The 72,089-nt window shown below is 39.7% G+C and overlaps 1 protein-coding gene and 1 long non-coding RNA gene across 2 annotated transcripts; one reads left to right on the top strand and one right to left on the bottom strand.

The window, feature by feature from the left end:
• The first annotated feature begins 41,641 nt into the window (after positions 1-41,641).
• Positions 41,642-43,649, top strand: LOC139192847 (uncharacterized). The gene is made up of 2 exons (XR_011577328.1): positions 41,642-41,823; positions 43,240-43,649. It is a non-coding gene; the product is annotated as an uncharacterized lncRNA (long non-coding RNA).
• Positions 43,650-58,652: 15,003 nt separating this feature from the next.
• Positions 58,653-61,031, bottom strand: LOC103426831 (methyl jasmonate esterase 1-like). The gene is made up of 3 exons (XM_029091637.2): positions 59,886-61,031; positions 59,158-59,286; positions 58,653-59,062 (listed from the first exon to the last, which is right to left on the bottom strand). Exons 1-3 carry the CDS (start codon positions 60,351-60,353, stop codon positions 58,790-58,792), a joined length of 870 nt encoding a protein of 289 aa, XP_028947470.1. The 5' UTR covers positions 60,354-61,031; the 3' UTR covers positions 58,653-58,789.
• Between the last annotated feature and the right edge of the window lie 11,058 nt (positions 61,032-72,089).

Genomic DNA, 72,089 nt, shown 5'->3' with positions numbered 1-72,089 from the left:
TTGTGCTGTTTATATGCCTATTGCACCCCCGCAACGTACTAAAATGGGACCTCAGCATAGACTAGGAATTTATGTGGGTTTTGATTCACCATCTATCACAGATATTTGGAACCCTTAACAGGTGATATGTTTACAGCTTATTTTTCTGATTGTCACTTTGATGAGACAGTCTTCCCGTCATTAAGGGGAGAAAATGCCATTCCAGAAGAACGAAAATAGCTGACATGGGTTGTTCCCACATTGTCTCATTTTGATCCACATAGCACTCAATGTGAAAATGAAGTGAAAATGATCCTTCATCTTCAAAGCATTGCCAATCAAATGCCAAATGCATTTAATGATGCTATGAAAGTGACAAAATCACATATACCAGCTGCAAATGCACCTGCAAGAATTGATGTCCCTATCGGACAAAATAAAGTGGTAGCGAATGATTCATCTGGTACACGCCTGAAGCGTGGTAGACCCCCAGATTCGAAAGATTCAGCCCCTCGGAAGAGAAAGATAAGGGCACAGCTGAATCTAAATGAAATCATTCAGGAAGAGAGAATGAATGGCAAATCTACAATTCATGATTCTGGACTTCCAGAAAAAGAAAATGTCTTTAATGAGACACATGTCCCTGAAGAGATAGCAGTACATGAGAGCAAAGAAATCTCCATAAATTATGTATGTACTAATGAATTGTGGGATCAGAATGGAATAATCATCGACGATATGTTCACATTCACAGTAGCCACTGAAATCATATTAAGTGATGATATTAAGCCCCGCTCTGTTGATGAATGTAAACAGAGACAAGATTGGCCTAAGTGGAAAGATGCAATCCAGCCAGAATTAAATTCCTTGGAAAGGCGAAATGTTTTTAGACCAGTAGTCCAAACTCTGCCTGGTGTAAACCCCATGGGTTACAAATGGGTATTCACAAGGAAACGCAATGAGAAAAACGAGATTGCAAGATATAAAACATGACTTGTTGCACAAGGTTTTTCGCAAAGAATTGGAATTGATTATGAGGAGACATACTCTCATGTAATAGACGCAATTACGTTCCGTTACTTAATAAGTTTAGTGGTTTAAAAAAAAACTTGACATGCGATTTATGGATGTCATCACCACGTATCTATATAGAGAATTAGATATTGATATATATATATGAAAGTCCCATAAGGACTTAAGTTACCTGAAACAACTAACAAATCACAAGGTATGCTCTCAATCAAATTAAGGTGATCATTGTATAGGTTGAAACAATCTGGACGAATGTGGTATAATCATCTCAATGAGTATTTAATCAAAGAAGGGTATACCAATAATGTCATTTACCCTTATATGTTCATTAAGAAATCCAACTCTGGATTTGCTATAGTGGCAATATATGTCGATGATATGAACCTAGTTGGAACCCCTGAAGAGCTTAATAAAACTGTTGAATATCTAAAAAGCGAATTTGAAATGAAAGACCTTAGAAAAACAAAATTTTGTCTCAGCCTGCAGATCAAGCATTGTGCTAATGGAATTTTGGTTCACCAATCAGCTTACATTGAAAAAATCCTAAAGCGATTTGGCATGGACAAGGTTTATCCACTCAGCACGTCAATGGTCGTTCATTCTTTAGACATTAAGAAAGATCAATTTCGTCCAAAAGAAGATGATGAACTGGTCCTTGGTCCAGAAGTACCATATTTGAGTGCAATATGTGCTTTATTATATTTAGGACAATGTACTAAACCAGATATAGTTTTTTCAGTCAACTTGTTAGCAAGATATAACTCTGCTCCAACAATTCGTCATTGGAAGGGTGTCAACAGGCATGGGTCTCTTCTAGTCAAAGAAATCCACAAATGATCAGGTCCTTATTGGATATGCAGATGTTGGTTTCCTCTCTGATCCGCATAAAGCCCGCTCACAAACTGGATATGTGTTCAAGAATGGAGATACAGTAATCTCATGACGCTAAACAAAGCAAACACTAGTTGCTACATCTTCCAATCACTTAGAAATACTTGCTTTACATGAAGCAAGTCGTGAACGTTCCTGGTTAAGATCAATGATCCATCATATCCGGAATTCATGTGGTCTAACTTCAAAGACAGACAATCTAACTGTCATTCATGAAGATAATGCAGCATGTGTTGCCCAAATGAAGGAAGGATTTATTAAGGGCGATAAGACTAAATGCATATCTCCAAAGTTTTTCAGCACACATGAGCTTCAGAAGGCTAAAGTTATTGAAGTCAAACAAATCCATTCCAATGAAAATCTGGCAGACTTGTTCACCAAGTCCCTACTAAAATGCACATTTCAAAAGTTAGTGCAAAGTATCGGATTACGTCGACTTACCAAACAGCTAAATTTGGAGAATGCAGAATCAGGGGGAGCATCCATGATTCATGCATGTTGTATTTTTTTTCCTTCGATTAGGATTTTTCCCACTGAATTTTTCCTATCAAGGTTTTAACGAGGCAACATAAGCATACTTAACACTATATCAACAATCGAGGTAAAGTTGTATTTTTTTTCCTTCGCTATGATTTTTTCCCATTGGGTTTTTCCAAGCAAGGTTTTAACGAGGCAACTAATGTTGATATGTGGGCATCCAAGGGGAGTGTTGAAAACATTAACAGTTGAAAACATTAGCAGTTGAAAACATTGGCAATGTTGAAACCGTTGGCAGTTTAATGAATGCCCACATAAGTTTTTCAATACCCACATAAAACGATGTAGACTTTGGAAATAAAGGTGATCATATTTTCAAAGTCATGTGCTGTAAATTTCAACCTGTAAGAACCTATTTGTATGGAGCCGCTCTATAAATAGAGCGCTCCGACTGCTATTAAATGACAGAATGATATACTGAGAAGAAATGAAAGATTAATTACTTCACAATCTATTCCTCCCTCTTTTATTTGTCATCCTCTTGTGCTATAGTTTCAGTATGATATTGTACACATGCTTCACTCCTGTTATTAGTAAATGTTATCTTTCTAACTTTTACATATTTATAACAAACTCTCCATACTAATAAATAAATTATGATCTCCAGTGATGGCTGTTGTTATACTGGGCGCAAGAAGATATATTTTGACTCTCTTTTTGGCTAGTGAACTGGAAATAGAAGGAAATGGGTTGACTGCAATCTTGTTTATAGACAACTAAAGGAGATCACTCCCTTATTAAATGTTCGTGACCCTTTATTTAAGAGTTATATCTCTTGGTATATTTGTTGTATCTCTTCAATGTGAATCAATATCTCATTTTCTATAGTCACGCCTCTTGTCCTATAAGCATCTCATATAAATTATTTATTCCTTTATAAGTAACAACTTTTTCATCACGAGAGTCACATTGAAATTACAAAATCACCATAAGAACCACACAAAATAAAAAAATTCAACCAAATTCCTTTTTGGATAGATATGAATACGGATTTTGTATTATTACTTTAAAATTTAGGTTTCATTCTCCTTGTGAGCTCATGATTATTTTGATTTATTTTCTAATACCCCTTAAACCATATATTTTCAACTGAAAGTAGATATGAAAATAATTATCTACGTACTCAATATCTATATATATATATATATAAGAAATTGTTATTAGCATTCCAAAAAAATTTATTTTACACTCCAAACTTTCTATAGTAGGAAAGAAAAATATACTTGTGAGAAATGTAGCATGAGATGAGAATTGTTATTAGCACTCCAAAAATCTCATTCTACACTCCAAACTTTCTATATTAGAAAAGAAAAATTTACTTGTGATGAGTGTAGAATAAGATTTTTGGAGTGCCAATAACATTTTCCTATATATGTGTGTGTATGTACTAAGGTTTCGAAGGGTATACCGAGCTTTATGTACTCTTATTGGACAAAAATGATTGATACTAACTATTCTTGTTCTTAATAACTATAATGTACATGTGGCAATGGGTTGACATGTAGCAATTGGTTGTTATAAGGTGGTTGTATGGATTAAGTTAGAAATATGTGGGATTGTAAGAAGGGACAATTTAGTAATTTTGTCATTAGTTAGTTTACTATAAAAGTAGAGAATTGTTATTAGCACTTCAAAAATTTCATTCTACATTCCTCACAAGTGTATTTTTCTTTTTAATTATTAAAAAAGTTTAAAATATCAAATAAGATTTTTAGAATGATAATAACAATTCTCTAAAAAGTAAAAAAGTAAAGTGATTAGACATTTGGGAATCATCTTGAGATCAATTCATTGTATTCAATAGAGTTTTTCTCTTCTCTCTCTCTAACATTTATCAGAAATCCTTCAAACTTTTCATTGTTCATTACACTATTATGATGGTATCATCGTCGGAAATGGTTCATCACCAGTTCCGATCCTGATTCTTTTGCTGCTATCGATATTGAGGGGTGCTGCAGAGGAGCAAAATTGGTACAATGGAGTGGTGCGATTTCTGCTGCTGTGTTGGTTGATTAAAGTGAAGATTGCTTGGAATTATTGGTTGCAAAGCTTTTTCTAGGTTTTTTAGCTATTTCTACAATCATCTCGGGTGTTCCCGTTTCTTTATTCTAATTCTTTACTTGCATTCGAAGATTATAATTGGTTTCTCAAGATGTTGATTCTGGATGTTTTTTTATTGATCTGCGATATTTCTGTTGATTTGGATGATTCTGATAATCTTCATATATTGATATGGATGTGTTGAGATAAGAAGTTTTTAGTCAAGAAAGTGTCATTCTTTCTAAATCAAGAAAGTCATCTTCCTTCAAGAAAGTGTCAGTCTTTCTTCTTAAGATCATAGTGTCATTCTCTGCATATAATTCGAATCAGTGATTAGTTGTCGTTTGTGAAAATAGTCATGACTACTCCAAATTTGAAAGTGGAAGGAGTATTGGATATGCTTACTATAAAGCTAAAAGATGATAATTTTGCCAAATGGGCATTTCAGTTTCAATCTGTTCTAAGAGGTTACAAATTGTTTGGTCATTTTGATGGCACAACTGTGTCCACCAAAATATGTTGTTAGGACTGAAGCTAGTGTTACAAAAGAAATCATTGGGGCTCATTGATTGGGAGTCTACAGACATAGTATTGTTAAGTCTTTTACTTGCCACTTTGACTGATGAGGCAATAGAATATGTTATTGGGTGTAAGACTGCTCATGAAGAATGGACAAATCTTGTTGATATATATGCTTCTGTTTCAAAGTCTAAGGTTAATCATCTTAAGATAGAGTTGCATACAATTAAGAAAGGAACTGATTCTATTAACAAGTATCTGCTGAAATTAAAAGGAATTATAGAGCAGTTAACTGCAGCAGGTGAATCTGTATCTGATAGACATCATGATTGTTGGACTTGCTGGTCTACCTAAAGAATATGTAGTCATTCGAACTGTAATCTTGGCTAGGGAGTCGTCTATTACCAAGAAGGAATTTAGAGCACAGCTTTTTGGGGCTGAGAAAGAAATTAAGGGAGCAATGAATGTGCTGTCACAGAGCATGCCTGCAATGTTTGTTCAGGGCTCTAGTTTTAAATCTAGTTATGCATCATGTTCTAACTTTCAAAATCATAGTCATATACCTGATAGTACTGGTGGTACAATCATTGCTGTGCCATATGGATCTTCATCTCAGTTTCAAGACAACTCTTATGTTCCTTCTCAACTGCCTCAACATGTTCCACAACAATTTTATCTTGCTATTTGGGGTCATTCTCTTGTGAGATCCTTAGAATGATATAGGTATTATATAACATTGATTGATGAATATATTAGATATGTGTGGATTTTTCCCTAAGCAATAAATCAGATGTATTTGCAATTTTTGTGAGATTCTATAATTTTGTTCTTACACAGTTTGTGATACATATTAAGTCTTTACAAATAGATGGGGGAAGGGAGTACATTAGTAAAAGCTTTACTTCCTTTCTTGCAAGCAAATGTATTGTTCAGTTAATCTCATGCCCTTACACTCCACAACATAGTGGATTGGCAGAGAGAAAACATAGACACATAGTTGAAACTGCAATCATCTTGTGTAATGTTGCTAGTTTGTCATTTGAATTTTGGTATTTTGCTTGTGCAATAGAGATGGAAAGATATAGAGATGGGAAACATGATTTACACATAGTCTTTATAGATTTAGAAAAAGCGTATGATAAGGTCCCAAGAGACATTCTTTGGAAGATTTTAGAGAAGAAAGGAGTACGAGTAGCATATATCCAAGCTATACAGGATATGTATGAAGGAGCAAAGACTGCCGTAAGAACTCATGAAGGACAAACCGAAAGCTTTCCCATAATTGTAGGATTACATCAAGGCTCATCCTTAAGTCCTTACCTTTTTGCGTTGGTAATGCATGAGTTAACAGGACATATTCAAGATGATATTCCTTGGTGTATGCTTTTCGCAGACGATATAGTGTTGATAGATGAAACTCAGGAAGGGGTAAATGCAAAGCTTAACCTTTGGAGAGAAGTGTTGGAATCTAAAGGTCTTCGCCTAAGCCGATCAAAGACAGAATATATGGAGTGCAAGTTCAGTGCAAATGGAGGACAAAACAAGTTAGGGGTGAGGATCGGAGATCAAGAAATACCAAAGAGCGACCGTTTTCGTTACCTAGGATCTATCTTGCAAAAGAACGGAGAATTAGATGGAGATCTCAACCATAGAATACAAGCTGGATGGATGAAGTGGAAGAGTGCATCCGGCGTGTTGTGTGACTGCCGTATGCCACTGAAGCTCAAGGGAAAATTTTATAGGACGACAATAAGGCCGGCGATGCTGTATGGCACAGAATGTTGGGCGGTGAAGCATCAACAAGTACACAAAATGGGTGTAGCGGAGATGAGGATGCTTCGTTGGATGTGTGGGCACACGAGAAAGGATAAGATTAGGAATGAGGATATCCGGGGTAAAGTAGGAGTAGCCGAAATTGAAGGAAAGATGAGAGAAAATCGGTTACGGTGGTTTGGACATGTGCAAAGAAGGCCTACTGACGCTCCGATTAGAAGATGCGACTATGGGACAAAGGTTCAGGGCCGAAGGGGTAGAGGAAGACCTAGGAAAACTTTGGAAGAGACCCTAAGAAAAGACTTAGAGTACTTGGATCTAACGGAGGACATGACACAGGACAGAACACAATGGCGTTCTAAGATTCATATAGCCGATCCCACTCAGTGACTTGGATTTTCCAAGTCTCCAACTGAGAAGTTTTCCTCACTCGGGAAATTAAGGGAACACTACCTCAACCTACATGCTCCACTCACAAAGCTTCAACATACAAGCTTCAACAAAAGAAAATTCAAAGAACTTAGCGAAGAAAGCTTTGGTGTATTTAACACAATACGTTGAAATGAATGAAAGCTTATTTATTGATATCCCCGATAAGTTACAAATATGTACATATACTTGAGTCAAAATAAACAAACAAGAGGGAGCCTTCACAAAGGTTGCTTAGGAGAAGTCTCAGCAGTCGGTAGAGCCCCAGAAAGAGAAGGCACCGGAGGGGGATCATTCGGAGCCTCAGTACTGGACAGAACCCTAGAAGGAGGAGGCATCAGAGGTTGATCATTTGGAGCTTCATTACGCGGTACAGCCCCAGAAGACGAAGGCAATAAATGCCTTTGGAACAAACCCACAAATCTCTGATGATCAAATAAAACCTGACCATCAGATTCCTTCATCTGGTCAAGCTTCCTCTTCATGTTTGTAGCATAGTCATGTGCGAGCCGGTGCAACTGTTTATTCTCATGCTTGAGCCCTCTAATCTCCTGTTTGAGACTCATCATTTCAGCCGCCAATGATTCAACTTGGCGGGTTCGAGCAAATAGGCGTTGGGCCATATTAGACACAGAACCTGCACACTGAACACTGAGAGCCAGATAATCCTTAACAGCCAACTCATTAGACCGTTTGGAAAGTAGTCTGTTATCTTTGGGAGTGAGAAGGTTCCTGGCCACTACCGCAGCGGTCATATCATTCTTCATCACAGAATCCCCAACGGTAAGAGGACCAGTAGGGGAGACGAAGGATGGGCGCCATATGTTGTCTGGAGAAGGCGGGGCTGCCTCTTCAACAAGGTTCAAGTCAAAATGACGGTCGGAGGGGCCAGACATTTTCAAAGGTGTTGAAGAGAGAAGAGGTCGGACAAATCAAGATCTTAGAAGTGCAAGAATGGAGCTTCTACTGGTGGATATTCAAGTGTGCTTTGGAACTTAATGTCAGCCCCTATAAAAATCTGCACTCGACGAAGCTTCAGAAATCGAAGAGGCGCCTGCTCAGAAATCGAAGAGGCGTTTGCTTTCTCAAAAGCTGGGCTGCTCAGAGACCACGATGGTCGATCTCAGAAATCGAAGAGGCGTTTGCTTTCTCAAAAGCTGGGCTGCTCAAAGACCACGAAGGCCGATCTCAGAAATCGAAGAGACTTGCTTTCTCAAAAGCTGGGCTGCTCAGAGACCACGAGGGTCGATCTCAGAAATCGAAGAGGCATCTACTTTTCCAGCCTTGTCAGCACCTGTCACACGCACACTCAACTTTGCGGAAATTATGGGCATTCTGTCGAAGATTTCTGGCGAAGTAGAAAGCACATGAATCGTACTGTTCAATCACCCACTTCCCACACGCAACAGTAGCTCATGGGTACCACAGATAACTTTGCCAAAGTTCTCTGACAAAGTTGAGACGCATGAAGCTTGCAGCTCCCACTACATCGCTCTGACCAAGAAGGGTAAAAGAATAACAAAGAAACAACACTAACAAAGTTTAGACACATAAATTTTGAAGGTCTAGCTACCATATTATTACCCACAAGGGTAAAGGGACAGTACCACTGCTGGATAATTGGAAAGTCCCGGTGTGTCAACCTCTGTGCTTCGTGGCAAGGTAGACTAGCAAACATGCCTAACCTTTACTCACATTCGAGAAAACACTCCCAACAAGATTGCTTGCTCCAAAATCGAAGAGGCACCGCCCTCCGAATCTCGAGAGCCAGACTCCCAACATGATTACTTTCTCAAAAATCGAAGAGAGGGTAAAGGAACAGTACCACTGCTGGATAATTGGAAAGTCCCTGTGTGACAACCTCTGTGCTTCGTGGCAAGGTAGACTAGTAAACATGCCCAACCTTTACTCACATTCGAGAAAACATTCCTAACAAGATTGCTTGCTCCAAAATCGAAGAGGCACCGCCCTCCGAATCTCGAGAGCCAGACTCCCAACATGATTACTTTCTCAAAAATCGAAGAGAGGGTAAAGGAACAGTACCACTGCTGGATAATTGGAAAGTCTCTGTGTGTCAACCTTTGTGCTTTGTGGTAAGGTAGACCAGCAGGATTGCTTTCTTAAAAATCGAAGAGGCATCGTTCTCCGAATCTCGAGAGCCAGATCCCCGACAGGATTGCTTGTTCGAAAACCGAAGAGGCACCACTTTCCCAACTTCAAGAGCTGGATCTCCTTGGATAAAGCTTGTCTGTAATCTTCACACACAACATCAGCTTTCCAGATACCACAGACCATTTTTTCAAAGTGCTCTGACAGAGTTAAAACATGTGAAGCTGGCAGCTCCCACTACCGTGCTATGACCAAGCAGGGTAAAGGAATAGCATTATTACTTGATGTTAGGGAGACTCTTATATATGTCGACCTCCATCCCCAACGGACAGGCAGACCTGCAAAAATGCTCAACCCTTCCTCTTATCTGAGAAGGCACTCCCAACGAAGCCTTTCGAAATATTCAGCTTTCTTTCCCCCCGATAATACCTCTGTAAACAACCTATACTAGAGCAAGAATATCTTATATCATCAGGGTTAAAAGCAAGAGTATCCCATATCATGCTTTTTCCCTGTCTTTTCCTTTGGCCTTGTTCTTACTTGCAAGACAAGGAGAAAGAGAACAATCAGTCAGCACTTGGAATCAAGCTTCCAGCCAGGAACTGACTGCCTGGAACCCCTTACCTGATTACTTACCTGGCATTGCTCTCGAGTACTCATCTTCAACATCTTATGCTTCCAAGGAAGATACCACATCTGCCTGAGGAACAGATAAGGCAAGTGAGAAGGATACAAGGAAGCATGTGGAGACAAGCGTAACAGCACACGTGCCGATACATCCACTACTCTGTCAAAAGCAAAAGTATCTCATATCAGCAGGGTCGAACGTACTCTAGATTTGATGGACTTGTTTTGACCCTCAAATTCTTCAGTCGACCTTATACTCTGGAGGAAACCAGAAAACCCTCCAGCCCAGTTCAAGAATAAGCCTGTGGAAAGTTACTTCTTCAAAAGCAAAAGTATCCCATATCATCTCTTCTCATTTTTCTTCTCTTTATCCTTCATGCTGCCTGCAAGATAGGGAGAATGTGAAAAATCAGCCGGAGCTCTGATTGCTTACCTTGTCTGTCACCTCTTTCAGCAGATCCCCTAGCTCGGCGACTTGGGAGACTCCTACTACATGGTTTGTATCGCGCTTGACCAAGCCTGAAACTACAAGTAAGCTTCAAGTGAAATTGATACATTACCTTGTGCATCTCCACCAGTTACAGATACCACCCATGGATGGAGGAAGAGTACTTCCAGAGAAGATGCCACATCTACCTATGAGACAGATAAGGCAAGTCAAGACGATACCACACTCCGGTACTTAGAAGTTTCGTGGTTACGAGATCATTCTCCCATAATATTTCCTAATGTCATTTGTACTAAATCATTCACTTGTACTCACTAAAGGAGAGCTTGAACATATGTACTTGTGTAAACCCTTCACAATTAATGAGAACTCTATTCCGTGGACGTAGCCAATCTGGGTGAACCATGTACATCTTGTGTTTGCTTTCCTATTTCTATCCATTTATATACTTATCCACACTAATGACCGGAGCAATCTAGCGAAGATCACAAAAAGTGACCGTTTTCGCTACCTAGGATCTATCTTGCAAGAGAACGGAGAATTAGATGGAGATCTCAACCATAGAATACAAGCTGGATGGATGAAGTGTAAGAGTGCATCCGGCGTGTTGTGTGACCGTCGTAGGCCACTGAAGCTCAAGGGAAAATTTTATAGGACGGCAATAAGGCCAGCGATGTTGTATGTCACAGAATGTTGGGCGGTGAAGTATCAACACGTACACAAATTGGGTGTAGCGGAGATGAGGATGCTTCCTGGGATGTATGGGCACACGAGAAAGGATAAGATTGGGAATGAGGATATCCGAGGTAAAGTAGGAGTAGCCAAAATTGAAGGAAATATGAGAGAAAATCGGTTCCGGTGGTTTGGACATGTGCAAAGAAGGCCTACTGACGCTCCGGTTCGAAAATGTGACTACGGGACAGAGGTTCAGGGCCGAAGGGGTAGAGGAAGACCTAGGAAAACTTTGGAAGAGACCCTAAGAAAAGACTTGAGTACTTGGATCTAACGGAAGACATGACACAAAACCGAGCGCAATGGCGTTCTAGGATTCATATAGCCGACCCCACTTAGTGGGAAAAGGCTTTGTTGTTGTTGTTGTTGCTTGTGCAATAGGATGCCTAGCAAAACACTTTCGATGAGTTTTCCTTATCTGTTGATGTACAAAAAGGCTCCAAACTTGCAATCATTGAAGATTTTTGGTTCTGCAGTATTTCCTTGGTTAAGACCCTATAATGCAAATAAGCTATAACCTAGGTCTGTTATGTGTATTTTTCTGGGATATTCGATGGGGTATAAAGGTGTTATCTGCTTCAACATACAAACTAGAAAATGTATTATTTCTAGACATGTGATATTTGAGGAATCTAGTTTCCTTAGTAAATTGTTTAAATCACAATTTGTGACAGTGTCAAATAGCCAAGAACCTTAGCATTCCCTACCAGTTCTTGTTATAATTCCCATTCCTCAAAGTCAATTAAGCACAAGGCATGTAGATCACCCAGTTCCTTTGTCTAACTCTACAATACCATCATATGCATCATCTGAGATTTCTGGTTCAAATCAATCTGGCTCACATTTTTCTGGGGTAAATGATCAGCATCAAAATTGCACTCAAGGTTTTAACGGTTCATCAACATCAAGTTCTCATGTTCATGATTGTTAATCAACATCCAGTTCTCAGATTCAAGACTCAACATCATCTTTTGGCTATACTTTTTCCACTCAAAGTGATACAACTTCGTTGCTCCTTGTCTTATATCCTGCACAACTACATGTAGTTCTTCCATTCTCTACTTCTTCTTGTAATAATGATTCAATACATTCTGGGTTGAGAGATCATGGTATACAAACTAGACTACAAACTGGTGCAATTACAAGGAAAAACTATGCTAGCTTTCTGGCATTACTACCTGAGTTATCTCATTGTAACTCATCGATACATTTTCTGATACTTAATTATTTGATCAATCTCATGTTGGTTTTTCCTTCTTGGCTGATATAACTGATGTAGAAAAGCCTAAAACTTTCAATGTGCTTCCAATAAAGTTGAATGGTAAATAGCTATGCAGGAGGAATTCAATGCTTTAAAAGCTCAGGGAACATGGCTTTTGGTACCACCTCTATCCAATTTGACTGTCATTGGAGTAAATGGGTTTATAAGGTTAAAAAGAACCCAGATGGTTCTATATCAAGATTTAAAGCTTGACTGGTTGCACAGGGGTATACTCAGGAACAATGTCTTGATTATTCTAAAACATTTAGCCCAGTGGTCAGGCATACCACAGTTAGAATTATACTTGCATTGGCAGCACATTTTTGTTAGTCTTTGAGACAACTTGACATTAAGAATGCATTTCTACATAGGGACCTTGAGGAAGAAGTTTATATGAAGAAGCCTCAAGGATTTGTGGATTCTGAACATCCTAATCATGTTTGCAGGTTGGTGAAGTCACTTTATGGGTTAAAACAAGCCCCAAGGGCATGGAATTCAAAGTTCACTAGTTATCTTCCAGCTTTTGGTTTTTCAAGCATCACTTTCCTACACAAGTTTGCTTGTTAAAGTTGATAACAGTGATATTGTTCTACTTCTGCTCTATGTTGATGATATAATCCTCATTGGGTCATGTCCAACTAAAATTCAGTAAGTGATCAATAACCTGGCAGAGGTGTTTGACCTTAAAGACATGGGTAAACTCACTTATTTTCTTGGTTACATGTTTAATACAATGTTGATGGATCTATGTTTATACATCAGTCTAAGTATGCTAAAGAACTATTGAAGAAAGCTAGTATGGAAACTTGCAAACTAATATCAACTTCATCCAAACCTCACACTCAGATACTTGCAGACAAAGGAAGTCTATTATATGATCCAAGTCACTTTAGGAGTATTGTGGGAGCTCTCCAATACCTCACGTTTACAAGACCAGATCTTGCACACTCTGTCAATATATGACACAACCTACAGATGCTCATTTTCACTTGGTGAAAATAATACTCAGGTATGTGCAAGGGACCATAAACTATGGTTTACACTATACGAAGAGCACAGATTTCAAGTTACTGCCTATTCAGACTCTGATTTGGCAGCATATATCAACACTAGAAGGTCCATTCAGGTTTTGTAGTGTATCTGGGATCCAATCTAATCTAATGGTAGTCAAAGAAACAAACAACTGTCTCGAGGAGTTCAATAGAAGCTAAATACAAAGCATTAGCTCATTGTGCTGCTGCTATATTTTGGATCAGATCTGTGTTCAGAGACATTCATCAGTTCTTATCAAAACCACCTTCACTTCACTGTGACAATCTGTTAGTTTTAGCATTAAGTTCCAATCTTGTGTTCCATTCCAAGATTAAACATCTTGACACGGATTACCATTTCATTCGAGAAAAGGTACAAAAGGGAGATAGAAGTGTGCACTACATTCCAATAGAAGATCAAGTCGTAGATGTTTTTACCATACGTCTACACAGTCCATTATTTCTCAAGCATTGCAGACACCTTGGTTTAGGACCTCCAACACCATTGTAGCAAACTAAGCTAGGTAGTACCACGCTTAGTTTAAGGGAGGAGTAATAACTACAATGTACATGTGGCAATTGGTTGTTATAAGGTGGTTGTATGGATCAAGTTAGTTAGAAATAGGTAGGATTGTAAGCAAGGGTAGTTTAGTAATTATGTCATTAGTTAGTTTACTATAAAAGTAGAGGTGGATAGTAGAGGTGTGATATCCACACATCATTTTTTACTTCTCACACACCCTTTTAATTTTCGGCCGTCGGATCGAATGAATTGAAGAAGATCAAAGGACAAAAATTAATAAGGGGTGTGTGAGAAGTAAAAAGGGGTGTGTGGATAGCACACTCCTAAAAGTAAAATGGTTAGGCATTTGGGAATCATCTTGTAATTCATTCATTGTATTCAATTGAGTTTTTCTCTTCTCTCTCTAACAATTTTCGGAAATCCTTCAAACTTGTCATTATTCTTTACACTGTTATGAGTTCACACATAAAATTGATACGAGATTTACATGTAATATTTTATGCTTTTTTTAATAGAAAGATAGTATTAGTTGATTAAATAGTTAGTTGTCACGAGAAAATGATATCAATAGAGTTTGAACTTATACTAGGGTGCATAGTCAGATTTACATAAAGTACTGCATGCCTCTTGAGCTAATGTTCATGGACCCGTATAATTATTAGTACTTATTACTTTAAAAAACAATCTCACTTATTTGGATAATAGTATAATACTTGTTTGGTACACTTTTTTTCTTTTTGGTTACAGTGGTGGCGCGTTGAAAATAGTAACGTTCTGTAATTTATTCATCTAATTATACATTCATATGTTACATGTATTATGGTGCATTGGACGCAAAGCTAGTATGCCTGAATTTACCATGTCTGTGTTTATGATATTTCTCAGCGATATTTTGGAGATGGAAGAACAACTCCACGGGTTTAGAGAGCACAACCCAATATATGTGTGTGTGAAGTTCATTACCTCTACAAATATAGTTGAGAAATTAATAGTAGGACCAGACATGATAGCCGTGACACACCGCAGTAGAAATTTTCTGAGAGAACCTCTCCATGAAAATAGATATGACGGCACCACCATAGCTGTGAGCCACAAGGATAACCTTTTCATTTGGTGGTAGAGAAACCATGAGCTTTGTCAAAGGCTCGACAAATTCCGATAACAAAGGAAGTTGCTCTACCTGAATCGGGTTGATCCCGGATGCTCCCAAGTCTAGAGCTGTGACACGGTGACCTGAGTTCTTCAAGAGAGTGGCCACCTTATACCAGCTCCATGCTCCATGACAACCTCCATGTATCAACACAAAATGTTTTGGACTTTGAGTTTGGTTGTGAATGTTGCGGAGAGCGGGGATAGCGTTGAGGTACTAGCTTTTACTAAGCAAATAAATAAAAGGAAAAACAAAAGGAGCTTCTCTGTCATGTTCTCCATTTTCTGCATCATTAACTCTCAATTTCCTTGATTTGGTTTGCATCTCTCGTCTCGTCTTTACTTTTATGTGTAGAAATCAACCAGAGAACAAACCATTGACTCAAAAGTCAAGAGTCTCTATCAGAGAACAAATAATTGGCTCAAACGTCTATATGGTCAAGAACAAAAGTCAAAGTCTATATGTATTTAAAGGTGAAGGGCGTTTGTTACACCTCTTTAGGAGGGACTGGCTTGGACTAGCTTAAATAAGACTATAATCCTGTGTTTGGTAGGTTCTTGGACTAAAATAAATGGGACTCGCCCCAACTAAGAATCCTTCTGCGCTTCGCAAACCCTCGCTATCTAATACCAAGCTTTTCCTTGGTGTTAAGGAGGACTAGAAAGGAAACGAGGTCAACATCCTCAATTCCCAACCTTCACTCTAATCCCTCCACGCTCCGCTTATTGTTCTGTGGCGTCGTCACCGTGGCCAAGTTGTGGGTCGCTGCACTACCCAAGTACCCAACTCAACCTTCAAAGAAACCCAGCAATGGCATTCAACCATCCAGAAGGCAAGCAAACAATTTCCATGGAATTTTATAGAATATTTGTGAAAGAAGAATAAAAATTGAGGAAATAAAAAGGCGCAGTACTCCGCCTTCTTCTTCTGTGCAAATCACTGTTGTCGGTAGACGATATGGCCAAAATCGGTGTGTGGATGGTGACCTATTGTCGTTGGACGGTACACCAAGAAGCTGATCGAGAGAGGTTAGCGATGAAGGTTAGGGGTTTTTAGGGATCAAGAGGTTAGTGATGAAGGTTTGAGATGGGTTTTTGAAGTCTTAATTAATTTGAGAATCTAGGTTGTCTTGAAGAATAGTGGGTTTGTGAAATAAGCATTGATTGTTAGCTTGGAATTTTACGAATTCAATTGGAGGTTATCATAATTTTTTTTATATATTTTTAATAGAAAATAAATTAAAATATAATAATAATAATAATTTATTGTTAGTCCAGCTTCTTAGTCCGACATCGCACCAAACACTTTATTAAGCTAGTTTAGCTTAGTCTAGTCTAAGCCAGTCCAGCTTATTCCCTGAAGCTAATCCAGTGCAACAAACGCACCTGAAAAGTATTCCCAACTCTAATTTGCTAGAAAAGTAATTTGCTAACTTAAAGCCACATATAAAAGTCAAAGTCTTCACTTTTATATGTAAAAATCAACCAGAGAACAAAGCATTGACTCAAAAGTCAAGAGTCTTGATTAGAGAACAAATAATTGGCTCAAAAGTCTATGTGGTCATGACCAGAAGGAAATTATTCGTTTGAAGGAGATACTTCGTGAAGAGTATCAAAAGTCGGTTTTTAATGGTAAAAAAATTCGAGAGTTGGAGGCCGAGCTTACTAGGACGATAAGGAAGGAGGAGATCTATTGGTGTACAAAGTCTAGAGTGCAGTGGTTACAGGAGGGTGATAAGAATACTCGATTTTTTCATGCTCAGACTTTAAAAAGGAGACGAAGGAATGCTATTCGTGGGCTGGAGGATGAGGATGGCGTGTGGTGTACAAATGAACAGCGCATGCATAATATTGCTATTCGATATTTTAATGCATTGTTTGCTACGGATCAGCCAACTAATGTGGAAGAGATTATGCCTTTTGTGTTGTGTAAGGTAGGGCACATGCAGAATAATTTGTTGATTGCTCAAGTTTCAGATATAGAGATTGAAAGTGTTGTTCATCAAATGTATCCAACGAAGTCCCTTGGTCCTGATGGATTTAATGCGGGATTCTTTCAGCATTATTGGGAAACAGTGGGTGGAATGGTTCTAGGTATGGTTAAATCTTTTTTTCAATCGCGGCGGATGATAGGTGAGTTGAATCATACTAATATTGTATTCATTCCTAAAGTGGATAATCCAAATAAGATGGCTCAGTTTGGACCGTCTCTCTTTGCAATGTGGTGTATAAGATTATTTCTAAAGTCCTTACTAATCGGTTAAAGCGAGTTCTCCCCAATGTGATAAGTTAGAATCAAATCGGCGTTTGTAGCTGGTCGGTAAATTTCTAATAACGTCTTGGTTGTTCATGAGTTATTAAATTCTATGAGGAGTGGTTCTGATGAGGATATTAATTATATGGCACTCAAGCTGGATATGGCAAAAGCCTATGATAGGGTGGAGTGGCCGTTTTTTAATGCCATGTTACATAAATTGGGTTTCGATGATTTATTTTGTTAGTGGATTTCGATGATTTATTTTTTTAGTGGATTATTGAATGTGTGCAAACTATATCTTATAGTGTGGTTATTAATGGTCAGCCCAAGAGATTCATTAAACTGAGTAGAGGCCTTAGACAAGGGGATCCTTTGTCGCCCTTTTTGTTTCTTATTTGTGCGGAGGGTTTTTCGTCATTACTTTTTCATGAAGAATAGGTTGGTCGTATTAATGGGATAGCTGTTTTCTTTACGGATGATTCAGTTTTATTCTATCGGGCCTCGAAGGTTGAGGCACGAAATGTCAAACGATTGCTCCATTATTACACTGGAGGGTCGAGACAATTTGTTAATATGGATAAGAGCTCGGTGCATTTTAGTAAGGGATGTTCCCAAAGTTTGAAAAGTCTGTTATCAAAGGAGTTGGGTATTCACCATAAGGAAGGCTTTGGGAAGTACTTGGGTATTTAAGCAGATTTTGGGGCATCAAAGAAGAAAGTGTTTGAAGATGCTCGAAATAGATTAGACGATAGAATAAATGGGTGGGCTGAGCAATTTTTGTCTGTAACTGGGAAAGAGGTCTTAATTAAGAGCGTAGCGGTGGCTTTGCCTAATTATACAATGTCGTATTTTCAATTACCAATTCAGTTGGAAAAGGAAATTGAAGGTGGGTTGAAGGATAATCTGTAAACCAAATTCTTTACTTACTAAAGTGTTGAAGGTGAAGTATTTTCCTTCTTCTACTTTTCTGGATGCGGCGGTGGGTAGAGGAACATTGTGGGGATGGAAGGGCATATTGCAAGGTAGGAAAGTTTTAAAAGCTAGTCTTAGGTGGAGAGTTAGGGATGGCAGAAGCGTTAAGGTGTTATCGGATCTGTGGTTACCTACTCTGAGAACATTTAAGCCTCTATTGACACACCCCGACCGGAGTCAAGAAGTGTTGGCCGTCACGTGAAAGTGACGTAGCCATGAGCGCAAAGCGGAAGCAATAAAAAGTAAGAGAAATACTAACAATTTAAAACCTATTAAATAACAATCCCAATTAAGAAAGGATGCCAATGAGAGTTTAAGTGTATAAATACACTTTCAGAACAATAAGAGCGTATAGTTGCAGTCAAGTAGGATTCATCTTCGGTCTCGACTCCGGTCGGGGTGTGTCATCTATCAAGACATGTTGACATGCCTACAATGGTTTCGGAGTTTGTGGCTCAATGGGGGAAATGGAGGACGGAGCTGGTGGAACGGTGTTTTAATTCAGAGGAGGCTCAACTGATTTTATGTATGCCGCTAAGTCAGTTTGGCTGTGATGACCGTCTTATTTGGCATTGTACTCGAAATGGGATTTACTCGGTGAAGTTTGGGTATTTAGTTGCTCAAGAAATGTCTTTGAATGTGGAGCTTGGGCGTAGGGGTATTGGTCAATCGAACAGTGATACTACTCAGGATGCTACATGGAAGGAAGTATGGCGTTTGAGGATTCCACCTAAGCTGCGTCATTTTATTTGGAAGGGATGTTGAAATGTCTTAGCAATTCAATCTAACTTAAGGAGACGGGGTATTCGACTAGAGACTTGTTGTCCTTTATGTGAAGAAGAGGAGGAAACACTAGTTCATTTGTTTTTCGATGTTCATTTGCACGTGTGATTTGGTTTAGTTCTCTGTTGCAACTGGACGTAGGGACGGTGGAGGGTGCTGACTTTATGCAGTGTTGGAAGGGTTTATGCACTAGATATGGTGAGGAGAAGGAGTCGGACCAGTTGGTACGATGGGTAGTATATAGACTATGGAGGATATGGAAATGCCGTAATAGTGTAGTCTTTGACAAGGCAACGTGTGACCCGCGTGCTGCGTTGGATCTATTACATCTGCATTGGAGGGGAGATAATAAAGAGTCAGGAGGTTACTGATCTACGAAGGTGTAGGCAGTAGGTTTGTATGGATGTGGCGCAGCAGAGGTAGGTTAAGCCTTATTTTCGAACTATTGAGGTTAATTGTGAAGGGGCTTGGTGTAAGCAAACGAATAGGGGTGCTATTGGATGGGTTGCTAGGGATTTTGCTGGCATTTTTCAATGTGCAGAGGTATGGGAGACTTATTGTGTGGTTCTAGTTTGTTGGTGCAAGTAGAAGTGAAGAGATTGGCTTCAAGGGCTTGTGTGGAAAAGGGATTTGAGCGTGTTCAGTTGGAGACAGATTCGAAGGTTTTGGTAGAGATGCTGAATGGTGTCTTGGTTCTGGAGGCATCAATGGAGGGTATTATATGGGATATTCTTCATCTTCGACAACAAGTGTGTTCTGTTGAGTTTTTGTTTTCGCCTCATGCCTATAATGAGGTTGTGCATCATGTGGCTTCTTTTGCCATGCGTAATTGGGGGGGGGGGGGGGGGGAGAGCAACATTTGTGGATTGGCTTTGAGCCGGACTGGTTGTTCAATATTCTGGTGTCGGATGTAAACATTCCAATTTATCTTTAATAATATCTACTCTTTGACAAAAAAAAAAAAAAAGATAAAATTTGCTAACTTAAGGCCACATATTTGGACAAGAACAAAGCCACGACATACGTGAAACGATGATTAAGGTTTGTTTAAGTTTCGGAGAGACCGACTGATGTTTATCATTATCGTATTAATATTCTTTTCACAAATCCTCGTGTAATGTGGACTTTTTATACAAAAACCCTTAGATGTAATTTAAAATTAAAACAATATAAGTTGTAATTTGTTTTTTTATAATCTTAGTCTTTATAACATTCCTCTTACGTGGGTCAACCTACATTAATTGCATGCAAGGAACCTAGGGTCTCCAGATCTCTTCTATCAAAGCCATCAGATCAAGTGATCGGGACTTTTGAAATTTCATCCAACGACTCATCTGTTTCAATCCTTTAAAAGCTATTTCCTTCAAACCTGACAACTAGGATGGACAAAATCCTTTGTGCAGAGGTACGTAGCATAGATCATGTCCCTTGATAAAGCTATGCAGGCATGTGAATTGGTGGTTATTGGATAGCAGAACTTACAACAATAAGTGATAAATGAGCTTTTAGGCGGAATTTCCATTGTATTTCAGTATATCTTATATTTTTGAAAATTTTAATTTGTTAAATTATTGATTAAAGATACAGTGTGTAAAATTTAACAACTATAATTTTCAGATTATAAATGACTCTGATCAATATAAAATTTTCAAAAACTTATGCAAGCAAAGAGAACTTATCACAAATAAGTCTGACATACATATCTGGGTAAGATAATAGGATCCTTGTGTACTATTACGTAACATGGGATTCATGACCAAGGTCTGGTTAATCCTTCTAAATAATTTGTTACCAAGACTGATTTGCTAATTTTGTTTTCTATAGGAGTCCGTGAACCAATTTCCCCCTATCAATCTTTGCAATTACTCCTACAAGGTTTTATAAAAAATTCTGGTAGATCGATTAAAACCGGGGTTTTTGAACTTTAATCCTTCAAGAAGATTAAAATTTAAAAAAACCTGGTGTTAGATTAAATATTGATTTTAGTCCCTAATGTGTCCTTAATTCAAAATAATTAATGTGCATTTTATTTAATGTCTCCCATTAAATATTTAAATTTATTAATACACAAATTTTAATTTATTTTTTGACCAAAAAAGAGTTTTTTAATTTATTAATTTTATTTAACATTCTTCAAATTTGAAAGACTCAATTAATGTACCTAAATGTTAGTACCGAAATGTATGTACCTAAATATATGCACCGAAATGTATTAATATTAAATTAATGTACCTAAATGTGTGTACCGAAATGTATGCACCGAAATGTTAGTTCCGAAAATGTATTATATTGAATTAATGTACCTAAATATTTGTATCGAAATATATGTACCGAAATGTGTGTACCTAAATGTATGCACCAAAATGTGTTATAATGAATTTAATATACCTAAATGAAGAAGATAAAGTATATCAAAATATATTGTATAACAAAAAATAGTTTATCTAAATGTTCACAACAAAATATATTATGATGAATGAAATGAAAATAAAAATTATAATGAAATAAAATTAATACATTAAAAATTAGAAAGAAAAAGATAAATAATTAAAAAATCAAAATATAATTAATAAATGAGGTTATTAATGTATCAATGGACTAAAATTAGATTTTGATCGTACTCATGGTTTTAATCAAAAAGTCATCTTTGCCAAGGATTAAAATGAAGTTTTCTAATTAAAACCACTTCTCCCAAATATTATCTCCCCATGTCAAAACGCCTTTGTGGAAGGAAGGTAGATCCAAGATAATATTATAATTGCACATGAGGTGTTCCATTTTTTGAAGCTTAGGAAGACCAAGAGGAAATTCGAGTTGGGCATTAAACTTGATATGAACAAAGCTTATGACTGGGTGGAGTGGGACTTCCTCCAGGCTACAATGGCAAAAATGGGTTTTGACGAGAAGTGGATTGATCTGGTGATGAAATGTGTTTTGAGGGTGGATTTCGCTGGTTTAATCAATGGCAAGCCAGGGAAAATTTTCAAGCCAACACGAGGTCTACGCCAAGGAGATCTTATCACCTTACTTATTTCTCATAATTAGTGAGGTCCTGTCTTTGCTTATTTAGAATGTTGCGGACCTTGGTTTCTTGAAGGGCATCAAAGTCTGTAGTTATGGACCATGCTTATCCCATCTTCTTTTCGCTGACGACACCCTCATTTTCCTAAATGCGTCCAAGACCATTTGCATCAACATTGTCAAACTTCTTGATGCATACTGCCACGCCTCGGGTCAAGAGGTAAGCCTCCAAAAATCCATTGTGTATTTTAGTGCACACACTCCAGCATTGGTGTGCGAGGAATTTTGCACCATCTTGAATATACCTAGAGTTAATGACCCCGGGAAGTATTTTGGCATTCTGACTATCTAGGGTATGCGCTAGCCTTCGTGAAAGACCATGTTATGGCAAAAATTCATGGTTGGAAGCAACAGTTCCTATCACAGGCCGATAGAGAAACATTAATTAAGGTAGTGGCGGAGGCGGTCCTCGGCCTACCTGATGAATGTCTTCAAGCTTCCTGATAATCTATGCAAAGATATCGATGCTGCCATTGCTCAGTTCTGGTGGGGGCAAAAGGAAAATGAGAGACATATCCATTAGGTTAGTTAGGATGCTTTGGGGTCTGCAAAGCATGATGAAGGTATAGGGTTTCAAAACTTGAAGGAGTTCAACCTGGCCTTACTTGCCAAATAATATTGGCGTTTAATCCATGATCCTACCTCACTTTGGGCACGGGTTCTTAAAGACCAATACTTCCCCCACGGCTCATTCTTGGAAGCTAAAAAGGGTGGCCGGGCTTTTTGGGCATGGTCAAGTTTACTGAAAGGTAGAAACTTCCTTTTAAAGGGAGCCCATTGGCAAATAATGAGTGGTGATCAAACGAAGCTGTGGTTTGATAAATGGGTCCCGGTCATCCTACTAGGCCACCCTAGGCCAACCTTCAAGGCTACTCTTGATGTCAACCAAAAAGTTTCCATCATTATCAACCTTGAGACTCGGGAGTGGCAGTTGGACAATATTCGTTCCATTATTCCTGATGGGGAGTGCTTTGCCATTTCCGTTTCTCAAGTTAATAATCTCAGTCGTCATGATTGATTGATTTGGCCGGTAAAACTACGGGGTTAATATACCGTTAAATCCAGTTATCGATGGCTTCATGCTAATGCTCAATGCTTTAGGTCACGTTGCCCTTCGTCTTTTGGGGAAGTGGATCCCAAGGTTTGGGAATGCATATGGAGTATCGATGCCCCACCTAAGGTTCGGAATTTCATGTGGCGGGGACTTTGTGGAGCCTTAGCAACACAGCTTAGTTTTTTCAAATGACGATGTGCACCCTTCCCCATTTGCCCCCTCTGCAACGGGGAAAAGGAATCAATCAAACATTTTCTACTTATCTGCCTTTAGGTAGAACGTGTTTGGTTTGGGGGACCTCTGAACTATAGGGTCAACTGTTCCTCAGTTATGACCCTAGATGCTTGGATTACTAAAGTGGGAAATGAATGCTCTGGAAGTAAGGAAAAGATGAAGCTTTTTCCTCACGACGGCATCCTTCACTTGCTAGAACATATGCAAGGGTCATTATAGGGTTGTGCTTAATCACAAGCCTTTGTCCACTATTCAGACGATCAATGCCATATCTTTGGAAATTGGGTTGTTCGTGATGCTTGGTACCCTATTAAGTAGGCCCATTGTCCCTCTTATATGGTCCCAAATGTCGTAGCCTCCATAGACTCCCTTACCCGCTCACATGGCCAAAATCAACGTTGATGCAAGTTGGAAACTAAAGATTTCTAGGGGAGTCGTTGATGTGGTGCTTTGAGATTCAACGGGCAGATGTTTTGTGGTCAAGCAGAAGAAGGTCAATGCATCAAGTGTGACTGTGGCTGAGGCTCTCGCTATGCTCAAAGGTTGTCTCATTGCCCAGCAGGCGCACTTGGCTCATGTTATTGTAAAGTCTGACTTTAAGCATGTCATATCTTGCTTGCGGGACTCTATTGACAACGTTTTTTGGGAGGCCTTCCCTGCCCTGTCTCGGGCGTTGGATATTGGTGCCTCAATACAAACTTGCAGCTGGTATTGGGTCCCAAAATCGGGGAATGAAGTGGTGGATTTTGTTGCGTCGTACCAGTTTATGAAGATGTGCGATCTATTTGGGTCGATCGACCTCTATCTTCATTTGTAAGAATTCTAAAACAAAGATGGATTACCTTATCCCCCGAATTAGCTTGTTTTTGTGTATGGGTTGGGTGACACTTTTGCCATACGTGGTGGTGTCGTTTGTTCCCTGCCCCCACATCTTTGCATTTCTGTTTACCATGCGTCGTCTTTTGTTTGTTTCCTTTGGCTTCTTCCCTTGGTAATATCATTTCCAGTTTCTCAAACAAAATTAAATAAATAAATAGATAACAATCATAACCTTTTCCCTCTCTTTGAAAACCTAAAGCTCTGAATCAACTGAGTCGTCGCCTCTTGCTTCGGCTTGAGGTTGGCGGTATCCCTACTACACTTTTCCTCTAGTCCTCTTCTCACCCCTCCCATTTTCTGCTCTCTTTTCGAAAGACCCTGCCACCCTTACCTCTTACCTCCCCCTCCCTTCCTGCCCATTTTGTCTTGTTCTCCTCCTTACCTCTTCCCGTCATCTTTTTTTTCTTCCAAAGACCACACCACCTATCCCCCTCACCTCCCCTACCCTCGCTCCCTTCCTCAGTACCCTTGTGCCCTATTTCCTCCACTAATTTTCCTTTACCCAGCGTCTCTCATCCTTCCTTACCTTTCCCTTTTTTTTCCCACCCAATTTTCTTTCCCATTTTTCCCCTTCACTGCCTGGTTTGGCTCCATCTTTCAATTGATGGTAGGGTGCCTAATCTTTCGAAAGATTATGGTCTACCCATCTGTCATCAAATGGTGGTTTGGGAACCCAATTTCCCCACCTTTGGTTATCTTTCAAGTTCTCCATATTGCTTGAAATTGAGTACCAGTTTTCCAGTAACTCCAAATGAACTTTAATTTTGTAACATATACTATAGATCCAACCCTCAAGACTCTTCTTTGTGGTCAATTTGTTCGCTTTTAGTTAAGAAGTCCAACCGAGTTTCTGTGTACTCGGACCACCCCGAGAGTGAATCATTGCTCATTCAGTTAAAGGTGTGCGAAACCAAGCACTTGGGTTCAATGCGGAGCTTTACCTCGCCTCCTTTGGTTTTGAATTCATGTCATACTTCTCTAGCATTGAAACTTTATTCTTGCTGCTCACCGGGCGGTGGTTATAGCAGTGAGGTTTGGCTTCTCCTTTCAGTTCGCAGGTTTACTGGTGATAAGTTTCAGCTTTGTTTTGGGTTTTATGATGCTATTGTTATGTGGTTTAGCATTATTTATTTGGGGCTTGTGAATAGACATATATGGCCCGAAGTAGGGGTGAATAATTATTATTTTTGTGGTGCAAATCTGGCGATGTTGAATGTCTACCATTTCTGGTTTTCAAGCAACTATGGCAGTTGATTCCTCACCTAGGCTTTTAGGGTACGTTTGTTTGCACTCATTAGCCTTCATTGGACTAGACAGGATTAAAGATTAGTCAAGTACCATGTTTGTTACTCGCGCAGATTAGCTTTAATGGTACTAGCCGAGATACGCGTCGACTACGGGCCTCACTAGAAGTTCTTAGCGAGACCCATGCAAAACTACGGGATTGCTAAGACCTTCGTCTTCTCGCATCTGTTCCTGCACTTTGCATCCTCTCTCTCCCTTCCTCTATCTCTTTGCATCGACAACCCGACTCAGATCGATGTCGGCACCACCCACTCCTCTTCGCCGAGGTGACAGAACACTCTTTGGGTGGTGGATCAATTAGAAAATGGAAAGTTTATTTGATTATCGCGATTGATTGAGGGCTGGGGTTGATGACGGCGGCCCGAACGATGGGACCTTTGAAGGCTAGGTTTGAACACTGAGTTCGAATACCGGTGGCCCAAAGGCTGGGGTTGACCACGGCTGCACGAAGGTGACGAAGATGGATCTGTAGCACCATCAATTGGATTTGTTGATTTGTGGTTGTGGCGACAACATCTTTCAATTTGGGGAGCAATACAATTTCTGGGCTCACATTTCAAAACCTCAGACACGATGGACAAAAAGATCATAATACAATTTTTTACCCACTTTTTTTTTTATTGGGTGGCTTTGTGAGAAATTTATTATTATGTTTTAATTCTGAGAAATTGTTTGGTTTTGATTTGAATTGGGCAAGTAGAGAAAAGTGGATTTAGTTAATTTCAATTTTCCTTCTATAATGAATCTAGGTTGGTTAGTTTATGATTTCGTATTAACAAATTCTTTTGTTGTGATCGTTCAAATAGGTTTATTTTTCATTGATTTTCATTATCCTGCTTCTTAGTCTGACACTGCACTAAACGCTTCACTAAGTTAGTCCAGCTTAGTCTAGTCTAAGCCAGTCTAGCTTAGTCCTTGAAGCTAGTTCAATCCGAGACAGTCTGATGCAACAAACGCACCCTTAGGGTTTTCTCTATTTGCCACCTTTGGGACTCTACTATTTAAGCCCTCATGGAGGATCTGTTTTAGGTTGAGACCGTTTCATGTTTATTTTCTTTATGTACTATTTGTAATTTGCTACAGGGAAGAACATTTACTCATGCTTTGCTTGCATAAGTGGCGTCTTCTTTCTGTATGTCAATCCTTATGTAATTTGTCCATTTGGACTTTATTTTATGAAATTTCTCTACCTTATGACCAAAAAAAAAAAAAAACCATGCACTTTTGTCACTTTCACTAAGAGTACGTTTGGGTGAGAGACTTTTAAATTTCAAGAAATTTAGACAAATGAAGACAAGGATCACAAGAAGTTAGATAGGAAGGATTAAAAATGCACAATATGAGCATTAACTACAAATGACTACTTGGATTTGTAAATGACTACTTCCAAGTAGTCATTTGTAAATCCCTCATACATGTTTTTGTAATACTCATGCACCACTCGATTTAAGTAATTAAGAGCAATGAGTGTAGCTATGATGTCATAAGATAATGGTTAAGTATTGGGTAGCCATGCAATTGTTACTATTCGTAAGCACGGCCAACTGTTAGCACTTTCTGCACTACTGTGTGATGAAATGTAATATCAACTCATGAACACGAAGAAAATCATATGATACTGAAAATTTTGTTATATAACAAGTATATCAAGTGATGAGTACGTCCGAATTGATTGAAATGAGAGGGAAAATATGAGAACATGAAAGGGAAGTCTTTTTTGACACCCTATGTTTCTTAATTATATTTCGGGCATGTAAATGACATCAGGCAAGTCATTATTTCTTGAATTGTGGGTTTCTCTTGAATTTTGATTTTATATTTAGAGCAATGATAAATTGGTTTCTTTTGTTTTTTCCTTTTTTTTTTCTCTCGACTAACTGAGATACAAGCCCTTTCACGGTATTTCGTGGATTGTTGTTTCTTTTGTTTTGGATCCATCTGTGCTTATTGTTCAGGTGATTGTTTTCGGCTATATTGATCAGTTTTCTAAGTGCCTCTATGTGGAATATAAGAAAAGTGGGATTAACTTGCAATACCAGGTACAGTTTTGTAATTTTTTTATTTATAATTGGAGATGCTAGCTAGCTCTTTTAATAAAGGTTTCAGGTTTTCCTTGCCATAGTGGCTCTTCCTTGCCAAAGTTTTTCTTCGTTCCCTCATGGAATTTACAATTTACTTTGAAAATATCAGAATCTTTTCCGTGCTGCATATCCCATGATAGTTATAGTTGATGTTTAGATAACTTCATAATGTTACCTGGTTTAAGAGTCGATCGGTGTTAGGGTAAAATTGACTATTCCTAAACAAAACGTCTGTGTCTGTAATGTCTTAGACTAGTACATGTTTTCGATTTTATTTATTATAGTCTAAGTTTGTCTCTCATGCTCTCGATCACAAGAATAGTCAACGTTTCAGAGACATCCACTCCTGTAAGTTTGTCATGCATAAGGATTTCATGCAGTTAGGTTTATCTTGGTTCAAATACAAATAAATTTAGTTTTGGCTGCATGTTCTTGAACTTACGAATCGACTGATTTTGGTTATATGTTATGGACTAAACTATAGGTTTGTACTTAACGAATCAGTTCACTTTTGTTGCCGTGTTTGTATAGGATGTTAGTTAACATCTAATTAACTTGATAATTTTGCATGTTTATCAAGTTGATAATTACAAGAGTTTTTTTTTTTTTTTTGTTTTGTTTTAATCCTATCACATGCATATCTATTTTGCATGTTTATCAAGTTGATAATTACAAGAGTTTTTGTTTTGTTTTAATACTATCACATGCATATCTATTTTGAATGCATTATCTTATTCACGTTTGGTTTAATTGCATTGATTGGATATTATATATAGGATTAGATTTAGCCCTTTAAAAGCGGCTGCATATTATAAACACTCGCAGCAATGCATTAAACAGATAAAAAAATGGGATAATTTGATATAGATCCAATTTTGTGAGCCATTACTAGAATTAGTCCACTGCATTGAAATAGGTCCAATAATTGATATTCCCCGTAAGCTTATTTATAATTTGTACCATATTATCCCTTAGACTTATAAATTATAGTAAATATTCAAAATTTCTTAATTATATGATTATTTGTGGTTTAACTAATCCCTTAATTATAGGATTAGTTATAGCAATAAAATCTCAACCCCCAGCCCGTTTCATCCCTCCTTTTGTTTTTTCGTTCTTCTAAACAATTCCTTTTGTTAGATCATGGAATCAATTCTCCTCTTTCTTCTCTCATCTTTCATGGGTGATATTTTGTGTTCCTCCCTCCAAAATCCTTCATGACAATTTCAGTTTTTACATAGCTTTCACAATTTTTTTACATATTTGTTCGGCAATACATTATCAATTGCAAGCAACAACAACAACAACAACAAAGCCTTTTCCCACTAAGTGGGGTCGGCTATATGAATCCTAGAACACCATTGCGCTCGGTTTTGTGTCATGTCCTCCGTTAGAACCAAGTACTCTAAGTCTTTTCTTAGAGTCTCTTCCAAAGTTTTCCTAGGTCTTCCTCTACCCCTTTGGCCCTGAACCTCTGTCCCGTAGTCACATCTTCGAACCGGAGCGTCAGTAGGCCTTCTTTGCACATGTCCAAATCACCGGAATCGATTTTCTCTCATCTTTCCTTCAATTTCGGCCACTCCTACTTTACCTCGAATATCCTCATTTCCAATCTTATCATTTCTTGTGTGCCCACACATCCCACGAAGCATCCTCGTCTCCGCCACACCCATTTTGTGTACGTGTTGATGCTTCACCGCCCAACATTCTGTGCCATACACCATCGCTGGCCTTATTGCCGTCCTATAAAATTTTCCCTTGAGCTTCAGTGGCCTACGACGGTTACACAACCCGCCGGATGCACTCTTACACTTCATCTATCCAACTTCTATTCTATGGTTGAGATCTCTCTAATTCTCCGTTCTCTTGCACGATATATCCTAGGTAGCGAAAACGGTCGCTTTTTGTGATCTTCGCTAGATTGCTCCGATCATTAGTGTGGATAAGTATATAAATGGATATAGATAGGAAAGCAAACACAAGATGTACGTGGTTCACCCAGATTGGCTACGTCCACGGAATAGAGGAGTTCTCATTAATTGTGAAGGGTTTACACAAGTACATAGGTTCAAGCTTTCCTTTAGTGAGTACAGGTGAATGATTTAGTACAAATGACATTAGGAAATATTGTGGGAGAATGATCTCGTAATCACGAAACTTCTAAGTATCGGAATGTGGTATCGTCTTGACTTGCCTTATCTGTCTCACAGGTAGATGTGGCATCTTCTCTGGAAGTACTCTTCCTCCATCCAGGGGTGGTATCTTTAACTGGTGGAGATGCACAAGGTAATGTATCAATTTCACTTGAAGCTTACTTGTAGTTTCAGGCTTGGTCAAGCGCGATACAAACCATGTAGTAGGAGTCCCTCAAGTTGCCGAGCTAGGGGATTTGCTGAAAGAGGTGACAGACAAGGTAAGCAATCAGAGCTCAGGCTGATTGTTCACATTCTCCCTATCTTGTAGGCAGCATGAAGGATAAAGAGAAGAAAAATGAGAAGAGATGATATGGGATACTTTTGCTTTTGAAGAAGTAACTTTCCACAGGCTTATTCTTGAACTGAGCTGGAGGGTTTTCTGGTTTCCTCCAGAGTATAAGGCCGACTGAAGAATTTGAGGGTCAAAACAAGTCCATCAAATCTAGAGTACGTTCGACCCTACTGATATGGGATACTTTTGCTTTGACAGAGTAATGGATGTATCGGCACGTGTGCTGTTACGCTTGTCTCCACATGCTTCCTTGTATCCTTCTCACTTGCCCTATCTGTTCCTCAGGCAGATGCGGTATCTTCCCTGGAAGCATAAGATGTTGAAGATGAGTACTCGAGAGCAATGCCAGGTAAGTAAGTTCCAGGCAGTCAGTTCCTGGCTGGAAGCTTGATTCCAAGTGCTGACTGATTGCTCTCTTTCTCCTTGTCTTGCAGGTAAGAACAAGGCCAAAGGAAAAGACAGGGAAAAAGCATGATATGGGATACTCTTGCTTTTAACCCTGATGATATGAGATATTCTTGCTCTAGTATAACTTGTTTGCAGAGGTATTATCGGGGGGAAAGAAAGCTGAATATTTCGAAAGGCTTCGTTGAGAGTGCCCTCTCATATATGAGGAAGGGTTGAGCATTTTTGCAGGTCTGTCTGTCCGTTGGGGATGGAGGTTGACATATATAGGAGTCTCCTTAACAACAAGTAGTAATGCTATTCCTTTACCCTGTCAGAGCACTTTGAAAAAGTGGTCTGTGGTATGTGGAAAGCTGATGTTGCGTGTGAAGATTACAGACAGCTTTATCCAAGGAGATCCGGCTCTTGTAGTTGGGAAAGTGTTGCCTCTTCGGTTTTCGAACAAGCAATCCTATCAGGGATCTGGCTCTCGAGATTCGGAGAACGATGTCTCTTCGATTTTTGAGAAAGCAATCCTGCTGGGGGTCTGGCTCTCGAGATTCAGAGAGCGGTGTCTCTTCGATTTTTGAGAAGGTAATCATGTTGGGAGTCTTGCTCTCGAGATTCGGAGGGCGGTGCCTCTTCGATTTTGGAGCAAGCAATCTTGTTGGGAGTGTTTTCTCGAATGTGAGTAAAGGTTGGGCATGTTTGCTAGTCTACCTTGCCACGAAGCACAGAGGTTGACACACAGGGACTTTCCAATTATCCAGCAATGGTACTGTTCCTTTACCCTCTCTTCGATTTTTGAGAAAGTAGTCATGTTGAGAGTCTGGCTCTCGAGATTCGGAGGACGGTGCCTCTTCGATTTTGGAGCAAGCAATCTTGTTGGGAGTGTTTTCTCGAATGTGAGTAAAGGTTGGGCATGTTTGCTAGTCTACCTTGCCACGAAGCACAGAGGTTGACACACAGGGACTTTCCAATTATCCAGCAGTGATACTGTTCCTTTACCCTTGTGGGTAATAATATGGGGTAGCTAGACCTTCAAAATTTATGTGTCTAAACTTTGTTAGTGCTGTTTCTTTGCTATTCTTTTACCCGTCTTGGTCAGAGCGATGTAGTGGAAGCTGAAAGCTTCACGTGCTCAACTTTGGCAGAGAACTTTGGCAAAGTTATCTGTGATACACATGAGCTACTATTGCGTGTGGGAAGTGGGTGATTGAACAGTAAGACTCATGTGCTTTCTACTTCACCAGAAGTCTTCGACAGAATGCCCATAATTTCCGCAAAGCTGAGTGTGCGTGTGACAGGTGCTGCCAAGGCTGGAAAAGTAGGTGCCTCTTCGATTTCTGAGATCGGCCCTCGTGGTCTCTGAGCAGCCCAACTTTTGAGAAAGCAAGCGCCTCTTCGATTTCTGAGATCGGCCTTCGTGGTCTTTGAGCAGCCCAACTTTTGAGAAAGCAGACGCCTCTTCGATTTCTGAGATCGACCCTCGTGGTCTTTGAGCAGCCCAGCTATTGAGAAAGCAAACGCCTCTTCGATTTCTGAGCAGGCGCCTCTTCGATTTCTGAAGCTCCGTCGAGTGCAGATTTTTATAGGGGCTGGCATTAAGTTCCAAAGCACACTTGAATCTCCACCAGTAGAAGCTCCATTCTTACACTTCTAAGATCTTGATTTGTTCGACCTCTTCTCTCTTCAACACCTTTGAAAATGTCTGGCCCCTCCGACCGTCGTTTTGACTTGAACCTTGTTGAAGAGGCAGCCCCGCCTTCTCCAGACAACATATGGCGCCCATCCTTCGTCTCCCCTACTGGTCCTCTTACCGTTGGGGATTCCGTTATGAAGAATGATATGACCGCTGCGGTGGTGGCCAGGAACCTTCTCACTCCCAAAGATAACAGACTACTTTCCAAACGATCTGATGAGTTAGCTGTTAAGGATTCTCTGGCTCTCAGTGTTCAGTGTGCAGGTTCTGTGTCTAATATGGCCCAACGCCTATTTGCTCGAACCCGCCAAGTTGAATCATTGGCGGCTGAAGTGATGAGTCTCAAACAGGAGATTAGAGGGCTCAAGCATGAGAATAAACAGTTGCACCGTCTCGCACATGACTATGCTACAAACATGAAGAGGAAGCTGGACCAGATGAAGGAATCTGATGGTCAGGTTTTACTTGATCATCAGAGATTTGTGGGTTTGTTCCAAAGGCATTTATTACCTTCGTCTTCTGGGGCTGTACCGCGTAATGAAGCTCCAAATGATCAACCTATGATGCCTCCTCCTTCTAGGGTTCTGTCCAGTACTGAGGCTCCGAATGATCCCCCTCCGGTGCCTTCTCTTTCTGGGGCTCTACCGACTGCTGCGACTTCTCCTAAGCAACCTTTGTGAAGGCTCTCTCTTGTTTGTTTATTTTGACTCATGTATATGTACATATTTGTAGCTTATCGGGGATATCAATAAATAAGCTTTCCTTCATTTCAACGTATTGTGTTAAGTACACCAAAGCCTTCTTCTCTAAGTTCTTTGAATTTTCTTTTGTTGGAGCTTTGTGAGTGGAGCATGTAGATTGAGGTAGTGTTCCCTTAATTTCCTGAGTGAGGAAAACTTCTCGGTTGGAGACTTGGAAAATCCAAGTCACTGAGTGGGATCGGCTACATGAATCTTAGAACGCCATTGTGCTCGGTCCTGTGTCATGTCCTTCGTTAGATCCAAGTACTCTAAGTCTTTTCTTAGAGTCTCTTCCAAAGTTTTCTTAGGTCTTCCTCTACCCCTTCGGCCCTGAACCTCTGTCCCATAGTCGCATCTTCTAATCGGAACGTCAGTAGGCCTTCTTTGCACATGTCCAAACCACCGTAACCGATTTTCTCTCATCTTTCCTTCAATTTCGGCTACTCCTACTTTACCCCGGATATCCTCATTCCTAATCTTATCCTTTCTCGTGTGCCCACACATCCAACGAAGCATCCTCATCTCCGCTACACCCATTTTGTGTACGTGTTGATGCTTCACCGCCCAACATTCTGTGCCATACAGCATCGCCGGCCTTATTGCCGTCCTATAAAATTTTCCCTTGAGCTTCAGTGGCATACGGCGGTCACACAACACGCCGGATGCACTCTTCCACTTCATCCATCCAGCTTGTATTCTATGGTTGAGATCTCCATCTAATTCTCCGTTCTTTTGCAAGATAGATCCTAGGTAACGAAAACGATCGCTCTTTGGTATTTCTTGATCACCGATCCTCACCCCTAACTCGTTTTGGCCTCCATTTGCACTGAACTTGCACTCCATATATTCTGTCTTTGATCGGCTTAGGCGAAGACCTTTAGATTCCAACACTTCTTTCCAAAGGTTAAGCTTTGCATTTACCCCTTCCTGAGTTTCATCTATCAACACTATATCGTCTGCGAAAAGCATACACCAAGGAATATCATCTTGAATATGTCCTGTTAACTCATCCATTACCAACGCAAAAAGGTAAGGACTTAAGGATGAGCCTTGATGTAATCCTACAGTTATGGGAAAGCTTTCAGTTTGTCCTTCATGAGTTCTTACGGCAGTCTTTGCTCCTTCATACATATCCTTTATAGCTTGGATATATGCTACTCGTACTCCTTTCTTCTCTAAAATCCTCCAAAGAATGTCTCTTGGGACCCTATCGTACGCTTTCTCCAAATCTATAAAGACCATGTGTAAATCCTTTTTCCCATCTCTATATCTTTCCATCAATCTTCGTAAGAGATAGATTGCCTCCATGGTTGAGCGCCCTGGCATGAACCCGAATTGGTTGTCCGAAACCCGTGTCTCTTGCCTCAATCTATGCTCAATGACTCTCTCCCAAAGCTTCATTGTATGACTCATTAGCTTAATACCCCTATAGTTCATGCAATTTTGTACGTCGCCCTTATTCTTGTAGATAGGCACTAAAGTGCTTGTTCGCCACTCATTTGGCATCTTCTTCGTTTTCAAAATCCTATTGAAAAGGTCAGTGAGCCATGTTATACCTGTCTCTCCCAAAACTTTCCACACTTCGATTGGTATCTCGTCTGGGCCTATTGCTTTTCTTTGCTTCATCTTCTTCAAAGCTACAACCACTTCTTCCTTCCGGATTCGACGATAAAAAGAGTAGTTTCTACACTCTTCTGAGTTACTCAACTCCCCTAAAGAAGCACTCCTTTCATGTCCTTCATTGAAAAGATTATGAAAATAACCTCTCCATCTGTCTTTAACCGCATTCTCTGTAGCAAGAACTTTTCCATCCTCATCCTTGATGCACCTCACTTGGTTTAGGTCCCTTGTCTTCTTTTCCCTTGCTCTAGCTAGTTTATAGATATCCAACTCTCCTTCTTTGGTATCTAGTCGTTTATACATATCGTCGTAAGCCGCTAACTTAGCTTCTCTCACAGCTTTCTTCGCCTTTTGCTTCGCTTTTCTATACCTTTCACCATTTTCATCAGTCCTATCCTTGTATAAGGCTTTACAACATTCCTTCTTAGCCTTCACCTTTGTTTGTACCTCCTCATTCCACCACCAAGATTCCTTTTGGTGTGGGGCAAAGCCCTTGGACTCTCCTAATACCTCTTTTGCTACTTTTCGGATACAACTAGCCATGGAATCCCACATTTGGCTAGCTTCCCCCTCTCTATCCCACACACACTTGGTGATTACTTTCTCTTTGAAAATGGCTTGTTTTTCTTCTTTTAGATTCCACCATCTAGTCCTTGGGCACTTCCAAGTCTTGTTCTTTTGTCTCACTCTTTTGATATGTACATCCATCACCAACAAGCGATGTTGATTAGCCACGCTCTCTCCTGGTATAACTTTGCAATCCTTACAAGTTATACGATCCCCTTTCCTCATTAGAAGAAAATCTATTTGTGTTTTTGACGACCCACTCTTGTAGGTGATCACATGTTCTTCTCTCTTCTTAAAGAAGGTGTTGGCTAAGAAGAGATCAAATGCCATTGCAAAATCCAAGATAGCTTCCCCATCCTCGTTTCTTTCCCCAAAACCATGGCCACCATGAAAACCTCCATAGTTGCCTGTCTCCCTGCCCACGTGTCCATTTAAATCTCCTCCTATAAATAACTTCTCCGTCTGAGCAATTCCTTGCACCAAGTCTCCAAGATCTTCCCAAAATTTCTCCTTCGACCTCGTATCCAACCCTACTTGAGGTGCGTACGCACTAATCACATTGATAAGTTCTTGTCCTATTACAATCTTGATTGCCATGATTCTATCTCCTACCCTCTTGACATCTACAACATCTTGTACCAAGGTCTTGTCCACGATGATGCCAACACCGTTTCTCGTTCTATGTGTGCCCGAATACCAAAGTTTAAACCCTGAGTTTTCTAGATCCTTTGCCTTACTACCGACCCACTTAGTTTCTTGTAGGCACATAATATTTATCCTTCTCCTCACCATAACTTCCACTACTTCCATAGATTTTCCCGTTAAGGTTCCTATATTCCACGTTCCTAAACGTATTTTGCTCTCTTGAACTCTACCCTTTTGTCCTAGCTTCTTCACCCTCCCCCGTCTAATAGGATCAAAGTACTTCTTTTGTGTGTCCCGGGTAAAGTTGATAGGAGCATATGCTCCCAAACAACTTTGAGTGGAGTCGTTCGAAAAGAAGTTTCTATGGCCCCCTTGCTCATTTAACACTGCATCCGGGTGCCGATGGAGATACAGCGACCCTTGCTCACTTATCACTGTGCTCGGGCCGCACAGCGCGCCACTTACGGGTGACGCCCTAGCTTTAGCGCTATTTTGTTCTGGATTCATTTTCATAAGGATTCGACGTGATCATGGAGTGCCGGCTGTCGACTACCTGACGCCCTCCCCCTCCTCCTTTATCCGGGCTTGGGACCGGCCATGTAAGACATAGGCGGAGTTACATTATCAATTGCAAGCAATAATACAATATCATGCATTTATATTTGCTCTATTATATTTTTGTGCCTAAGGGAAACTGAAACTTAGTATTTGCTCTTTTTTTTTGTTTAGTATTTGTTCCTTTAATGGAGGTATATTATATCATATTTCTATTCTAATGTTCTGCCATGGAGGTTTAGCATTTTTCTTCCTATACAATAGGTAGTTTATTTTTATTTTGTTGGTAGATTATATCTGTTTTGTAGGTATAAAGCATTTTTCTTCCTATACAATAGGTAGTTTATTTTTGTTTTGCAAGTAGATTACATCTGTTTTGTTGGTATAAAGTATTTTTCTTCCTATACAATAGGTAGTTACTAAATTATATCGGTTTTGTAGGTAAACATCATTAGGTGGTTACTAGATAATATTTTAGTTTGAGTATTTAAATATTCAAAATTAAAAACTGATAAATGATACAAAAATTAAAGAATTTAAAGAATTTAAATATTTTTATCTAAAAGGGCAAAATTGGTATAAAAATATGTAATTGGATAACTGGACTTAGTTCAAAAACTACCTATGTTTTTGGACCTAGATTGAAAAGCCCCTAAAAAAATTCATGTGCTGCATGCCGTTAAGTCAATTTACATTTTCATGAGTCAGAGTATGTCTTCAGTTTGCTTTTACCACATGATGTATCATTTGAAAGCAAACGTTTGTTAGCAGCCCTAAGTGCACCGAGTGTTATTTTCGTTTCAGAAAAATCAGTTTTATTGCCAAGTGTTTTTCAAAGAAAATAGTAGTTTTTGTTCATTGATTTTTCATGCGCTTCAATTGAAATCAATTATGAAAATGTGCCCTGTGATTTTCATAATTGGTTGATTTTCAAAATCATTTCATTTCATATATTCTGCATGATCGCGTTAATATCTTGCAAAGTCCGAAGAGACAGTGATTGACGACCGAGTTGGTGTTGTGTCATTTCCACTCGAAGGTTGAAGAGAGATTGAGTAGCAAAGCGTAGAGACAAAACTACCTACTAATATGAAGCGCAGAGACAAAACTGCCTACTAGTATGCATGTCTAGTTGATGAGTTTTGTAAGTCTTTATGTACTTATTTCTCTTCGGGTGTGTTTGTTTGGGCTCACTAACTCTCCTTGGACTGGACTGGACTAGCTATTATTGTAGTCCCATGTTTGTTAGGCTGAAGGATTAGGTTTAATGGGATTAAGTCGGACTCACTCCGACTGACTCCCTTATTAGAAGTTCTTAGCCAAACCCCCCAAATATGCCAGGACTACTAAGACCCCCACGTTGCTTCGTATGACTTGCCCAAACCTTGTGCATCGTTCCAACTTACAAGATCTCAATCCTCGAAAATAAGGATTTTTTTCATCTGGGTTCAGCGATTTGGGGTCTTCCACCATCTAGGTCTTTTGGTATCTCAAATCGCACACATACATACATCTCTCTCTCAGAAACGCCCTTAATTTTCACTTACCAACCACCCCGCTTTCGCTGATTCTTCCCCTACCAGTCGCGTTTCGTCATGGGAATTTAATTTTCTATTCTCATTTTCAGCGGACCATGATCTAAATCTGCTACGCTAGACAAGGTGAGCAATTATTTGGCATTGGGGATTTTGAAAGGTGTTTGGTTGGTGAGAAAATTGAAAGAGAAAATAAAAGAAAATGGAATGGCAATTAGTAAGAACTGGGGAATTACATGAAAGGAAATGGGATTTTGAAAGGTGTTTCGTTGGTTGATTTTTTGCAAACAGGATTCCATGAAAGCAACAGATGTTCAGGCCAAGCTTGCTGAAGGAAACCATCAAGAGGCAGAGAGGATTGAGACGGATGGAGAAAAAAGGGGAAGTGGTGAGGCAGAGAAGACAGAGCATTCTAAAAAAAAGGTTTCTAGAAGAAAAAAAGAGGAAGAATTAATATCAATATTCTAGATATGCTTTAAAATAATATAATTTTTGAGTTTTGTTAATTATCCTGCTTCTTAGTCCAACACTGCACTAAACGCTTCACTAAACTAATCCAGCTTAGTCTAGTCTACGCCAGTCTAGCTTACTCCTTGAAGCTAGTCCAGTCCGGTGCAACAAATGCACCCTTAGTGTTTGTCCTGGCTTGGGAGCCCGAGGATTTTCCCAGTGGTGGGTTTTGCCTCGTTAAATCCTACATCATGTGTGCACTTTTTATTTATCGTTTTAATTGCATATCAGTATGATAGTTTAATATGTGATGTGAATGTAGATTTAATTTGAGAACAGAAAATTGAATTGGATTTTTAATTGGAACCTATTCACCCCCTCTAGGTTAAACTAGTACCCATCCTAGAACTTTCAATTGGTATCAGAGCAGGTCACTAAAAATATTTAGTGAGATCTGTGGGTAGTCTAGGATGAATCGTGTTATAGGTTTAGTTTCTCATCCACCACATTTTGATGGTGACAGCTATGCTGCATGGAAGGCGAAAATGAAATCGTTTTTGTGGGCTCAAGGTGACAAGGTGTGGTTTGCTAGGTTGGAAACCGCACACACTCAAACAAGAAAACCTGTGACATACAAAAGATATACGTTGCTGAAAATGAAAGCATTTATCTATAAAAGCAAGCAACAAAAAAACAACCAGGTTTTCGAAATTCTACTTCTCCCCCTAAATATAAGCTTCCTACTTCTCCCCCTTTTTGTCTAGAAAGGTCAAAGGCCTTAGAGGTAACCATCAGGTGCAGTCAGCAGAAGATAAGTGGAACATAACAAAATGTGATGGAGAAAGATTTCCTTTCTGTGAACTAGAACCTCTTTGGAAGAATAAAAGTGGGGACAAAATCGGGAAGGAAAAGAATACAAGTGCAATAGTAAAAAAAAGAAACATGAAAAGAAATGCATCTTTCATATTGTTAAGCTCCCCCTAAACAAATGCTTTAAAAATAATGAAATGAAGCACACAAATGATATGATTTTTTTTTTTTTTTGAATTGTATGAGAAGCATATAATTGTTCCAACAAGAATGAAAGAGTGCAAAACACATGTAGTTCTGAATCCTCATTCCCGATCTAACATTGTCCCTAAAACATAACATGTATGAGTATAGTTGCAAGTATAGCCGAAAGTTGATACTACACAAATGTAATTAAGTCTTACATGACCAACTTAATTTAAACCCTTAAGCTCACAAGATATATGCTCGAATTTTCATTCAAAGTGTTTGGGGGTAAGTGTATACGCTCAAAAGATCTTTACATGAATGCTCTACCATAGGCTTGCAAATTGATCTCATCTCCACAAATAAAAAATTATCTTCTTTGGATCAAGTAGGCCTTTGTTAAGGGTGTAATGGGGCTTCGGGTACTTGGTTAAAGAAATGAAGGATATAGGAAACACAAAGTCTAAGAAACTAATAGAGTAGTTGGAAATGAAACCAAGAGAAGAATACAACAATTAACGAAGCAACTTGGCAGTAAATTGAGTGGTTGGATGAACAACATATAACTGCACAGTTGATTTCTGATGATTCTTCCTTTTCATTTACAATGACACACTTGATTTCTTATAATGTTGGCAACTCACTTGTGATTCATAGTGACTTCTTTTCCTCTTTTGCTCTTCATTTGTAGTTGGCTTTCTTCACAAAATTTGCATCTTCAACTTTTAAATAACCTTGAACTCTCTCATTTGAAAAACGTACTCTACTAGCTTCTTAGTAGGGTGGGGAATTTTTAATATAAGAGGCTAGGATAGGAAAATGTAGGTTTAAGAACAAAAGGCTTACATAAAGGCTCAAAATCGGTAACTAGGGGAAAAAAATATAAGGCACTGACATATATGGCAATGGTGGTAAGTCCTAATGTCTACTATCGTCTCCAAAATAGAATAATATATGATACAAAGTTTTGAGAGGTCTCAAAGCAAGTTCTAGAGAAGCAAAACACATAAGATCGCACACATGGAAAAAAATAAGAGTATGAAAAATGTACACACTATATTTAGGCACAAAAGTTCTCATGGGTGCGGATTTTACTCAAGTTAAGCATGTTCAACTCATTAACATTGATATATTATCAACAAGAGGTTATTGTCCACAATAGGGTCAAACATATCATGCTAGGGTCATGTTATCAAGTAAACAAAGGTAGAACTCATATGAAATCATACTTTTCAATTTCACCTCACACAATTATTATTATTTTTTTCATAATTGATTGATTTTCAAAATCATTTCATTTCATATATTATGCATGATCGCGTTAATATCTTGCAAAGTTCGAGGAGACAGAAATTGACGGCCGCGTTAGTGTTGTGTCATTTCCACTCGAAGGCTGAAGAGAGATCGAGTAGCAAAGCGTGGAGATAAACTGCCTACTAGTATGCGTGTCTAGTTGATGAGTTTTGTAAGTCTTTATGTACTTATTTCTCTTAGTGTTTGTCCTGGCTTGGGAGCCTGAGGATTTTCCCAGTGGTGGGTTTTGCCTCGTTAAATCCTACATCATGTGTGCACTTTTTATTTATCGTTTTCACTGCATATGAGTATGATAGTTTGATATGTGATGTGAATGTGGATTTAATTTGAGAACTGAAAATTGAATTGGATTTTTAAATTGAAACCTATTCACCCCCCCTCTAGGTTAAACTAGTACCCATCCTAGAACTTTCAATAGGTACATCACAATGAAAGATGTGTATTAACTGATTGTATCTCAGGTTTATGTATATATAGGAAATGTAAAAACTATCATTTAGTTTTTAGTGTGTTATATATTTCAAGGAATTAATGCTGAAAGCAAAAATGAACTGTGACTATGAGACAAACTTAATAGCCAAGAACAAAAAACAAGATAGTAATAATACTTCACACGTGATGCAGTTGGGGGTTTTTTTTTTTTTTTTTTTAAATTATTAGCCATAATTATTATTGACATTATTTAATTTTTTATTCAAGCAAATAAAATAGTGAATGAGATTGATCGAGTATAACAACATATTCTAGGAGGAGTTTTGGTAAAAAAAAAAATTAAGAAGATTGGTTAAAGATCGAAAGAAATAATAACTTCGAGGGACAAAATTGACATTTTCTGACATTGCTTCAAGACCAAGCGCATTAGAAGCACACAAAATAGAAAAAACAAGAATGAGTTTATTTGTTTTTTGTAAAGGTGTAAATCGAAACAAGTTGGTGGTCCATACTATGTATTTGCCTACAAATCCTAATAATTCGCCAAATGAAAAAGTTCAGTTGAACTTTTTTTGGTTGTTTAATTGGATCCGTTGGAATAAGGTTGGAATGCTGCTGCTCTACCTCATCTCCACCGTAGCTGCCTTCTGGATTTTGTACGTTGGAAAAGGTTCTATTCCTGGGCATGTTTGATTTTTATGATGTTTGGTGTGAGGGCATTGGTTGTTTGAATTGATCCTAGCTGATTTTGATATAATTAATTCTTCAGTGTAATAGTTGATTGAGTTTTATTTTGGAGTTCGGAAAGAGAATTGGGTTGAATGTTACTTTATCTGCCCAAAAGATAAAGTTCTCAAGTTTCGATTTTCATGTATTTGGTTTTTGGTTTAGTGTAAACTTTGCTCAAAAGTCGGATTATGTTGAGGTACGATTTTTTGTATGTTGACTATCGGTTAAATTTTTGTATGTGAAAAACTTCCAAACATTTTCAATGTAAAAAATTTCCTAATTCTCGATGCCAAGAAAGGTTTGGACCCATGTGTCAGTTTTGATAAACCAATGTATTAGTTTTGATAAACCACTCCCTCCTTTTGTGAGAGTATTTCTCACCGCCTCGTGTGAGTAGTCCTCAATTCCATCAATCTGCGTCGCCGCCGTCCCTAGGTGTTGCTAGGGTAGGTGGCAGTCCTATGCCTCTCTTGTCTCTTCTTCCTTTCTTTGCTTTTCTGGTAGCTTGCAATTTTTCCCGTACTTGCCTTTCAAGATCTTCTCCTCCCTTTTCTCTTTTGGCCTTTAATCTTACCATTTTGAGCTCTAATTCCCAATCCTCCTTTTCCTCCATCCTCCCCAACCCATTCCCCTTCAACATCTCTGTCATCCCCTTCTATCTTTTCTTGTTCAATCCTCAATTCTGTTCGGGTACCATCTTTATTTTCCTTGATTTGTCACGGATCTACGGGAGGGTGTGTAGAGTTTTAGCTTGGGTTTTTGCACCACCATCCTTGTTGGCCCTTGTTGGTCCTTCCCGATGTTCGCCTTTATTGGCGTTGTTGCTTGTGGGTTCTGTCTTCCTGCGTGCTTCTTTGGTTTCGTGGTTGCGGTACTTGAGATGGTCCTTGGAGGATGTGGCGACTTTGTTCTTCACCACTTTTGGAGTTCTTGATGGCGTGATCCAAGGTGCTCGTGGGAGGCATCAGATTGTGAAGTTCATTTTACAGTTTCTGGTGATCGCAACGGCGATTACAGCTGCAGGAATAGTAGTTTTTTTAGGTTCTCCTTTATTGTTGTTTTATGTGGGCTGGGCTCCAAGGCTTGCCTTGAGGCTTTGTTTTTTGTATGTTTGTGGCCTTTTCTTTTGTTGTAGTTAACTTGTGTGTGGGCCTTTATTGTACTTGTTTTCTTTGGTAATGAAATTTACCATTTGACAAAAAAAAAAAAAATTAAAAATAAAGGTTTGGACCCAAATTAAATGGTTCGGGCTGGCCAAGGCCCAACGTTCTATTTAAAACGTAAATTGTTGTTGGGTATTTGTTTTATACAGGAATGAACAGTGGCGACCCAAATGATTTGAAAGTGCTTTTGGCAGGGCAAAGATGGCCAACAAAAATGACCTGTTTCACACTGAGGAAGTCTTAACTCATTCAAAGTTCTACAGTGAAATGCACTTTTCCATAGCAAAATCTGTAAATTTGAGAAGATCAAAGCTCAAGTATCCAAGTGGAAGCTCATCCTCTGACAAACACCACATTAACAATTTGGATGGTGGGGAATGAACTGAATTTGAAGGGTTTAATTATGAAGAAAGAAAGCTTGTATAAAAGACAGCAAAGGAATTGGAGAAAATTACACTCAGCTCAAGCAAAAAAAACCTTCTTAAAAGCTTTGTAGCCTACTTTTCAGTTATTCCCTTTATACTTTGGACATTCCCTTGTATTTATAGCTCTGCTACTTCCTTTGTAGTATCGATTTTCTTTATAAAACCCCTTTACTAGTGCATTGCCCGCAACTGCAAGAATTTGCCCGACAGGAGAACAAATAGCTAGAGAGAAGGTCGGAGTGTCGAGGAGATGGCTTGGTTGTTTGGGAAGGTTCTGGCTAAGAGAGAGATTTATATTTTTATGAACGGTTGAGATCTAATCTCAAGTCAAAACAGCCACATATTTCAAATACATATAATATACATATAATATACATATATATATATATATAAACATATGTGTATATATATATATATATATATATATATTATATTATAATTATATTCGGTGCGGTTTGGTATCACCAAACAAATATCGATGTGGTCCTGATCTCTGTATGAAGATTCGATAATTGTTCGATTTCGGATGCTGAATGGTTTGGTATTACTCAGTTTATTTTTTTATTTTTTATTTTTTTTGAGTCGGTTCAGTACGGTTCTGGTAGGATTCAGTTTTTTAGATTTCTTTTTCCAACCCTAGTTTTCTTGGACCACATTTGAATGATGAAACGCTTCAAGATATTGCAAGGGGAAAAAGAGATTCTTGGATCAATCAATACAGGGATGGGTAGTGCTATCCGCACACCCATTTTTACTTCTCACATACTCATTTCAATTTTTTCAACCTTTGAATCTAATGAATTGAAGATTAACAACAACAACAACAAAGCCTTTTCCCACTAAGTGGGGTCGGCTATATGAATCCTAGAACGCCATTGCGCTCGGTTTTGTGTCATGTCCTCCGTTAGATCCAAGTACTCTAAGTCTTTTCTTAGAGTCTCTTCCAAAGTTTTCCTAGGTCTTCCTCTACCCCTTCGGCCCTGAACCTCTGTCCCGTAGTCACATCTTCGAACCGGAGCGTCATTCGGCCTTCTTTGCACATGTCCAAATCACCGGAGCCGATTTTCTCTCATCTTTCCTACAATTTCGGCTACTCCTACTTTACCTCGGATATCCTCATTCCCAATCTTATCCTTTCTCGTGTGCCCACACATCCCACGAAGCATCCTCATCTCCGCTACACCCATTTTGTGTACGTGTTGATGCTTCACCGCCCAACATTCTGTGCCATACAACATCGCTGGCCTTATTGCCGTCCTATAAAATTTTCCCTTGCCCTTCAGTGGCCTACGACGGTCACACAACACGCCGGATGCATTCTTACACTTCATCCATCCAGCTCGTATTCTATGGTTGAGATCTCCATCTAATTCTCCGTTCTCTTGCAAGATAGATCCTAGGTAGCGAAAACGGTCGCTTTTTGTGAACTTCGCTAGATTGCTCCGGTCATTAGTGTGGATAAGTATATAAATGGATAGAGATAGGAAAGCAAACACAAGATGTACGTGGTTCACCCAGATTGGCTACGTCCACGGAATAGAAGAGTTCTCATTAATTGTGAAGGGTTTACACAAGTACATAGGTTCAAGCTCTCCTTTAGTGAGTACAAGTGAATGATTTAGTACAAATGACATTAGGAAATATTGTGGGAGAATGATCTCGTAATCACGAAACTTCTAAGTATCGGAGTGCGGTGTCGTCTTGACTTGTCTTATCTGTCTCATAGGTAGATGTGGCATCTTCTCTGGAAGTACTCTTCCTCCATCCGGGGGTGGTATCTTTAACTGGTGGAGATGCACAAGGTAATGTATCAATTTCACTTGAAGCTTACTTGTAGTTTCAGGCTTAGTCAAGCGCGATACAAACCATGTAGTAGGAGTCCCCCAAGTCGCCGAGCTAGGGGGTCTGCTGAAAGAGGTGACAGACAAGGTAAGCAATCAGAGCTCCGACTGATTGTTCACCTTCTCCCCATCTTGCAGCAGCATGAAGGATAAAGAGAAGAAAAATGAGAAGAGATGATATGAGATACTTTTGCTTTTGAAGAAGTAACTTTCCACAGGCTTATTCTTGAACTGAGCTGGAGGGTTTTCTGGTTTCCTCCAGAGTATAAGGCCGACTGAAGAATTTGAGGGTCAAAACAAGTCCATCAAATCTAGAGTACGTTCCACCCTGCTGATATGGGATACTTTTGCTTTTGACAGAGTAATGGATGTATCGGCACGTGTGCTGTTACGCTTGTCTCCACATGCTTCCTTGTATCCTTCGCACTTGCCCTATCTGTTCCTCAAGCAGATGCGGAATCTTCCCTGGAAACATAAGATGTTGAAGATGAGTACTTGAGAGCAATGCCAGGTAAGTAATCAGGTAAGGGGTTCCAGGCAATCAGTTCCTGGCTGGAAGCTTGATTCCAAGTGCTGACTGATTGCTCTCTTTCTCCTTGTCTTGCAGGTAAAAACAAGGCCAAAGGAAAAGACAGGGAAAAAGCATGATATGGGATACTCTTGCTTTTAACCCTGATGATATGAGATATTCTTGCTCTAGTATAGCTTGTTTGCAGAGGTATTATCGGGGGGAAAAAAAGCTGAATATTTCGAAAGGCTTCGTTGGGAGTGCCCTCTCAGATATGATGAAGGGTTGAGCATTTTTGCAGGTCTGCCTGTCTGTTGGGGATGGAGGTCGACATATATAGGAGTCTCCCTAACAAGTAGTAATGCTATTCCTTTACCCTGCTTGGTCATAGCACGGTAGTGGGAGCTGCCAGTTTCACATGTTTTAACTCTGTCAGAGCACTTTGAAAAAGTGGTCTGTGGTATCTGGCTCTCGAGATTCGGAGAACGATGCCTCTTCGATTTTTGAGAAAGCAATCATGCTGGGGGTCTGGCTCTCGAGATTCGGAGAGCAGTGTCTCTTCGATTTTTGAGAAAGTAATCATGTTGGGAGTTTGGCTCTCGAGATTCGGAGGGCGGTGCCTCTTCGATTTTGGAGCAAGCAATCTTGTTGGGAGTGTTTTCTCGAATGTGAGTAAAGGTTGGGCATGTTTGCTAGTCTACCTTGCCACGAAGCACAGAGGTTGACACACAGGGACTTTCCAATTATCCAGCAATGGTACTGTTCCTTTACCCTCTCTTCGATTTTTAAGAAAGTAGTCATGTTGGGAGTCTGGCTCTCGAGATTCGGAGGACGGTGCCTCTTCGATTTTGGAGCAAGCAATCTTATTGGGAGTGTTTTCTCGAATGTGAGTAAAGGTTGGGCATGTTTGCTAGTCTACCTTGCCACGAAGCACAGAGGTTGACACACAGGGACTTTCCAATTATCCAGCAGTGGTACTGTTCCTTTACCCTTGTGGGTAATAATATGGTAGCTAGACCTTCAAAATTTATGGGTCTAAACTTTGTTAGTGCTGTTTCTTTGCTATTCTTTTACCCTTCTTGGTCAGAGCGATGTAGTGGGAGCTGCAAGCTTCACGTGCTCAACTTTGGCAGAGAACTTTGGCAAAGTTATTTGTGGTACCCATGAGCTATTGTTGCGTGTGGGAAGTGGGTGATTGAACAGTAAGATTCATGTGTTTTCTACTTCCCCAGAAGTCTTCGACATAATGCCCATAATTTCCGCAAAGCTGAGTGTGCGTGTGACAGGTGCTGACAAGGCTGGAAAAGTAGGTGCCTCTTCGATTTCTGAGATCGGCCCTCGTGGTCTCTGGGGAGCCCAGCTTTTGAGAAAGCGAGCGCCTCTTCGATTTCTGGGATCAGCCTTCGAGGTCTTTGAGCAGCCCAACTTTTGAGAAAGCAAACGCCTCTTCGATTTCTGAGATCAACCCTCGTGATCTCTAAGCAGCCCAGCTTTTGAGAAAGCAAACGCCTCTTCGATTTCTGAGCAGGCGCCTCTTCGATTTCTGAAGCTCCGTCGAGTGCAGATTTTTATAGGGGCTGGCATTAAGTTCCAAAGCACACTTGAATCTCCACCAGTAGAAGCTTCATTCTTGCACTTCTAAGATCTTGATTTGTCCGACCTCTTCTCTCTTCAACACCTTTGAAAATGTCTGGCCCCTCCGACCGTCGTTTTGACTTGAACCTTGTTGAAGAGGCAGCCCCGCCTTCTCCAGACAACATATGGCGCCCATCCTTCGTCTCCCCTACTGGTCCTCTTACCGTTGGGGATTCCGTGATGAAGAATGATATGACCGCTGCGGTGGTGGCCAGGAACCTTCTCACTCCCAAAGATAACAGACTACTTTCCAAACGGTCTGATGAGTTAGCTGTTAAGGATTCGCTGGCTCTCAGTGTTCAGTGTGCAGGTTCTGTGTCTAATATGGCCCAACGCCTATTTGCTCGAACCCGCCAAGTTGAATCATTGGCGGCTGAAGTGATGAGTCTCAAACAGGAGATTAGAGGGCTCAAGCATGAGAATAAACAGTTGCACCGGCTCGCACATGACTATGCTACAAACATGAAGAGGAAGCTTGACCAGATGAAGGAAACTGATGGTCAGGTTTTACTTGATCATCAGAGATTTGTGGGTTTGTTCCAAAAGCATTTATTGCCTTCGTCTTCTGGGGCTGTACCGCGTAATGAAGCTCCAAATGATCAACCTCTGATGCCTCCTCCTTCTAGGGTTCTGTCCAGTACTGAGGCTCCAAATGATCCCCCTCCGGTGCCTTCTCTTTCTGGGCTCTACCGACTGCTGAGACTTCTCCTAAGCAACCTTTGTGAAGGCTCCCTCTTGTGTGTTTATTTTGACTCATGTATATGTACATATTTGTAGCTTATCGGGGATATCAATAAATAAGCTTTCCTTCATTTCAACGTATTGTGTTAGATACACCAAAGCCTTCTTCGCTAAGTTCTTTGAATTTTCTTTTGTTGAAGCTTGTATGTTGAAGCTTTCTGAGTGGAGCATGTAGGTTGGGGTAGTCTTCCCTTAATTTTCCGAGTGAGGAAAACTTCTCGGTTGGAGACTTGGAAAATCCAAGTCACTGAGTGGGATCGGCTATATGAATCTTAGAACGCCATTGTGCTCGATCCTGTGTCATGTCCTTCGTTAGATCCAAATACTCTAAGTCTTTTCTTAGAGTCTCTTCCAAAGTTTTCCTAGGTCTTCCTCTACCCCTTCGGCCCTGAACCTCTGTCCCATAGTCGCATCTTCTAATCGGAGCGTCAGTAGGCCTTCTTTGCACATGTCCAAACCACCGTAACCGATTTTCTCTCATCTTTCCTTCAATTTCGGCTACTCCTACTTTACCCCGGATATCCTCATTCCTAATCTTATCCTTTCTCGTGTGCCCACACATCCAACGAAGCATCCTCATCTCCGCTACACCCATTTTGTGTACGTGTTGATGTTTCACCGCCCAACATTCTGTGCCATACAGCATCGCCGGCCTTATTGCCGTCTTATAAAATTTTCCCTTGAGCTTCAGTGGCATACGGCGGTCACATAACACGCCGGATGCACTCTTCCACTTCATCCATCCAGCTTGTATTCTATGGTTGAGATCTCCATCTAATTCTCCGTTCTTTTGCAAGATAGATCCTAGGTAACGAAAACGGTCGCTCTTTGGTATTTCTTGATCTCCGATCCTCACCCCTAACTCGTTTTGGCCTCCATTTGCACTGAACTTGCACTCCATATATTCTGTCTTTGATCGGCTTAGGCGAAGACCTTTAGATTCCAACACTTCTCTCCAAAGGTTAAGCTTTGCATTTACCCCTTCCTGAGTTTCATCTATCAACACTATATCGTCTGCGAAAAGCATACACCAAGGAATATCATCTTGAATATGTCCTGTTAACTCATCCATTACCAACGCAAAAAGGTAAGGACTTAAGGATGAGCCTTGATGTAATCCTACAGTTATGGGAAAGCTTTCGGTTTGTCCTTCATGAGTTCTTACGGCAGTCTTTGCTCCTTCATACATATCCTTTATAGCTTGGATATATGCTACTCGTACTCCTTTCTTCTCTAAAATCCTCCAAAGAATGTCTCTTGGGACCCTATCATACGCTTTTTCCAAATCTATAAAGACCATGTGTAAATCCTTTTTCCCATCTCTATATCTTTCCATCAATCTTCGTAAGAGATAGATTGCCTCCATGGTTGAGCGCCCTGGCATGAACCCGAATTGGTTGTCCGAAACCCGTGTCTCTTGCCTCAATCTATGCTCAATGACTCTCTCCCAGAGCTTCAGGATATGTTTGAATAAAACTTATCCTGAAGTGGTCGAAAACAAAAATGGCGCACACATTGTTTTTCAACCCCAAAAACTGGGCCGGGCCATCCCATCCAGTTTACCACGTAGATCCGTGCGTGGTTGCAAGTGTCCGGGTTGTAAAACTTAGGTTGACATGGCCATGTTTTGGAACTTTTTTTGTCTAGTTTGTAATTAGAGGGTGGGATTTTCGTACATACACATTTGGGGTTGGGGCAGCCTAACTTTCTCACCTTTACTGGGTATTACTTTTCTCTTTGCTTTTATATTTCTGATAAATCGAAATTTTAGTACAGTAAATATTTTGTCTTTGTCGTATAAAGTTTGCGTTTACAATTTCAATTTCTCAATTACATGCTATGATATTCCTTTGCTCATACTTTTGTACTAATCATGTGCGCTTACTCTTCATATGACAAAGATTTCGAAGCACTGCTTTCTTTTCTTCTTATGAATATTCAGGGACCATGTTTTGTTAAATATGCTAAACTGAAACCTTGATCATTATTTTTCCCCTTTTCATAAAAGTAATTTTAGATAGGTTGGCGGTGTCTCAATATGGTAATATATAGGGGATGGAAAAATATTACGTGAGCTAGATCACTTGTTTCCTATCAAGGTCTGGATGAATTAGAACTGAAGGGTAAGATGGTGGGGGTTGATGCACACTCTGGTTGTCTACCTCCAACGCAATTTGTCGAGATGGAGAAAAAGCAAATTCATATATGTCAATCCATATCCTCAAATCCCATGTTATTTCTAGCCCAACCAGGGATTTCAACCACGAAACACACATTTAATTTCACTTAAGAGTTCAGCCCAGAAGCTGTATCACACTTTAATTTACAACCAGAGAGCTCACCATGTAAAATTTCTCCTTTCTGAGGAAGAAACCGTAAATCAGTACACCAAATACTTAAATACCATTGTCATTGCCACTTCTCAATCCACAATCATGAGATTGTACAAAATAGAAGGAAGAGCCAACTCGAGTAAGAGATCAGGTGATGAATTTGTATAAAACGATGAGATCAAAATAAAATTGTGAGGTGTTACAACCTGTCCCTGATTTTAAGTATTTTAATCTTGAGGGTGTGAAATGACCAAAATACCCCTCGAAGGGTGTGTGTTGATTTTCGTAGACCTAACATTCGTGACACGTATGAGTTATATTTTAGTGTATTCTTATAGTACTCATTGTTGTGATCTTCCTCTTCTTTTTTTTCCCGATTCCCTCTCTTCTTTTCCTCTCACGCTTTCTTCCTTCCCGGAGCCACACACAACCATCACAGTTATTCCCAGCGAGTTTAACCCCATAGAAACCACCATCTTCGTCATCTCCAGCTCACCTTGAGTTCAAAGACCCCGTTCTTACTAGAAAACATGAAGCCTAGCCTCAAACCCTCGACTCCAACAGTGCTCGCGAAATTTTGACAAGGTTCTCTCGTTTGAAGCGTAGATGTGAGTGTTGATTATTGACTCAAACATGTAGTCAAAGTTCAATTCTTTGGGCTACTTTGTGGTAATGGGAGACAAACTATAATTGTGCCTAACTCTTTGTGCCCAACTCTTTTGACTTGATGGTAGGCCTTTCGCCATTGATGTCTTTGAGAAGCTTTTCTTTGGCTATAAAAGGGGAGCAAGGTGCAGCCCATAAGCATTGAGAGGTGAACAACAAGGAAGAGAGAAAAATAGCAAGAAGCCATTCGGCATAGAGAAGAATTTTCTCAAATTGTCTTGCTTTGTATTTTTGGTTTTCTCTTCCTATTGTAAGTGTGAGAGCTTGGGTTATTCGGATCTTTAGGAAATTGAGTGATAAACACTATTGTATGTTCTCATTGATTATAGTGGAATACTCCGTCGTCTCCAAACTGGATGTAGGCATTGCTGAACCAGTATAAATCTTGGTGTTCTTGTTGATGTTGGTTTTATTCTGTTCTGTTTTACTTATTCACTTACAGTTGGATGCCGCTTCCGCACAACAAGTGGTATCAGAGCCCAGTTCCGTGAATAGTGTTGGCGCTACAGTTCCGTGAACAGTGAACTGCTACAGTACCTGTGAACAGTGCAGTATTTGTGAATAGTGCCGAGTAGATGGCTGGAGATAAAGATGAATCTGCAAAGAAGGAGTCAACATCGTCTTCATCCAATAGACATCCAACCACTACTACAAGGTTAGAGGTTGATAAATTCAATGGCTCTAATAATTCTGGTATGTGGCAATGTGAAGTTATGGATGTGTTGTATCAACAAGAGTTGGATATGGTTCTGGAAGATAAACCAGAAGATATTGATGACAAGCAGTGGACGCGAATTAATCTTCATGCTTGTGCTGCTATTCGATCGTTCCTTGATAAGGAGTTGAAATACCCGTATATGAAGGAAACTTCTGCTAAGGAGTTATGGACGAAATTGGAGGAGAAGTATATGACCAAGAGCGCAGAAAATCGTCTCTTCTTGAAGAAGCGACTCTTCCGATTTCAGTATCGTCCAGGTATCTATATGCACGAACACCTCAATGATTATAATAAAATACTTGCTGATTTAGCAAACCTTGATGTGAAAATTCCTGACGAGGACAAGGCACTATGTTTGTTAAATTCATTGCCTGATGATTATGATCATTTGACAACTACTCTGTTGTATGGAAAATCCGAGGTGAAACTTGATGAGGTGTCTGCGGCATTGGTGAATCATGAGTGTCGTAAGAAGGAACTGAAGACTCATAATTCACAAACCGAGGCATTTGTTGCAAGGGGTCGAACAGAGGAAAGAAAATCTGGGAAGCGGGGAAAATCTCGTTCAAAGTCACGAGGGAAGTTTCCTGCTAAAGATGAATGTGCTTTTTGTCGCCAAAAGGGTCATTGGAAGAAAGACTGCCCCAAATTGAAGAACAAAGAGAAGGAGAAAGCGGGTTCTGAAGCAAATATTGCAAAATCTGGAGATGATGATGATTTCGAGTTTGCTTTGGCTAGTTCATATGCTGATGGTCACTCCAATTAGTGGATTTTGGATTCAAGTTGCACCTATCATATGTGTCCCATTCGGGAATGGTTTTCTAATTTCGAGGAGCTGGATGGTGGAGTTGTTTTGATGGGTAATAATAATGCCTGCAAAACACAACGGATAGGCAAAATCTGTTTAAAGATGCATGATGGAACAGTCAGAGAATTAAGTGATGTTCGGTATGTACCGGATATGAAGAAAAATCTCATCTTACTGGCTGCATTGGAATCCAAGGGTCTCAAGATCACCATGGAGGGTGGAGTTCTTAAAGCTGTGTACGGGGCACTGGTGGTGATGAAAGGTATAAGACGAAATAACTTGTATTTCTTGCAGGGGAGTACAGTTATTGGTGGAGCAGCTGTCATCGAATCTGCTGACGCAGATAGCACAGACACCACGAGGTTATGGCATATGCGTCTTGGGCATGCTGGTGAAAAAGCGTTGCAAGGATTAGTGAAGCAAGGGTTATTGAAAGGTGCAAAGGCATGCAAATTGGAATTCTGTGAGCATTGTGTGTTGGGTAAGCAAACTAGAGTAAAATTTGGCACTGCTATTCACCACACTAAAGGCATTCTTGATTATGTTCACACTGATGTTTGGGGACCTTCCAAGAATGCATCTTGGGGAGGTAGCCATTATTTTGTCTCCTTTGTTGATGACTTCTCTAGAAGAATATGGGTGTACACCATGAAGCGTAAAGATGAAGTCTTGAAGATATTCCTGAAGTGGAAAAAGATGATTGAAACGCAAAGCGGTCGAAAGATCAAGACTCTCAGATCAGACAATGGTGGTGAATATAAGTCTGATTTTTTTCTTGAAAGTTTGTCAAGATGAAGGTATTGTGAGACACTTCACGGTTAAGGAGACACCGCAACAGAATGGAATGGCGGAGCGCATGAACCGTACTTTGCTTGAGAAAGTCCGGTGTATGTTGTCTAATGCTGGATTAGGCAAGGCATTTTGGGCTGAGGCACTCACTTATGCAAGCCATCTCATTAATCGATTGCCAGCCGCTGCGAATAAGGGCAAAACGCCCATGGAGGTATGGTCTGGTAAACCTTGTACTGATTACAAGTTTTTACACATATTTGGTTGTCCTGCTTACTATTATGTCAGAGAAAGCAAGTTGGATCCAAGAGCAAAGAAAGCTTTATTTATGGGCTTTAGCATTGGCGTGAAGGGATACCGACTCTAGTGTCCAGATGAGAAGAAATTTGTTGTAAGCAAAGATGTGACTTTTGATGAGGCTGCTATGGTTAATCGGAACAAGCATGAAGGTAAAACTGAAGCGACCGAGACCATGAGTAGCTCAAAGCAGGTGGAGTTACTGAAGACTCCAGTTGTTCCAGTAAGGTCTGATGTTACAACCACTAGTCCTACAGTTAATTCTAATGATGAGGACGAGGATGATGAATAGGAAGCACTTACCTAAGAGCCTCCACAGCAACAAGACTATATTGCAACCAGAAGATCGAGAAGGGAAATTCGAAAGCCTGCTCGATTTACTGATATTGTGGCATATGCACTTCCTGTTATTGAAGATGATATTCCATCCGCTTACAAAGAAGCTGTCATGAGTTCAGAGTGCGAGTTGTGGAAGAAATCTATGGATGAGGAGATGAAATCTCTTCATAAAAATGAGACTTGGAATCTGGTTCAGTTACCAAAGGGGAAGAAAGCAATTGGTTGTAAATGGGTGTATGCCAAAAAGATGGAATCTTTGGGAAAAGACAATGTAAGATTCAAAGCCAGATTGGTAGCTAAAGGCTACGCTCAGAAGGAAGGCATTGACTACAATGAGGTATTTTCTCCTGTAGTAAAACATTCTTCTATTCGTATTTTGTTGGCTTTGGTTGTGCAGTTTGACCTTGAGTTGGCCCAACTTGATGTCAAGACTGCGTTCTTACATGGTGATTTGGAGGAAGAGATTTATATGTCTCAACCAGAAGGTTTTAAGATTGCTGGAAAGGAAAATTGGGTTTGCAAATTGGAAAAAAATCATTGTATGGCTTGAAGCAGTCTCCAAGAAAATGGTACAAACGATTTGATCGATTTATGATCGGGCAAAAGTACACAAGAAGTCATTATGACCATTGTGTATACTTTCGCAAACTACAAGATGGAACCTTCATTTATCTGCTTTTATATGTTGATGATATGCTTATAGCATGTAAGAGCAAAGTGGAGATTGAAAGGTTGAAGACTCAACTAAGTAATGAATTTGAGATGAAGGACTTGGGAGAAGCTCGGAAGATACTAGGTATGGAAATTGAAAGAGATAGAGCGAAGGGCAAGATTAGTCTGTGTCAGAAGCAATATTTGAAGAAGGTACTACAACGTTTCAGGATGAATGAAAATTCAAAACCGGTTAGTACACCTCTTGCCTCTCATTTCAAACTTAGCGCTTCTATGTCTCCTAAAACTGTTGAAGAGAGTCATTACATGGCTCAAATTCCTTATGCAAATGTTGTTGGTAGTTTGATGTATGCTATGGTGTGTACTAGGCCTGATATTTCACAAGCTGTTAGTATTGTCAGTAGATATATGCATAATCCAGGAAAAAGGCATTGGCAAGCTGTGAAATGGATTCTACGGTATATTCTGGGTATTGTGGATGTTGGTTTATTGTTCCAGCAGGATAAAGTTACTGGTCAATGTGTTGTTGGATATGTGGATTCTGATTACGCAGGTGATTTGAACAAGCGTAGGTCCACTACTGGTTTTGTATTCACTATTGCTGGAGGTCCAGTAAGTTGGAGGTCGATTCTGCAATCTACAGTTGCTTTGTCGACTACTGAGGCAGAATACATGGCTGTGACAGAAGCTATAAAGGAAGCCATCTGGCTTCAAGGGTTGCTTGATGACTTAGGGGTTCAACAAGACCATGTGGATGTTCATTGCGACAGTCAGAGTGCTATTCATTTGGCAAAGAATCAAGTTCATCATGCACGTATGAAATACATTGACGTGAGGTTCCATTTTGTTCGTGAGGTTATTGTCGAGGGAGATATTCTTCTTCAGAAGATTGGGACCGCTGACAATCCTGCGGATATGTTAACAAAACCAGTTTCATTGCACAAGTTTAAGCACTGCTTAGACTTGATTGTCATTTGTAAAATTTGTTGATTGCCCCATGAGGGATTGGGAGACGACTATTAGGAGTTCTACTTAGAGGGTTTGAGCCAAGGTGGAGATTGTTGATTATTGACTCAAACATATAGTCAAAGTTCAATTCTTTGGGCTACTTTGTGGTAATGGGAGACAAACTATAATTGTGCCTAACTCTTTGTGCCCAACTCTTTTGACTTGATGGTAGGCCTTTCGCCATTGATGTCTTTGAGAAGCTTTTCTTTGGCTATAAAAGGGGAGCAAGGTGCAGCCCATAAGCATTGAGAGGTGAACAACAAGGAAGAGAGAAAAATAGCAAGAAGCCATTCGGCATAGAGAAGAATTTTCTCAAATTGTCTTGCTTTGTATTTTTGGTTTTCTCTTCCTATTGTAAGTGTGAGAGCTTGGGTTATTCGGGTCTTTGGGAAATTGAGTGATAAACACTATTGTATGTTCTCATTGATTATAGTGGAATACTCCGTCGTCTCCAAACTGGATGTAGGCATTGCCGAACCAGTATAAATCTTGGTGTTCTTGTTGATGTTGGTTTTATTCTGTTCTGTTTTACTTATTCACTTACAGTTGGATGCCGCTTCCGCACAACAGTGAGCAGTTCCAGAGGCCCTAGAGGACAGTCCCAGCTAGAGAAAGACTTCATTGATGACCATATTTAGTAGTCATAACAGTAATCACATCCGGCGTCGAGGTACATTCCAGCAGCTCTGACATATTCTTATTGAGTATGGTATTTACTCAACTTATTCATATATAAGACTTGTATTTGGGTAATTACGCTTAGAATTCTTTCTCATGCATGTAGTAGAGGTCTGAGACCTATTATGTGAGGCCCTTGGGGGATGTGTTGGAATAAATATGGTAATTTGCAGGTGTTTTAATTTGGGCTTATCCCTATTTTACTAACATTCTGTCAAATTTTCGGTAGGTTTTTTAATAGTTGATAACTTTCATTATGACTTCATGCATATCATTGTTTCGTCACCCATATAGGTGATGGCTAGCACACTTCGGTTTTGGTGTCCACTGGACATCGAGGTCGGGATGTGTCACGACTAGTGTAGTAGTTAGGGTTAGTGTAAAACATAAATAGGGTTAGTTGTTCGGTTCAGTCCACTGTCCTAACTTTCGAACTTTAAACCAAACCAATATAATTTGATTCGGTTTGGTCTCTAATTTTATTCGTTTTTTTCTCGGTTCAGTATGTTTTATGCTTCTTATCATTTCATACCACTGAAATATATAGTTTACCTTTATTATTCAAACTAAGTTATCCGAACTCATGTTCCTTTTTTTTTGGCCTGAAAAGATTTTTTTTGGGGGGGGTGGGGTGGGGTGGAAAACAAATACAAAAAAGCTCAGCCCAATTAAATAAACTAAAACGGGAATCCAAATCCCTAATTTTCGACTGCAAAAAGTAGCGTCCATCGTCGTCACTGCCACGAAAGTCTTGCCAGCAACAACCTAGATAAAACGACTGAGTGGTGAAAACAAACAAGACATTGCCACACAAAAGTACCAAACGTGCAACCAGAAGCACACCACATCCAGATTTTTTCACCAAAGACGCAGAACCAAAAGATAGTCACTAGATCCAAATCTCATTCATGAATCATAGTAAATATATACAAACACAATAACACATGGATATAAGGTGGGGCTAATGGGGTATGTAAAAATACCCTTACTTTGGCTGAAGCCACAGTACACCTGGCCTCGATGGAAATCCGGCAAGCCGTTTTCGGGGAAAGAGGGAAGGGGGATAGTGAGGGAGGGAAATAAAGTTGGCAACCATATTCGGCCTAAAGTTTGCAGATCAAAGCAAATGATGGGGTGGGGATGGTTTATAGGGAAGGGAGGCAGAGAGGAAAAGTGAGGGGAGATGGAGTTTTGGGTTTGGAAAAGAACAGCCAGAGGAGAGGGAGGGGTGGAGAAGAGGGACATGAAGTTCAAAAGTGAGACAAACTCACGGGAAAATTTGAGACAAAACTCAAGGAAACTGAGAAAAATCTCAGGAGAAAAATGAAAAAAAAAAGAGAAAAGAGGATCAGGCGAAAGAAGAAAAAAGAAGAACAAGGAACTTGGACAAGGATAGCCACTGACACAAAAGTCAAAGGCTGAAACCGACGGCAAAAGAGTTTGCAAGGTTGAGAAACCAGAGAAAGCGAGAGTCTCACGCGTTTTGTCTTTACTCTTGTCCGATTTTGAATTTCCTTGCAAAGCACTTTGCTGGTTTATAATGCTTTCCAATTACAGCTAATATTGACTTGACTTTGCAAATGTTTGAAACTTGTCCCTACGCCGAGTTGACCCACCAAGTAAATCGATTTCTTTTCAGAGGTTGGAAACTTGTCCTTAGGTAAACTTGAACCCCCCAACCAAATTGATTTCTGCGTCCTTGAAACGGTGCTGCCAGCTTGACTTGGTGACATTGTTGGGATGAGGAGTCAACTTGATATCCTTTCCAACACAAACTTCTCTGTTTCTTTGATAACTTTTGGCCTCTGTTGGAATATTAATTCTAATGTAGCTTGTACATCGGGGAGATTAAGCCTAACTCTCCACAATACTAAATAAATTATGATCTTCAGTGGTGGCTGTTGTTAGACAGGGCATCACACAAGAAGATTTTTATTTTTTCAAACAGAATTGATAAGAGATTTACATGTAGTATTTCATGTTTTTTTATAGAATGATTACATTAGTGGATTAAATAGTTAGTTATTACGGGAAACAGAAATTAATATAGTTCAAATTCACATAATAGTACATAGACAAATTTACATAAAGTACTACATACCTCTTTGGCTAAAGTTCATGGACACGTATAATTCTTCGTACTTGTCACTTGAAAAACAATCTCACTTATTTGGATAATATTATAATACTTGTTTAGTACATTTTTTTGTTGTTACAATGGCGAGAATGAAAATTGACATATTTGAAGCTAGTATGCGTGAATTAGCCATGTCTGTGTAACTGTGTTTATGAATATTTCTCAGCAATATCTTGGAGATGGAAGAACAACTCCACGGGTTTTGATAGCATAACCATGTGATCGGAACCGTTTATCACTTTCACTTCATTTGGCGGATTGTTTTTTATCATGTAATTTTGCACATCCAATACTATCGCATGGTCTTGGCCGGACACAATGAATACTCTAGGAACTGCTCTATATTTCTCTTCCGTGAGCTTAATTACATCGTAATTGTAGCGAGGAATAAATCTCACCAACGATAACGCTAAGGTTAAATCCTGCACATTATATAAATCACCAACCAATAGGGTTAAGAGAGCACGGATAGGGTTCCTATCTATTGCAGCGGACACACTTTAAGTTTACGACTTACCTGTGGTGGTGAGAGCTGGTACAAGCTTGTCGCCATGACCTTAGGCCCAAAGAGAAAGGAGGTTGCAGGGTTGTTGGTCCCGTTATCATATCTGAATTGAGAGTCCAGATAATCTAATCTTTTCCTAATCTATACATTTTCAGAAAAGTATTTGTTAGTTACCTTTATAAATCTCATTCAGTAGGATTCGGATAACAATGAACAAGAGATCTCTAAAATAAGTTTATTGAAGGGATCTATTGTAGGGCCTAATTCCCAATATATTTCAACGATCAAATTGTCTATCTTTAAGGTCAAATCTCAAAATTTATCTTAAAAAAAATCACTCAAATCTAAAATTATATTTCAATGATCAAATTGTCTATCTTTCATTAAAGAATTGTATTCGTTTATTTTACTCACCATAATTTGATTGACGTCTTAATGGTTTTGATTTTATTTAATTTTTTTTAAGAATGATATATGAATTATGAACTAAAATATAGACGATTTGGATTATTGAAAAAAAATTATATAATGGAGAACACAAAGTGTCTCTCATATAAGTTTCTTGAGGGAACCCTCAACAGAGATAGATATAGTTATGCCATACTTATTCATCACATTTCCTGATTCACAAGATACGATAAACAAGGTATAGCATATAATCAATTTCAACTCATAGTAGTAAAGCACTACAAAGAAGACAAATAGTGCAACTCAATCTATGTGTGTATGAAATTCATTACCTCTTGATTTATAGTTGAGAAATTGAGAGTAGGACCGGACATGACCCCTGTGACATATACTGCAGCAGCAATTTTACGAGGGAACCTCTCCATGAAAATAGATATGACGGCTCCACCAAAGCTGTGAGCCACAAGGATAACCTTTTCATTTGGTGGTAGAGACACCATGAGCTTTGTCAAAGGCTCGACGTATTCCGATAACGAAGGGAGTTGCTGTACCTGGATCGGGTTGATCCCGGATGCACCCAAGTCTAGAGCCGTGACATTGTGACCTGAGTTCTTCAGAAGAGTCGCCACCTTATACCAGCTCCATGCTCCATGACAAGCTCCATGTATCAACACAAAATGTTTTGGACTTTGAGTTTGGTTGTGTATGTTGGAGGGTGGGGATGGGGCTGAGGTGCTACCTTTTGCTAAGCAAATAAATAAAAGGAATAACGCAAGGAGCTTCTCTGTCATGTTCTCCATTTTCTGTATCACTAATGCTCAATTTCCTTGATTTGGTTTGCATCTCTCATCTTACTTTTATATGTAGAATTCGATCAGAGAACAAATAATTGACTCAAAAGTCAAAAATCTCGATTAAACTACTAGTAATAGACTCAAAAGTCAAAAGCATTAAGTTGAAAAGTATTTTTTTTTTCTTTTTCTTTTTCTTTTTTTGTGTCAAAGTTGAAATGTATTCCCAACTCCAATTTGCAAGAAGACTCTTTCAGGAATCCAACTTTTCTCCCGAAACTACCCATCTACCTTCAGCACTCCCTCGCCCTTCGTATCTGTTTCTCTTTGACCAGTTTGCTGACTCGCTTGCACATCGTCCAGCGGCGTTGACTGGCCTCAAGTTGCAGTGTTCGGGATGACTTTTTCGAGGATGAGTTTCGAAGCCGGAGTTGTTGAAGAATGGGTTGTTGTTGGCCAATACCGGATCTGAAACCCATTTGGTGCGACATCTGACATTAGAACGACACTCCGGCATCTGGAATTGAAGCTGCGTGGTGGTGGATCTACTGCTATGGTGGTTATGGGGTGTATGGCGGTGGCTGTGTGGTTGGAGAGAGAGAGAGAGAGAGAGGCGGTGCAGGTTTCACAAGAATGAAAATACAAATTTGGGGATGGGGAAGAATGAAAAAAGGAAAGGGGGATGGGGAAAATTAATAATAAATCGTATGAAAAAAAATATTAAATCTTTCTCACTAGGAAATACATCATTTTCGGATCCCTTTTACTAAATACATTAATTCAGATCCTTGAAATTTGATCTATAATAACTTTAGTTGTTGAACCAAATTTCAAGAACCCTAATTGGTGGAGTTAGTGGATTTAGTGGAAATGATCCAAAGATGATCATTTTCCTTCTCACAAAGCTTTAAAAAATATAAAAGAACTAAGTTAGTAAATTATACTAAAAATACAAAAAGATAAATCACTTGGATTAGGGGTATTTAATAATTCGATTAGTTTTCATTTCAATTCATGTGTTTTAGTAAAAAACTTATATAGATAAATACGATTTCTACTTCAATTCTAAAAAAATTTAGTAAATAGATTATGTAAGATCTCACATCGCCTAGGGGAGTGGATCATGTAAGCCTTTATGTATATTCTCATCTCTACTTAGCACGAGGCCTTTTGGGAACTCACTGGCTTCGGGTTTCATCGGAACTTTGAAGTTAAGTGAGTTTGTGCGAGAGCAATCCCATGATAGGTAACCCATTGGGAAGTTCTCGTGTGAGTTCCGAAAAACAAAACCATAAGGGCGTGGTCGGGGCCCAAAGCGAACAATATCGTGTTACAGCAGACTTGAGCCGGGGATGTGGTAGGGGCCCAGGCCGGGATATGACAATTTGGTATCAGAGCCAATCTCTGGCTGGGAGTGTGCCGACAAGGATGTCATGCCCCTAAGGGTGGTGGATTGTAAGATCCCACTTCGCCCAGGGGAGTGGATCCTATAAGCCTTATATATATATTCTTATCTCTACCTAGCATGAGGCCTTTTGGAAACTCACTGCTTCGGGTTTCATCAAAACTCTGAAGTTAAACGAGTTCGTGCGAAAGCAATCCCATGATGGGTGACCTACTAGGAAGTTCTCGTGTGAGTTCCTAGAAACAAAACCGTGAGAGCGTGGTCGAGGCCCAAAGCGGATAATATCGTGTTACGGTGGAGTCAAGCTTCGGATGTGATGGGGGCTCGGGCCGGGATGTGATAATTTGGTATCAGAGTCAATCCTTGGCTAGGAGTGTGCCGACTAGGATGTCGTGCCCATAAGGGGGGTAGATTGTAAAATCCCATATCGCCTAGGGGAGTGGATCCCATAAGCCTTATATGTATATTCTCATCTCTACCTAGCACGAGGCCTTTTGAGAACTCACTGGCTTCGGGTTCCATCGGAACTTCGAAGTTAAGCGAGTTCACACGAGAGCAATCACATGATGGGTGACCTGCTGGGAAGTTCTTACGTGAGTTCCCAAAAACAAAACCGTGAGGGTGTGGTCGGGGCCCAAAACGAACAATATCGTGTTACGGCGAAGTCAAGCCTAGGATGTGATGGGAGCCCAGGCCAGGATGTGACAGATTCAACATGATTCTGAATTCACCTCAATTCAATTTCTCGATTCTCTCGTTCTCATTACAGATTGGTACATGAGACATAATATTATCTTCACTTAAACACTTGTGTAATTAATAAGTGTGAACATTTTCTATAAAAAAACTTGAATATAATTTAAAATAAAAGTAATACAAGTTGTGATTTTTCTTGTTTTTTTATAACATTCCTCGTACATGAACTCCACTGCATTGAATTATATGCAACGAAAATGAAGTCTGTTGATGTACAAAATCGGAGGTCTTGGAACAACGTAAATCCGACCGTGAATCTGCAAGAAAGTAAAGAACACAAGATGTATTGTGGTTCACCCCAATGTTTGGGCTACGTCCACACTGATATTGTATTTCTCTATTTGTGAGAGGATTGTGAGGGAGAGAGAGCTAGAATATGAGAGTGAGGTTTTTCTCTGAATCTCAGAGCTTGAGGATTGTGAGGGTGAGGAAACCCTTTTATAGACTAAGGGCTCCTCTTTTTTTACATATTTGCCCCTTCATTTATTACATAATTACATTTGAGTCCCCCGAGTATTTATACGAGATCTAAATATGGAGACCTAAGTATGGTACAAACAGTAGTCCCCCAAGTCTTCAGTCAAGAGAGTCTTTTGGCTGGAGACTTGCAATTCAGTCCATGAGTGGGCTGCAGTAACTAGATGTTGTCTAGAACTAAATACTTGATATGAGGTGGTGCTCAATTAGAAGTAGCACATGTTGCGAGGCTGCTCGGCTTGTGGCTTATGTTGCCTTGGTTGGCTCGGTTTGTGGCGTTAAAGGTGAGAGAGTCCCTTTTATAGAATAAGGGCTCGCTCCTCAGTACATAAATAATGGGTGCTCTCTAATGATGGTAAAGGAGTCCCTTTTATAAAATAAGGGCTCGTTCCTCAATACATAAGTGATGGGCTAGAGTTATTGCTTGCGGCGAGGCGATTGCTCAGTAGGCGGCGATGCTCTCTAATGATGGTGAGGGAGTGATGCTCGCGGCGAGGCGGTTGCTCAGCAGAAGGCGATGCTCTCTAATGATGGTGAGGGAGTCCCTTTTATAGAATAAGGGTTCACTCATCAGTACATAAATAATGGGCTAGAGTCTCCCAAGTATTTTTCATGAGGTCCAGTTATGGAAGCCCAATATATGGTACATAGTGTAGTCCCCCAAGTCTTCAGTTAATAGAGGTTGTTGGCTGGAGACTTGAAATTCAATCCATGTATGGGACAAAGTGGCGTTGTTAGGAGGCGGTATTTGTATACCCTGCACTGAAGCTTTGTAGGTGAAGCTTTGCAAGTGAAGCTTTAAAGCTGGAGTTTTTATAAATGAAGCTTTTTGAAGCTGAAGCTCTTGAAGCTGGAGGTTTGTAAATGAAGCTTTCGAAGCTGATTGACATGAGTGATGCTCATGAATGTTTATGCTGATTGACATGAGTGATGCTCATGGGTGTTGACATGAGTGATGCTTATGAATGTTGACATGAATGATGGTCATGAATGTTTATGTATGATTGACATGAGTGATGCTCATGTATAATTTTGTAGTACTAAACGTACTTTTGATCACCTAGTGGGTGATAATAGTGGCAGGCTGCCGAATAGTTTTAGAGTATTAGGCGTACTTTTGATCACCTGGTTGGTGATAATAATGGCAGGATGCCGAATGAATTTGGAGTATTGGACATACTTTTGATCACCTGGTTGGTGATAATAACGGCCGGCTACCGAATAATTTTTTTGTAGTACTGGACATACTTTTGATCACCTTGTTGGTGATAATAGCGGCCTGCCGAATAATTTTTTGTAGTACTGGACGTACTTTTGATTACCTGGTTGGTGATAATAGAGGGCCTGACTCTTTTGGGCATATGGGGCTTTGCCCTCCACATAACATTTCAGCCCATTATTTTAGGCTTGCTGGTTTTTTTTATATATATTTTTTTTGTTTTTTTTATGATTACCCTCTGATGGGGTTATACATAGTATCCGAAAGATAAGAAAAATAAATTACATCATTAAAAAATAAATAAAGCAGTCGTTGGGGAACTACTCTCCCCTTCATGATGAAAGTTTCATCTTTTTCAACATGTTGATGGGCATCTTCTTGTCCAACAGAAAATTGAGACGGGGAACCTTGGTGAGTATCTTCTTATCTTTAATCATGTTATCCCGTGGGATAGTGGAATAGTGGAGCATATTAAAAATGCTTCTTTGTAAAAAGCATCTTTGGCTTTTTCTTTGACTCATCACGACTGCTTTTGTTTCCCACTCCATTTTCTACAACTTTCAAAACGTCAAGGTTGGCAGAGCCTATCTGCAGACTTGCTTTTTCTTTTTTCTTTTCACTTTTGTGGGAATGGTTGAGCTATCTGATGGTTTACAATGTTCTCTGAGACTGATTGAGTAGTAGGTATAATAAAGAAAAAAGAAAAAAGGTCTCATCTTTTTTTCCAGATATTTGAGAACGAATAATGCTCTCTGGTATCATCACCGTGTGCTCTCCAACCAGATATGCGCCCATGGATGCTTTTGGGATGCTTCTTATGTGTAAAAAGCTTTCTGGCCACGTTGCCCTGGTTGAAATAAAAAAGGTGCGATAAGCCTCCCATGCAGCCACTGGATATACCAGAAGGATGTTATTCCCTTTTCCACTTCTCTATATCTCACCCCATTCGTACCCGAATCAAACGCCTTTTATCCACTGAAAGAACATGGTGACACCACAACAAACCGGATATAACCTGGGATTCAGACGAGAGATGAGTGCATCTGGATAGGAAGAGAGAGTGTCTGGAGACCGCAATCTGGAGAGGAATGAGAGAACTAGAGAAGCTCTCTGCGGCAGTCACGAAGTCAAATCCCCAATCGGGTTTTGCCTTCGAAGACGATTCCGGATCCGGGTCAGAAACCGAGTCCGGTAACCACTCGCTGTCAGCTTCCTACTTCACCGTCAAGCTGATCGTCTCCAAGCCCGTGAACAACGCTGTTATGCCCAGCAAGAAGACTGATTCGACGAAGCCTGAAGCCGCGCCCAGTTCCAGGTCAAAGCGACCAGCAGAGACTGAGCCCAGCCCGAACAATTCCAAGAAAGGTGTGGCGGCGAGTTCGAATGTGGCCCCATTCCTTGAGTTCATCAAGAATGATTTGCAGGTCGATTTGAGCACTGACCAATTAGTTGAGAAGTTGACTTGATAAGATCAGGAGATTGAAGAAGAAGTACTAGGCTGGAGAGGATGGCGAAGACCTGGTGTTTTCGAAGCCCCATGGGCTTAAATACTTTGAGTTGTGCATAAAGATTTGGGTGAGGCTTAAAAAAGTGAGCTTTGTAGACTGAAGAGAGAGAGAAAAAGAGTTTGTGGTGTTTTGTTTACCCATTTCTGGGTTTCTAGAGAGAGAAAGATGGGACTGGGATTTTGGTTTAGTGTTTCTGCAGATTCACTGTGATAGTGTGAGATTTGATGAAAAAATGAAAGAGAACCGACATAGTTTTTTGTGTCGATTCCCATAGACGGCACCAAATGTTGATGCATAAAACCTGAGGTCTTGGAACAATGTAAATCCGACCGTGAATATGCAAGAAAGTTAAGAACACAAGATGTATCATGGTTCACCCCAATGTTTGGGCTACGTCCACACTGATTTTGTATTTCTCTGTTTATGAGAGGATTGTGAGGGAGAAAGAGCTAGAATATGAGAGTAAGGCTTTGCTCTAAATCTTAGAGCTTGAGGATTGTGAGGATGAGGAGACCTTTTTATAGACTAAGGGCTCCTCCATTTTTACATATTTGCCTCTTCATTTATTACATAATTACATTTGAGTCCCCCGAGTATTTATACGAGATCTAAATATGGATGCCCTAAGAATGGTACAAACAAAGTCAAAAAGCCTAATGGCTATGTCATGCTCAGCAAAACCTAAAGAGAGAAAGGGTAGCTTAGGACCTAAGGTTTCAAACCTTACAATTGCTAGGATAGACAAAATCCTTGGTATTGGTCAGCACAAGAACTTACAACAGTAAGTGATAAATGAACTTGTTGATGCACAAAATTAGTGAGGACTTTGGTACAACAAAAAGTGTTAAGTTTGTGACCTTCGCTAGATTGCTCCGGTCATTAGTGTGGATAAGTATGTAAATGGATAGGGACAGGGAAGCAAACACAAAATGTAAGTGGTTCACCCAGATTGGCTACGTCCACGGAGTAGAGGAGTTCTCATTAATTGTGAAGGGTTTACACAAGTACATAGGTTCAAGCTCTCATTTAGTGAGTACTAGTGAATGATTTAGTACAAATGACATTAGGAAATATTGTGGGAGAATGATCTCCTTTTATAGATGAGAGTTTCTAGCTTTGTTCTGACATTGACACGTGTCGTGTTGTGATTAGCTTCCGATGTTGACACGTGTCACGTTATGATTGGCTTCTGATGTCGACACGTGTCGCGCTGTGATTAGCCTCATGGTTGGAGGGAAACTCTTCTGGGTCCTTGACGGTATAACGTTGACCGGTGCTCGGTAGTTTCAAGATTGGTCAAGTATGGTACAAACAGTGCTCCCCTAAGTTCCCGAGTAAGGGAAGCTCCTCGGTTGGGGACTTGCAAGATCTAAGCCGCTGAGTAATCATGAAACTTCTAAGTACCGAAGTGTGGTATCGTCTTCACTTGTCTTATCTGTCTCATAGGTAGATGTGACATCTTCTCTGGAAGTACTATTCCTCCATCCAGGGGTGGTATCTTTAAACGGTGGAAATGCACAAGGTAATGTATCAATTTCAGTTGAAGCTTACTTGTAGTTTCAAACTTGGTCAAGCGTGATACAAACCAATGTAGTAGGAGTCCCCCAAGTAGCCGAGCTAGGAGATCTGCCAAAAGAGGTGACAGACAAGGTAAGCAATCAGAGCTCCAAGCAATCAGTCCTAGATCAGAAGTTTGATTTCGAGTTCCAGCTGATTGTTCTCATTCTCCCTATCTTGTAGGTAGCATGAAGGATAAAGAGAAGAAAAAGGAGAAGAGATGATATAAGATACTTTTACTTTTGAAGAAGTAACTTTCCACAGGCTTATTCTTGAACTGGGCTGGAGGGTTTTCTGGTTTCCTCCAGAGTATAAGGCCGACTCAAGAATTTGAAGGTCAAAACAAGTCCATCAAATCAAGAGTGCGTTCGACCTTGATGATATAAGATACTTTTATTGTTGACAAAGTAATAGATGAATCGACGTGTGTTCTGTTGCGTTTGTCTCCACATGCTTCCTTGTATCCTTCTCACTTGCCCTATTTGTTCTTCAGGCAAGTGTGGTATCTTTTCTGGAATTATAAGATGTTGACGATGAGTACTCGAGAGCAATGCCAGGTAAGTAATCAGGTAAAGAGTTCCAGGTAGTCAGTTCCTGACTGGAAGCTTGATTCCAAGTGCTGACTGATTACTCTCTTTCTCCTTGTCTTGCAGGTAAGAACAAGGCTAAAGGAAAAGACAGTGAAAAAGCATGATATGGGATACTTTTGCATTTGAAGAAGTAACTTTCCACAGGCTTATTCTTGAACTGGGCTGGAGGGTTTTCTGGTTTCCTCCAGAGTATAAGGCCAACTCAAGAATTTGAGGGTCAAAGCAAGTCCATCAAATCAAGAGTGCGTTCGACTTTGATGATATGAGATACGTTTGCTGTTAACAAAGTAATAGATGAATTGGTGCGTGTTCCGTTGCGCTTGTCTCCACATGCTTCCTTGTATCCTTCTCACTTGCCCTATCTGTTCTTCAGGTAAGTATGGTATCTTTTTTGGAAGCATAAGATGTATGTGGTTCACCCAGATTGGCTACGTCCACGGAGTAGATGAGTTCTCATTAATTGTGAAGGGTTTACACAAGTACATAGGTTCAAACTCTCCTTTAGTGAGTACTAGTGAATGATTTAGTACAAATGACATTAGAAAATATTGTGAGAGAATGATCTCCTTTTATAGAGGAGAGTATCTAGATTTGTTCTGACATTGACACGTGTCGTGTTGTGATTGGCCTCATGGTTGGAGGGAAACTCTTCTGGGTCCTTGACGGTATAATGCTGACTGGTGCTCGGTAGTTTCGGGATTGGTCAAGTATGGTACAAACAGAACTCACAACAGTAAGTGATAAATGAACTCTTAGGTGGAATTTCTATTGTATTTCTTTTCTTCATATCTTATATTTCAAAAATTTTACAATTTGATGATTATAAAATGCTCCGAAACAATATAATTTTTTTTTTAAATTAGGCAGGCAAAGAGAATTTATCACTAATGAGTCTGCCGTACATATCTCGGTAAGATAATGGGAACCTTGTGATTATATGATATGGGGTCCATGACCAAGGTCTAGTTAGTCCTTCTAAATATTTCTGTTAACAAGAGTGATATTTGCTGATTTTGCTCTCAATAGGAGTTTGCGATCGGTGGCACGTAGCTGCATAAATAATTAGATCCACTGTTTCAAAACCGCTATTGTGAAGCCCAAACTAATCCCAAATGTCTTGTACACAATGCGTGGTCTTTTTCTTGAAAAAGACATTATTGCCTCATTAAATGGGCATGATTCACAAACATTCTCACACGCAATTCAACATCTATGGAGGATTGAACAACTGATTACGACAATCACCAAGTTCCCTTGCTCGTGGCATGGAAAAGTCAAAGGCATTAACCAAATCCTATTTTTAATACATTCCCAATTGAATATCAACTCAAACAAGTAAGAAATCTTCATCACTATCAATCAAGAATGCTATAAGTATCTCCTAAATAATGTCTTGGAATAATTGTTTCCTCATCCATCCTACGGTTGTCTCAGTTTAGCCAATAAAAACCTTGCAACGTGTAAGGCAAAACACTACACTTAGGCTAGTCACCTCCCTATAAATACTTTATTGCCACAAACTTTTGGTAAAGCTTTTGCCACACATACAAGCCCTAAACATTCACTTTTTTCAGAGCTACTGACTTAAGCATCGAAGATCCATTGACCAACTCCTTAATCTCTTGGATATGTGTGGCTTTGGCCATGATCAAAGGTGTTGATTGTTTTATAGGTACAAATTTGTCAAGACCGGTGGATTCTTACTGCCACAAATTGGTGCCTTAATTGAGAACCTAATTTAACGCTCGAAGAAGGCTCTCACATTTACTCTTCGAATTTCCTGTTGTGTAGATTTTCTCACACGTTCCTACTCTTGGAATTTCTTTTGTAAGTTCTTTAAATAGCCTTAGGAGAAAGATACAATGGCGGGAAGTTCCTAAACCACAACAAACAGAATCTCATACTTTTAAAGATTCAGACCGGATGGTGGAGATTACGATGTGGTCTCATGGCGTTAGAATACTTCTTAGTTAACACGCAAGGACATAGTATATTCTAATATCCCTGATGATTAAATAATCATTTAGATAGGTATACCACATCTACCCGAATTGTTTCAATCCATAAAGTGAATGCCTAAAACGAGTTGAGAGAGTGCTCTGTTGACACACCTCGATCGAAGTCGAGACGTGCTGGCCGTCACGTGAGGGTGACGTAGCCAAGTGCGCAACAAAAGTGATGATAATAATAAGAAAATACGAATAAATAAAAAACCAAAACTAAACTTATCTAACTAAAGATAATATCTAAGTATGTGAAAGTGACCAAGTATAAGTTATACACATATCAGAGCATAGGTAAAACGAAGGTGCAATCGAACTAAGTACTAATTATACAAACAGGGAGAAGATCCCTACTTATCTAGTAGAACATCAGAACCGCCAAGTAGTCCTTGTGAGCCACCAAAGATGAAAAGCTACCTAGAACTTGGAAGGGTGCAAAACAGAAGGGTGAGTGGGCAAAACAAAACTTTAGAAAACACATTTCTCTTTCTAAAAACAATAACCCCTCACTGTATAGCTCCTAGAAAATAATACTACATAGGTACAAAAACCAATAACAAGAGCAGCGAAAACTGAAGTATGCCATGTCATAATATCTCAGCAATAATAAATGTAAGCCAGCTGTGAAATCAGTCTAAACTAGCATCCCAGTCGAAGTCACCTAACGTGACTTCTATGACTGGATCTGTAGCTCATCAATCTAGGCTAGCACACGAGTCGGAGTCACCTAGTGTGACCTGTACGACATGTTGGGTATAAATATGTACGCTCAAGTGGTATGATCACATGAAAGCTATGCGATAAATTGCATGTTACTTATTAGTCGGAACCACCTATTGTGGTATGCATGACAGGCTGGCACCAGACTTTGATCCAAGGTAAGCGTGCTGTGCGGTAGATGAACAATCACGTGAAGGCTGGCTCTAGCCTTGGGCAGGAGCACTAGTACCGGGGTGTAGCCGTGATGAGCTCTAACTAAATGTATGCATACCAATGCAATTACAACCCATTCAATCATATAATACTCACATGAAGCTTATCTGAGTCTCCGCAGCATCACACAATACAATTCACAAGTGTAACAATACATTATTTAAAATGCAACTCATTTACGACATGGTATTCAAAGCACAAATCATTTAAATAAAAAAACATTCTAGAAATCATAACATATATATATATATATATATATATATATATATAAAGCAAATGCCCACTCACTGATAAGTAGCAGGATCATAGCCCCCTAGCCTTGCTTGTCCACGTTCGTCCTCGGGGTACGTCTCACCAACATGCGAAATAACTAATTTAACATTAATTTGATAGCACATAAACAAAGTCTAGGTTTAATTTCTCATACGTTGCTCAAATGGGGTGTTTGAATATACCAACGCAATCTACTTGACAACATGAACACCCCCATATTTTTAGAATTTGTTTTTAACACTGGACGTGCCCTCACACGCAGGCTAAGCGTTGGCACGTGCTGTTTGTGTGACTGATGCCGTTAGGAATATTCCGTCAATTTGATAGAATATTCCAATAAATGTAACTTACGGTACCTGACGCCGTTAGAATATTCCGTTAAAGTTAATGAAATATTCTCTTTCTTCTCCGATCACTCCATCGGTCTCCCTTGTACGCTGCCGTCTACACTCGCCGATGTCTGGAAAATTTTCTAAAGCTTATAACTTTGTCATTTCTCAACCAAAATCCATGAAATTTATATGGATTTAAAGGTCTTGAAGATTAGAACACATTCGTACCTATTAGGAGTCCAAAATCCTTTGAGGAATAGTAAAAAAAATCCTTGAAAAAAGACCGACGAACTCTGCAACTTCGTGAATTTGCCTATTCCAACATCCAAAATACTCCAAAACTACTCCAAAGTGCTAAGGAAGTTGAGTGGATACCTTTCCAAGCTTTAAATCTCTGAAATCTCACTAGGATCATGTCAGAGCAACAAGGCACCTCGCCGGAGCTTCGGGTTTTCAAGTTCCCGTCATCCGTTCGATAGCTTAAGGGCATCACTAGGATCGTGAGGTCAAGGTGAATATGTTGGCACCAGTTTCGAGCTTGATCCATAAGAGTTTGATAGTTTTGTAAGCTGTGGGTCTCGGGTGTACGGAAGGAGAATAGTCGAGAAGGAAGGAGAGGGAGAAAGGTGTACGTGTGTGTGCATGTGTGGGTCTGCCTGATTGGGCAGTAGAGATAAAGAGAGAGAGTTATA

This window comes from Malus domestica, chromosome 02, assembly GCF_042453785.1.
Source record: "Malus domestica chromosome 02, GDT2T_hap1".
NCBI lineage: Eukaryota > Viridiplantae > Streptophyta > Magnoliopsida > Rosales > Rosaceae > Malus > Malus domestica.
The sequence above is the reverse complement of the archived record's forward strand: the minus strand, read 5'-3'. Positions and strand labels throughout refer to the sequence as shown.

Coding starts and splice junctions, on each gene's coding strand:
- LOC103426831 (XM_029091637.2), bottom strand. CDS start 60,353: ATGGAGAACATGACAGAGAAGCTCCTTGCGTTATTCCTTTTATTTATT. Junction 59,287..59,885: donor TCTCAACTATAAATCAAGAG/GTAATGAATTTC, acceptor GAAAATGTATAG/ATTAGGAAAAGATTAGATTA. Junction 59,063..59,157: donor ACCAGCTCTCACCACCACAG/GTAAGTCGTAAA, acceptor TATAATGTGCAG/GATTTAACCTTAGCGTTATC.